Source organism: Anthonomus grandis, chromosome 11 (genome assembly GCF_022605725.1).
Source record: "Anthonomus grandis grandis chromosome 11, icAntGran1.3, whole genome shotgun sequence".
Taxonomy (NCBI): domain Eukaryota; kingdom Metazoa; phylum Arthropoda; class Insecta; order Coleoptera; family Curculionidae; genus Anthonomus; species Anthonomus grandis.
In genome coordinates, this window is record NC_065556.1 from 13,093,455 (window position 1) to 13,165,543 (window position 72,089).

Here is a 72,089-nt window from a genome sequence, read left to right on the forward strand (position 1 = left end):
ATAATGGTATGGTATATGCCAGATACGCTAGGCGCCAAGAACTCTGCAGAAACTGGAGCAATTGAGCAATTACTGGAAGATTGAAGTTGTTCAGACGTTGATAACGGTAATGAAGAAATTTTTTCAACAAGCACTGGCGCAGGTTTAAAATAATGACTAATTTTGGGGAGTTTCGAATTCTTCGCTTCTTGTTCTAGTCGCCGTTTGTGATACTCCCAGCCACTGGGCTTCTGTTTATTCATTATCAGTTTCTGAAAAAAGTATGTATTGGGTATGGTTTTTTTCATAGATATTAATATGGTAAAGTTATTAAATTATTTGTTTGTTGTTATATTCAAGAAATAGGACGCGGCTGGCGCCGTGTGCTTTCTGGCGCCGGGCAGCAGCTTCTGCCCTTACTGCCCCGGTAGCTACGCCACTGTTTTCTGCATGATTAACGCATAAAAATCCTAGTCTATTTGGTCACCGCCTGGGGGACGTATTAAAGTAGCTTTTCTATTTACGCTACCGGGTGTACAACTAAGAGAGGTCGCCGGCCATATCTGAGTAACTAGTCATCGCACAGCGTAGGGAAAAAATATTTCTCATAAAAAAGGCAAAGAGAAATTGTTGGAAATTATTTACAAGTTCGTACGATGACCGCTAGGGGGCGTAATACAATATTGAAATAGAAAAAATTGGTTTTATTGAAAATATTCAAAGTGAATCCTAAAAAAGGATGATGCCATTTTAAAGTATGATAAATTCTAAACATTTTTTATTTCAAACTTTTTTTTATAATCTTTCAAATAATAGAGGAGGGAGGGGTTGAATATTTATATCTAAAATTGTTGGTAACTTTTGATTGGCCTAACGAATTTTAACGAGCTTACTTTTGTTTTAAAGGGTAATTATTAGGCTTTTATGAGGTGTAATTACTTAGCTGACTTAGTAGTTTTATTGAGCGCTAGAGGGCGGTTTGTGTTATTTTGGACTTTTTCAGCGATTTTCTGGCAAATATTAAATACAACGATGTATTTTTTTTCATTTAGGCTAAAAGAGCATGAAAAAACATAAAAACTGGCGCAAACCGCAACTCGATATCTTATTTTATTCCGAAATTATAAATTAAAATATTTTTGAACAACGAAATCTTCGCCCCGCTGGCACTATTGCGTCACGGGTTAGTAGTAAGCTTTGGAAACAAATGAATTTGATAAATATTTTCGGGGCAATTATAAAACGTTTATGATCGATGTTAAATGTAACGTTAAAGACAGTTTTTGAAATCATTTAAGTTTTTAAAAATGCCAAACGTAATCCGTCAAAAATTCTTATTTCGGTAATAACTCGAAAAGTACAAAAGATAGCCGAGGTTTTTAAGTTTTCTCTAGTAATCAACTTTTTCTTTTAATGGAAGCTATATTGTCTTTATTTGCATAAAGTATCTATTTTTTTGTACTCACTAATAAATTATTGGTTTGCCTTTTCAATAATTATCACAATTAATTGTGGGTTATTTAAATTATAATTAGACACAAAAACTATGATTTTATTTCCTTTTTGGCTACTTAAGAAAAGTTAATGGTGGTTTCAAAAAACCGAAACATTCTAAATAAACATCACAGTTTGAGCACAAAGTTGTTTTAGTCATACACGTTGCTTTCAAAATTTTTATAAATGAAGAAACTAAAGCCTATAAAAAATATATGCTGATATATTCATTAGATTTCTACATATAATTTATGTCGTACTAATTTTTTTTCTTACTTTTTTATAAAAAAAAATGTATTTCGCTTGATACTTCTGTAATACTCCCACAGTGCTGCGAAATTAGCTACGTGTAAACTTCTAATTTGGAAATTTAATCGTTGTCTTAAAAGCTTCCCAAATATTAAAATTCTTTAAAGTTTATTATAATTTTTGAACACTTCTTAAAAGGGGATACCATAACTACCTAAACTACCACAGATTTGTAGTCAAATATTCACGAAATAAAAAACGTGTAAAAATTCACAAAAAATACCTATTAAAGAAATATTTTTTATATTAATTTGTAAATGCTATATTTTCACATTATTTTGTTAAATCCTAAAACAATTATTATAAAACAATAACAACATACAAAAATGTAAACAACATCAACCAAAATCCACCTACAACGATAAAAATAAAACGGAATGATTTTATGAATATGAATTATTTGGATTTGGCGAGTTCTTGTTGGCGCCTTTGGTTTGCCAAGTAAATAATCCAGAAGAAACCTATTAGGTTTACTACCAAAACCCGTAACTGGAAAAAAAATATAAGTTAAAATAATTTAAATTTACAAAATCAGAGTTGCTCTTACCATTGGTGGCACTATACTGACATTCAAAAGCTGTAGAACGGTCAGATATTTCCAACTAGTGGTGAGTACTGTCCAGTATAAACCTCTTAATTGCTCAACAGCAGTTTTATGGTCTTTACCTTCTAGTCTTGCAATCATATACAAGGCAAATGCCTACAAGAATGTTTATTTTAAGGCTAATTAATACATTAACAATTAATAACATTACTTGATACAGAGGTGAGTATACGAGTCTTTCCAAAATCAGTTTTCTAGCAACAGGAAATGAGGCTCCATCTGGTACTGCATATTCCAAAAATGAGTAAAAGAAGTGTGGGATGGTACCACCAAATAGAAGTCTAAAGTAAAATAAGTGTAGATCAATACAGAATCTCTAAAATGTAAAACTGTTTTTACCCATAAACTCCATAAGCAGCTAAACTATGAATGTCAATCAGCTTGACACCAGAAATCCTTTGGGAAGCATAGTTGCCTGCTAGGGCAACAACACAACTGAAATTTTGATATTGATAATTTTGGTACAAATTTCTAGGCACTTAATATACTACTTAATATTTAAAATGAATAAAATTAGCCATATATTAACATGCAATAAGGAATAATTTTAAATATACAGTAATCTGTTATGTACTATTAATCTGGTTTAAATTTTAAGTAAAAACCTGACCACCTTTAAAGGTGATAAGGTGATCATAACAGATGAATACTTTACAAATAAACTATCTTCATTTTTAGTTTATATAGAGAAAGGGATATTCCTTAATGTCTAACAAAATTTAATACTTTTTCCTAACACATTTAAACTGGTGGAAATATATTTATTAAATAAAGTAATTGATAGTGAAAACCACATCCATTATAGTTTGTTATTAATGAGAAATAGTAATTTCATATTTGAATCTTATACAATTAGAGTGTTTAGATAATATTAAATCCAGTATATTTCTTAGGTTTTGAAGATTATGTCTAAAATAAATTCTTTCAAATTTAATTCTGGAAAAAAATCTGTTTAGAATATAACATATTTTATGTAAAATCTTCAGATGCATGAACAAAGTTAAATATTATAAAAGATAATATCTTTTATCTGTATCGTGAGAGCGTATTAAATCGAGCTTTTAAAAATTAAGCTTTGAGGATCTCAGATGAGTCATTAATGTAAGGCCTATTAGTTAAATGTTTACGTATTTTAGTTAAACCTTGTATAACCCATCAGTGTGTTAATTAATAATAGGTTTTGGTACTTTTGAGAATATTTTGATCTTATTATTTTACCTATAAATTTATCAGAAAGTAAAAACTTTATCACCTTTAAAGGTCCACACTTTTATGTTACCTTTTTGACCCAAGCATAAAAAATAAACAATTTACAAAAAAAGTATGTAAATTTTTAGTTTATAAATAGAAAGAGATATTCCTCAATGTCCAATAAAATTTATTACTTTTTCCTAACCTGACATTTAAAATGGTGGAAATGTATTTATTAAAATGATTTTCGTAAAAAAATCAATTTAAGTATCGTGATTATAACCGTTATGTGCATAATATTATGACCTTGAAACTATTGAATTGGTATAGAAATTATACATAATCATAACCAGACAAAACTCCTCAGAGAGTCATGGTCTCACAATATATGATAATTATAGCTACACGTGTTTCGCTCTAGCTAGAACATCAGCATCAGTCTAAACAAAATTAAATTTAAATAAAAAACACTAAAAACCTTTAAAAGCCATTTCACAACATTCATAATACATAAATAAAAAAAAATCTAAGTTATAATTATAAAAATAAATAAATTAAAAAGTAGAACTCAACAACATAGACTCACCAAGAATCGAACCTGGTGTGGTACCAGATTAGAAGTATGAGTGTAAAGTCTATGGACTATGTAGAACTAATACTTAACTACGTAAATGTCATCATAATTATCAAACGTAAAGTAAAGATTTCTAGTTTGTACAGGGTGTTCGGCACATAAACCGACAAAATTTTTGGCATATTCTTGGGGTCATTTGAAAGCTTTTTACCCTAATACCTTGGGTCCTAAAAGTTACTGTTACGAAGATATGAATTTTTTAATGTTTTTTCTTAAATTACTTAAAATTTCGTCTTTAAAACCATATAACTTTTTTACTAGTGACAATAAAATTACGATTTTTGAAAAATAATATTTCCTAATCTATGGTATTTAAATAGTTATAACAGCTTTATAGGAGTTATAACAGCTTTTGTTTCGACTGATTTGTCCTAAAGGGACATACGAAGTTTTTTATTTAACAGTCAGTAATTGTTTGAAAAAAATCAACGTCAAAGTTACATTAAAAAAAAGTAGCAGGAATTAGGAGCTTCATTTCAGTTTAATAAATTCTCGCCAATTATTGACCTTTCTGACGGTGTGCTTATTATTAATTAAAAAAATGCATGGTTCAAAAAATACAGTATTCTGTAACAAGAGCGGAAATCGATCAGAATTTAAAAAAATCAACTATGGTTTTTGATTGTTTATTTGAAGAAAAGTTTAACTTAAAATTAACATTAATTACCTAAGTAACTATTTCCTTGTTATAAATTTTATTCGAATTGTTGTCCTCTATTCCTAATGCGCGTTCGACATCTCTTTCGTACTTGAATAGTTACGGTAGATAAGCGCTTTTTTTCTCGCATTGTTCCAAAAGCAGCGTTTATCCTTTCAATTAATACCTTTCTCGTACCTCCGGGCATAAACTAAACTAGGCACCTCCGTAGCATAAACTAAAGCTTTGGCCCGCCCCCAGACGTAAAAGTCTAAAGAAGTTAGGTCTGGAGATCGTGCCGGTCTTTAGGACCCAAGGTATTAGGGTAAAAAGCTTTTAAATGACTCCAAGAATATGCGAAAAAATGTTGTCGTTTTATGTGCCGAACACCCTGTATAATAGTAGGGACAATGATAAAAAATATTAAATTAAATTGTTAAAAATGAGATTTGGCTTGAAAGTAAAAACCTTATTTATACACACGCGAACGGGACTCTTTAGCATTCGCAATTTCCATTTTCTCCAGAAGGTGAAACGTTTTACCTTTAGGGCAGGTAAAAAGCTTCCTGAAGTACTTCAGCCCCCACCCCCGGAGAAAAATTATGAGTAGTGGTTAGTAAATGGTTAGCAAACGCTAATTTTGTATAACTGACCGGTACTAACGGTATTTTTATATTTTTTTAAAAAACGCTACATGGTCTTTAATGTGTGTAGAGATTTTTCTACCAGATTAGCCAATGTATACTGCGTTACAATCCCCACACTTTAGGAAGTAAACCCCTAAGTTAGAAAACATGCCTGCCTCCTGCCTTGTCCACAACACTGACCAACTGGCTGCTTAAATTAGAGTTACATAATCTAGCTAAATTTAAGGTGATTGAACCAAAAAAGGACAGGGATCTACAGGAACTTTTTGTGTTCTTATATTTATTTATTTAAAAATGTATAATATAATTTATTTATTAAGTGAAGGGAAAATTCGTTGCTAAAAGTAATATGCGTTATAATATTCCACTCATTTGCGAATGCTACTTAATACAAGGGGATATTAAACAGTCTATAAAAAGGGAATTGAAAGAGGTAAATTTGTAAGAATAGAGAGAATTGGATGAGTACTGAATGACATTATCGGAGGGCCTACGATATATTTCAAAATTAAGTTTGCTGTAGCATCTTTTAATTAGAAGATCTCGAAAAGGCAGAGTACCATCTTGTTCTTCTTCAATAGTGAAAGAAATATTTGGACGTAAGAAATTTACAAATCTAAGGAAAATTTTATAAGTCTTCCGTCCTGCCATTCCAGATTATAAAAATGTCATACACACACCTCTTATATACCGTGAAATAACCCTCAACCTAACTGTTTTTGAAGGTGCTAGACAATGGTACAGTGAAAACATCTTGTCGAACTTGCATTGTCTTATTTATTTAATTATTATATTATTATTTCTTATTTCGACACGAGGTAAGGATTGCTCTGGACTCACTTAAAAAACAGAAACCTTCGCAGAACATCAGCAAAGAAGAGGAAACAGCTCTCAGGAATCTCAAAAGTGAAAAGAACATCAAAATTCTTCCTGCAGATAAGGGCAATACAACTGTGGTTATGGACCTGGAAACCTACGAAAACAAGGTTGAGGAAGTTTTGAACAAAGGCGAATACAGGCTACTATCTATGGATCCGACGACAACCATAGAAGGTCAAATTTACAGAGCACTTAAGAAGTACTCCTCAACATTGTCGGATGCGGTACGCTCTAGGCTGACACCACATTATAGCAAACCTCCACACCTATACGGACTACCCAAGAGCTCTACAAATTCGCCGACATCAGAACTCTCGAAATTCCTCTTGGAGATCATTAGACCGATCCAGGGAAATGCAGCGTCTTTCGTGCGAAACTCGATCGAAGTCGAGACCAATGACAGATGGGTGAGTTTTGATGTCGAAAGTCTCTACACCAATGTACCCATAGGAGAGTCTCTTAACATCATCCGAGACAAACTAAGTAAGGATGCAGCTTTCTCAACTCGGACCACACTGCCTCTGGACGGGGTGATGGAACTTTTGGAGATCTGTCTTCGTAATTCTTACTTTCAGGTCAAGGATATTCTACGCCCAAGACGAAGGACTTCCAATGGGTTCATCTCTTTCCCCAGTAATAGCAAACATCTTCATGGAATGGTTCGAGGAACATGCAATAGATGCCTCCCATTGTAAACCCAAGCTCTGGCTTCGATATGTGGACGACACCTTCATCATCTGGGACAAAGAGGAAAAAGCACTTCAGGATTTTCTGCTTCACCTCAACAACTTCAGACCAACAATCAAGTTCACGATGGAGACAGAGAAGAACTCAGCTCTACCTTTCCTAGATGTCCTCGTTAAAAAAGTCGGTGGAAATCTACAAACTTCAGTTTATAGAAAACCAACACACACGGGCCAGTATCTTCACTATGAGTCCATCCACCAAAGTAGGCATCATAAGATCCCTCTACAATAGAGCTCGAACCATCTGTAGAGGCGACGAGGATCTCAAGACTGAAGTGGATACCATCTACAAAGACCTACAACAGAATGGATATCCAAAGAAGCTAATAAGTAGGACCATCCAAAGGACGCGTCCAAATCAAATCAGGGACGAGGCCACCACGACAACCAGACTTCTACCCATACCTTACATTAGGGGTACATCAGAACAAATCCGACGCATTGCCAGCAAGTACAATATTAGAACTGTCTTTAGATCTAGCACCACTATCAGAAGCGTGGTATCAAAGACCAAACCAGATGGCCTGTTGGATACCAAAAATTGCGTCTACCAGATCCCATGTGAGTGCGGTGACTCATACATAGGTGAAATGAAGCGCCCCCTAGAAGTCAGAGCGAAGGAACATCGCAGCTGGACCCAAAGAGGAGAGGTTTCCAAATCCGGAATAGCAGAGCACGCGTGGCATAATGGACACAATATCCATTGGTCAGAAGCCAAGATTCTGCATAAGGAACAGCACTTGCGGAAGAGGAAGTTCGTAAAGGCAGTTTTCATTTCACAAAATCAGGGGATCTTCAGCCAGCCAAGCGTCGATGTACCCAACATCTGGAAGCATCTACTCTCAGGACAGTGTAGGATCTAGAGAGAGGCGTGTCCTCCCCCCAACTCTTTTCACGGATGACTTTCCTTTCCACATCGCTGCACACATCTAGTATATAAGCCTATAGAATAGCAGTTTGCTGTCAGTTTACACTTGATAACGGTTGGAGATACTTACCAACCGAAACGTCGTGTTACATTAAATAAATAAGACAATGCAAGTTCGACAAGATGTTTTCCCTCAACCTAATCTCAACTATTTTTCTTTATAGGTGATTTATGAAAACTTTCGCCTAGGAGAGGAGAGAAACATGAACTCATAACCAAACTGGACTTTTGTTGTCAAGCTGGAAAAAAATCTGAAAAAGTCTAAAAGTTTTGACCATTCAACTGAGAGATGTTTTTAATAGAAGAGTTCTTACTAACTCTAAGCAGTTTGTCGAGGGATTCTGGGAAAAAATCTTTTTTACATCCAAAGAAATAAGTTTTGATCTTTGAGGAAAATTTTTTAGACTGTTGGTCAGATCCACAGAATTCTGAGTCGAATTAACACTTTTAAAGTTATAGTCACTTCTCTCAGAACGCTTTTTGACCAAGAAGAAAGATAGACTGGGGCATAAATAGTTAACAAAAGAAAAGAAAAAAACAACTGGTCTTATGGAAATATTGATCTTGTGGATTTTAGGAAGACCATACAGAATCGCGAGTTCTAGAATTCTGAAACAGTTTTTTTTTTTTAGTGTTAAAGAACTAAAGAATTATGTAGTGTAGTCCTATAATGGAACTCAACTTCTTCCTCTAACCAAATTGTTCTGGCGACGTCGACAGCAGTTTTTGATGATTTAGTTGTTGTTTTACACCTTATATTGGTGGATTTCGGGGTCAAACCGAAAGTTAAACAAATGTTGGGCAAGTGTAGCTTAACTCTTCAAAAAAAAAAAACACTAAAAAAGAAAAACTGTATCTGCTAATCCTATTTGGTCTTCCTAAAATCCACAAAACCAATATTCCCGTAAGACCAGTGGTTTGTTTTTTTTACTTCTCCAAGCTACAATCTCTCTTCTTGGCTAAATAGTGTTCTGAAAAAAGTTACAATCTTTAAAAGTGTTCATTCATTTAAGAATTCTATGGATTTGACCAACAGCCTAAAAAAATCATAATATCCCTCAAGACTCTAAACAACTTATTTCTTTGGATGTATTTCACAGCATCCCTCCTACAGAATGTGTAGAGTTAGTAAGAATTCTTCTATTAAAAACATCTCTTAATTGAATGATCATTGGTGATCTTTTAGACTTTCTCAAAATGGTAATCAACCAGAATTATTTCCAGTTTGACAACAAAATTTTAAAACTAATCTCTGGTTGGGCTATGGGTTTATTCTCTCCTGAGTGAGATTTGCATGAGTCGCCTAAAAAGAAAAATAGTTGAGGGTAGGTTTGGGGATTGTCTCATGTTATATCATGGCAAATATCCTATCACGTGGAAAACAGTATTAGTAAAGCCACTGCCCAAGACTACACATGTCGGTTAACTATATATGTCGGGCAATTACGACTAATTAGCCTCTTGACGATCCTTGTGAAAATGCTTGAAAGACTGGTTTCCGATATGATGAACGATTTTGTTCACTCTGAACACATACTGCCAAATGTTCAGTGTGGATTTAGAGCTTGTCATAGCACAGCACCAGCACTTAGCAGGGTTACTAGTTGCATTTTTTAAAACATAGATGAATCAAAGGTCTCCTGTCTGGTACTTTTAGATTATAGTAAGGCCTTATTAACATGATATGATGATATGCTGATTGCTAAGCTGCACTTTTTTGGATTTTCTCATCATATTGGATTATCTCATGCAAGCATAGAAGGCAAGTTGTAGACCTTGATAGGACTAGGTCTGACATTCAATATCTTCAACATGAAGTGCCTCAGGGGTCCATTCTTGACCCCTACTTTTTTACTGCTGACTTACCATCTCAGATTCATCAATGCTCATCACATCTATATGCTGATGACACTCAGCTTCTATGTTCATTTTATCCTGAAGATTCTTGCAGGGGACTTGCTGGTGTCAATGTTGATCTGGACAAGGTCTCAGACTGGTCTTCTGGGCATGGTTTGTTGCTTAATGCCAAAGAAAACTGTACACCTGATTATTGGATCCGAGGCCATCAGGGCTAAGTTCATTAGGTTCAATTTTACAACCATTCATATAAAAGGAATAATTATCCTGTCTTTGAATATGCTAGAAATCTGGGCCTTGTAATGGATGTTGCGATGAGTTTTCGGCAGCATGTTTTGAAGAAGCTGTGCTTGGTTTACTTAAAATTGAAGAGCCTTTATTCTTTTAAATATGTTCTTCCTGACCATATTAAATACCTCTTGGTGGAATACTTAATCCTGCCACAGCTAGACTACTGTAACGAGGTTTACTACAGCTACCTCACAGAAGAATATAAAACTAAAATACAATTAGTTCAAAATATGTGTATGCGTATATCAATAATAAACATTTAAAATACAATTTTCATGTTGACCTCCACTTTTCTATGTTTGTATATCGAATTGTAAAACACAACTCTCCATCTTATCTTACAGAATACTTTACTGCAAGGGGTGCTTTACATAATCTTGAGCTTAGAAATGTGGCTAATGTTGATATTCCCTTTCATCGCACAACAAAATTTGAAAACTGTTTTGCCTACCATGCGGTGGAATTTCTTAATTCAAATTATTTGCTGGTGGCTGGCTCTAGTCATTATTCTCTTAAAAATCAATACACCAAGTTTTTACAATAGATGATAACTTAATTTTTTTCCTCTTCTCAATACTCTACGTCTGGGTTGTGTTAGTAGGCTTAAGTTGTCTGTATATTTACTTTTATTTAACTGTTTGCTTCTTATTATTGTTTTTTTTAAGAGTACCGTAATTGTATATATAATGTATGGTGTTATGGAAGATCGTTTTACGCGAATAACACCTTTTGTGTATATATGCTATATTAATGCACAATAAACTTGATTTTGACTTTTGATATAAGATGTATGTGGGCGACATTTTTGGTCTGGAATGGCAGGGAGGTAGACTTACCAAATTTTCTTAGATTTGTGTAAATTGCTTACAGCTAAATATTTCTTTCACTATTGAAGAAGAACAAGTTGGTAGGTACTCTGCCTTTTCTAGACCTTTTAATTAAGAAATGCAACAGCAAACTTATTTTTAAAATATATTGAAAGCCCACCACTACCGATAATGTCATTCAGTACTCTTCCAATTCTCTCTATTCTTACACATTTGCCTCTTTCAATTCCTTTTTCTATAAACTGTTTAATATACCTCTGTCTAAGGATTTCTCCTTATTAAAATTAAAATTAAATATAAATTGAGCTAGAACCTAGTTCATAATAAAAACACAAAAAGTTCTGATCCCTGTCCTTTTCTTGTTCAATCTCCTTAAATTTAACTAAATTTGTTAACTCCTTAAATGTCAAAATTGCTTTTAAGAGAGTCAATAATTTAAAGAACCATGTGGTCAGTGTGGTAGACTAGGCAAGCATGTTTTCTAAATCAGGGGTTTACATTCATCAGTATACATTGGCCAATCTGGTAAAAAAATCTCTACTGTTTCCTGTTTCTGTTTTTTGAAAAATATAAAAATACTGAGATGAGTGATACAAAATCAGTGTTTCCTAACCATTTATTAATCATTAGATAATGTTGAAATCTTCAGCGTAATCTTATCAAATGTAATCTTCAGCTTACATTTAATAATCATGATGACATTTAAGTAAATTACTATTAGTTCTAGATAGTCTATAGGTTTTTACAATAATTCTTCTAATCTTGTGTTACCAGGTTTGATTCTCAGCGTTCTCTATATTGTTAAGTTCTACTTTTTTTTTTTATAATTATATATACCTAGAAATTTGTGTCTATTTACATACATAGTATAAATGTTGGGATATGGCTTTTAACGGTTTTTTATTTAAATTTAATTTTGTCTAGACTTATAATCTTCATTTTAGGCCTAATGATGCTCTAACTGAAACAAAACACAAGTAGCCATTTATCATAGGTTGTGAGACTGTGACTGTGTTTTATTTGTTTTCATCAATTTTGTTTATTGGTTTGTTTGGAAAGAATGGATGAGATTTTTGTATGTAATTTTATACTTGATTGTGAAAAGTGTTTAGCTAATCTTAAGTCCAGTATATTTCTTAGGTTTTAGTGATTCTGTATACTACATTCTTTCAAACTTATTTTGTAAAACATTCTAAAGATGTAAAAACAAAGTGAAATATTACAAAGAATAATATGTTTTATCCTTTGGGAGCTCATTCAATGTTTTTGAGAATAAAATTATGAGGATCTTGGATGTGTCATTTGTGTGTATTAGTTAAATGTTTAAATTTTTTAGTTAAACCTTGTATAACACATTAGTCTGTTAAATCATAGGTTTTGGTCCTTTTTAGAATATTGTGGTTATTATTTTAGTGTCTTATTATTTCACTTATAAATTTACCAGACCTTTTGTGATACTACTTTGAATCATCCCAATCGCTAATAAATTTCCTGAATTTTTTCTATCTCTCTTAAATATTAAAAATATGGGAAAAATGGATGACTACACAATAGTTTAAGAATCTACAACAAGAACCACTCTACTTGGTAGGTTAAAAGCAGCTTTTAGCACAATATCACCATAGTTATGACTCATTTAAACAATTTCTCATTGCAATCTATAGGCAATTGAGGAGGAATATAAATTGGACCACTGACCAGTTTTTACAATGACTACTAGCTAAAACAAATATTTGAATTGAATTCGGTGAATTAGATCTTGAATTAGTTGTAAACTGTTGATACAATACAATATTACAATATAATTAATATATTAAATACATTTGTGTTCACAAGTCAGTTAAAAAAACAATAATAAATATAGACCTATCTAAATTATACCCTTAATAGAAAGTGCATGAAAGCATTTTTTTCTTTTTATTCCTTTGAACAGTTAGGTTTGTTGTGGCTCCTTTGAGGAGTACTTTAGCTCTAATTTTGATTTAATGTAATAGATCTGTTTGCAGTGTAGAATTTAAAAAAAAAAGTATCTATTATTTAATCATCAATGTGACTAATTTGCTACTGAGAATTTTTATTATATCTGTACTGTTTTTTCTATTTTATAGTATTACACAATATTGTGTAATATTAATATATATATTTGTTGTATCAAATCAATCTATTTGCTTAAATAGATATAAGCAAATAGGACAGCATCATTTGCTGTAGAATCCCTGAGTAAAAGTGTTTTAAACTGAGACCGATTATATTCATTATTCAATAAATAATTGGCATTTAGAAAAAAACCACTGCTTTATATGGGAAACAGCCTGGTTATCTGCCTAATGTTAAGATTCTGAAGGGTACTTCTTGGTACCAGGCACTCTGTCAAATTGGGTGCAGAGCTATCATAAAAATGATTGTCCTACCTATACCAAGCACAGGCAAGAATTTGGCTAGTTGGATTTAATTTGGCTTTAATGGACTCAGATCCAATCATCAAGTGAACAAACAAATATAAGAACAAATAAAGGACTTAAAGCTAACTATGCACATACAAAAAAAGGACAGCACTCTCTGGTTTACTACAGTATAAAAATATTTCATTTTATACTAAATACTTAATTGAAAAGACAAATGAAAAGGTATGTATCATAACCTAGCGAGTTTTCTAGAAAAACCAGGACGGCTAAACAAAAAAAAATTAAATTTTGTTACAATAATTAAAATAAAAACTGCTATCTGTGTCGTATTTAAATAATCTGAGGCCTTGGTGCAAGATTTATTGTAATCTGATTTGATGTCCTAAATAAATAGTCATTTAAAAAAAATTAAATTAAATTGTTAATATGTATAAAGGGAAATTCCGAGCGGATGGCTGTGACAAGTTGGATATGTTTTAATAAAATAAGATCTATAAAGGGAAACCACTTTTCTTTGGATAACAAAGAGCAGTTTAAAACTCAAACAATGACAAATACACTGATTTTGCCAAAGCCTCTATGCAGTCCTCTTGGCCTCAAATTGTATCATAAAGTCCAATAATCAAATATATATACTAAGATACTCCCCTTATGGAAACGTTTAATAATAGATGAGTAGATCCAGTGAAGGATCAAAGCCTAGGTGCTAGTGACAGATCCCCTGTTGGAGGCCAAAGGCATGCAAGTAGCAATTTTCCATGAAAATACTCAATGTTGTAATACAAAAATAGGCAAAAAAGTATATGATTAAATACTGAATTTAATCATCAATATTAGAATAACTGTTAAAGATAAACAAATATTCAAGCTATTAAATTGTAAATCAAGTAAAAAAATATATAATTATAAAAAACTGCTATAGTTAATGACTACAAGAACTCACCATTTTATTATTGGTAAATCGTAAATAAAATCGTAATACATTTCACACACTACTTTTCTTGGCATAACATTACCAAATGTTTTTTATTAATACATGAATTTTATAAATATGTGATCTTGATATGAAAAATTGATAAAATAATAATCATTATCAGATGATGTGGACTTTGAACAAGAACTTTTATGAATGAATTCTATTTGCTAATCTAATTAACTAAGTCTTGTACTGCCATTTCTATAAATACAGAAATTTGCTTACCAGCTAACAGCTTTGGTTCTGATCGGGTGTTCGTATAATTGTCCAAAATAGAAGCTAAGTGCATGGATAATGGGTTTTGATAAGAGGGACATTTTCTTATTAAAATAACTACTGATTTACAAGGATATTTTGCCAGATATTTATGAAAATGTTTTTAAGGAATGAACCGGACTCAACACCTAAATTATTTCAAAAAACAATACGAAAATGAAGAGTAATATTATAATATGAAACTTAAGTATTTACTGCTGGGATCATCAAGCTCGACCTTTGGTTTTCTTGACTAGTGGCTTGTTTACTTTTCGTTTAATAAAATAACTACAGGTTGCCACATTGCTAATTCTTACAATAAGCAAAAAAAATTGAGCAATGTTCAGATGCGTTATAATCAATATTAGTTGGCTTTCCTTATTTTTTATCTTCAAAATACAGTTTTTTTATTTATTTATACTCATGCGTTAGTTTTTTTTATTGACAAATGGCAGTATTAAAAAATAATTTCAGGGACGGCAACGTCGCCAGATAACGTAATGAGGTTAGGAGCATTATGATCATTCTGCTCTTCTTTTAATTCGAGTTTTTACTATTTAAGCTTTCGTGCATAGAGAAATGAATATTACTTTTAATTACTCTATGGTATTTACTGGGTAGCCTGTTTATTTTATGTAGCCTAGCGTTATTTCATGCAATTAAAGAAATAAATAAAAACTTATCAACAAAATTACAAATGCTAGAAAGTTACTGTTTCTGTGTTTTCTAGAAATTCTCTAATGTAATAAATTAATGGTTTGGTTGCTACATTCTTACAGTAGGCCATTCTTTATTAAGGAGATGTCAACATGCTCGTGGCCATAACCTCACTTTCCGCACGTTTTGTTTTGAATATTATGGTTTTGTGATTTGATTTCCCAAACTTGTATTTTAGAAAAATCTATCGGAAAATAGTCAATTATGGGGAAAAAGTCGAAAATTGGAAAACAGAGAAAGGATAAGTTTTATCACTTAGCCAAGGAAACAGGTGAGATATCAATATAGTAACATTTATATTGTGAATAAATTATTAATTTTAATGATACCTTTGATTATTTAAATTGACCTCCAATAATTCTTAAATACAACAAAATAGGTAACTAAAATCATTGAACTTACATCTAAATTTCCTACCACAATAGTACATGTTTTCTATTATAATTCATTTACATGTTTTTGTTTTATCTTTTCTATAAATATGTAATTTCCAGGTTTTAGATCCCGTGCTGCCTTCAAATTAATTCAGCTAAACAGGAAGTTTGAGTTCTTACAAAAGTCAAGAGTATGTCTGGATCTGTGTGCAGCTCCTGGAGGATGGATGCAGGTGGCAAAGCAAAACATGCCTGTCTCCAGTATTATTATTGGTGTGGACTTATTTCCCATCAAACCCATTCCTGGTACTATTTCATTAACTGAGGATATTACTACTGACAAATGTAGGGTAAGTCAATATTTTAAGGTTCAAATCTAAGGTTTATTGATGTTTCATCTTTTGATTCTTATATATTTTTTTTTTTATTCATTAAACGGGAAACCCCAATTACAAAAAAAAATTAATTATAAAATACAGTTATGTCAATAATTAATAATCCTTACTTAAACTATTAAGAGTTAAGTACTTTACTAAAAAAAAAGACTCTAAAGTAAATAAACAAAAAAAAATATCTTTGTATTAACTAATAAATTAGGAACATAAATTCTCACTTGGTTTACCCATCAAACAACATATTAATTAAAAATATTAATTGAACAATACTAAGTATTCAAAATTTTCATTAAACTACCCTTAAAAGACCTATATGAATTGCTAAAAACATCTAGCCTCTCCTCCTGATCCAAAAAATCTAGAGATCTCTCCAAAAAAGAGTTTTTACCATAATTGGTTCTATGGAACCTAATATGAAATAAATTGTTTTGTCTAAGTGTTCTCTGAGGAATAGAAAATTTAACCTGGGAAAGTAAATCTGGACAGGATGTAATACCATTCAACAACTTATAGATAAAACAGATGTCAAACATTGTTCTTCTTTTATCCAAAGACAAACACTTAACATAATTCAATATTTGGGAATAATCATGATTAGCAATAAGATCTAAATTAAACATGTAGTTATAATATCTTAAAAATTTGTTTTGCACACTCTCCAGTAATGACTTATAGACATTATACTGGGGAGTCCAGATAATTGAGCCATACTCAAGCTGTGATCGTACCAATCCCACATATACAGATTTGACAGCCTGCAATGATAACCCCTCACAATTTCTAAGCGTAAAACCCAACATTCTATTAGCTTTTACTACTATTTGGTCTATATGATTGCAGAAGTTTAATTTCGTGTCAAACAGTATTCCTAAATCCTTAGCAACATCCTTCAATTGAAGTTTCTGGCCGTTAAGTGTGTAAAATGATGGTATCCTACTTTTTTTCCTATGAAATGAAATTTGGAAGCATTTATTAATATTCAAATCCAACAAATTATTTTGACACCACAGAGAAAGGCTATCAAGATCTTTCTGTAAGAGGCTGATATCAAGTTCATTCATAATAACCAAGAAAAGTTTGAGGACATCAGCAAACATTAAAAATTCACAATACTCCAAGACATCCCTAAGGTCATTAACAAACAAACTAAATAGTAAAGGTGAGCAGTGTCCACCTTGTGGCACTCCAGAACAAACTTCAATCACCTTAGATATAAAATTACCAAGTTTAATCACTTGCTTTCTATCACTAAGAAAGCTAAGCAACCATTTTAGCAATCTATCAGAAAAACCTATATTTCTCAATTTTTCAATCAATAACAAATGATTTACCTTGTCAAACGCCTTGGAGAAGTCTGTATATACAGCATCAATTTGATACCCCCTCTCCAAGGCATCTGACAACTTGTTGTGGTATATGAGTAAATTTGTAAGAGTGGACCGACCACCTCTAAAACCATGCTGTTCCTCAACAATAATTTCTCTACATTGCCAATCTAAATGGGCAAACATAAGGCTGTCAAAAATTTTTGGGGTTGGATGACACTATGGACACACAACGATAATTTCTGACATCATCCCTCGACCCTGATTTAAAAATAGGAGAAATATAACCTTCTTTCCATATGTCTGGAAATGTTCCAGAAATAAGAGATAAGTTAAAAAGTTTACATAGTGGCTGTGATAGTGCATATCGACAGTTTTTTAAAAGAATATTGGGGATTCCATCTGGACCAATCATTAACTTATTAGGCAAAGCCCCCAGCTTATCAAACACCTCCGCCAGACTTATGACAGGACAGTCAATATTAATTTGGCTAAAAGACTTTTCGGGTGGGGTTGTGTTTGCATTTGAATAGACTGCAGAAAAGTGAGTAGCGAATAAATCAACAATCTGCTGACCATCAGTTGCAACACTATTATCTAAAAACATTTCCCCTGGTACAATGTTAGATGCTCTTTTCTTATTAACGAACTTCCAAAAATTTTTTAGATTATTAGTCAAGTTCTCATTCAAAGTAGCAAGATAATTTCTGTAGCACTCTTGACTTAACCCTTTACACTGAGCTCTCAGAACAGTAAATTCACGATAATCTCTTTCATCATGGAATAGTTGGTATTTTTTATGCTTACTTTTTTTGAAAAAAATACCAATCTTCTTAATTCGGTAGAAAAATATGGAGGAAAGCTAAATGTCTTATATTTTTTTTGAGGCACAAAACATTGTATACCAAAATTTAAAATGTTATAGAACTCTGACACCATAATGTTAATATCGTCTACTTGGACCCCATTATGAGCATTTGACCAATGTACCCCTGGCAAATTGAAGTCACCCATCATGTAAAACTTAGTGCTAGGATACATAGAACAGATTTCTTCAATTGTGATGCAGTGATCACTATAGATATCATTAGAGGACCCTGGGGGAATATATACACCGCCAACTATAAAACTTGATCCTGAACATTTACATAACTAAAAACAGCTGTTCAAAGTGAGATTCTGTCTTTTTAATGATTGAAGCTTGTATGTGATTTTTTACCAGTATTAGCACTCCACCACCTCTACTCTTTGATGTAATCTGCACATTTCTATCAGCACAAAATATACTGTAATTACAGCAACTAAGTTCTTCCGAAAAAATGTCCTCATTCAACCAACTCTCCGTAATAACAATAATATCATAACTTGAACAATCCAACATTAACTTCAACTCAGCAATTTTGGTACGAAGCCCTCTGACATTCTGGTAATACATTTGTAATGGGGTATTGGCTAGTTTTTTCTCGTGTTACGTGTGTTATCTCTCAGGCTGTCTTTCCTTACAACCTTGGGACATCCATTGATGTACCTATCATTTTCTTCGGCATTCCTCTCTTGCAGCTCAGTTTTGACCTTCCTAAACTGGTCTCTTTGCATCATCGTCTGATCTAGATTAATGCTGTACTTAGTCCCCGACAATTTTTTCTTAACTTTTAACACCTCTTTAACAAAAGCCTGTTCAGTACAGACCACTTTTAATGGCCTGCATGAGCCTGTCCTTATAGTGCCAATTCTAAGAACTTTTTCAACTTTATCGAGTCCTCGATCTACCTTCATCAGCTTAAAGACATCTTGTAACACTTTCTTGTCATCTTCGATTCTATCCAGTATTACCTTTCTATAGCATCCTATATTACTTTTTATGTGTTTTTATTTACTACAAAGATCTTTATGCTTGAATGTAAAATACAGTTATGCTATGAATATGAGTATTACTATATATTCAGGAATGTTCTAAATACAAACATGTTGGTTTTTAGAAATGCCTTTGGGTGCTGCAAAGAAGAAAGTGAGTCACTCAAAAATGTTTTGTAAATACAGTGAAAGCTCTCCTTGTGGACAGTCTATAATCCCATAGAGGTCCTCCTATAGTATATCCTATCCTATAAGTGGACATCTCTTTTAACCAGACAAAGTTCCTGGAACCGAATTTCAGCATATCATTTTCAATGTTAAATGCATTCCAATAAGCGGACGCTCTTATAAACGGATGCAGACACTAGATTTTTCTGTATGTGATCAAAAAATCTCCCATAAGCGGACATGAAACTCTAATACCCGGACGATTTTTAGTTCTGCTTATTGCAATGCACATATATTATCTACATACATAAAATTCGGTAATTCCCCAATTTATATTAGGTGATTCCCCATTTACGCATTTCGTTGGCTAGCCAGTATGTAATCTTGTGGTTTATCTTCAGTTCAGGCAAATTCATAGTTGATTGAGATATTTTATTATTGTAAAATGGCACAAAAAAAAAAGGATGTTCTCGTTAAAGGAAAAGATGGAAGTTGTTAACATATTAGACAGAGAAAGTGTTTCAGTTCGTCATTTGGAAAAGAGGTTTAATATAGGGAAAACGCAAGCAGCTGAAATTGCCTAAAATAAGGAAGATATCAGGAGTAAATGGCAATCAGGAACTAATATAAATTAAAAAAAGGATTTTTTAAAAAAGGAAGGTTTTGCTATAGACAAAATATGTTTTGAGTGGTTTGTGAAAGCTAGAAGTCAGAACATTCCAATCTCAGGGCCGTTAGTGAAAATGAAAGTTAAAGAAATCGCCATTACTTTGGGCTATAATAATTTCAGTGCATCCGACGCTGACCGGTGGCTGCAAAAGTGGCGCAAGAGACATAGTGTGAGTTTCAAATGCATATCTGGCGAAGCTGCTGCAGTAAATCAAGTTGATGTGTCACAACTTTTGGAGAAACTTCCGTCCATGTTGCTTGGCCACAAACCAGAAGACGTGTACAACGCAGATGAAAGTGGACTTTTTTTTCGCGCATTGCCCGACAAAACTCTGTCCCTTAAAGGAGAAACATGTGTGGGTGGAAAGTTGTCTAAAGATAGACTAACCATTTTATTCTGTGCAAATATGGCAGGTGAAAAATGCGATTTGATTGTGATCGGGAAAGCAGCTCGTCCCCGTGTTTTAAAAAACGTTGCTATTAAGGATCTACCAGCGACTTCGAAATCCAACAAAAAGGCATGGATGACGCGAGAAATCATGTCTGAGTGGTTACTGGAATTCGACCGGAAAATGGGAATCCAAAAGAGGCAAGTTCTTTTATTTTTAAGAAGAAATCGACTAGTATGGATACTGTTTTAACTGAAGTCAACGATAGAGCACTGAGGGCTAACAATATTATAGTATACAATGCACCTGAATCCAATTGTAATAAAATTCAAGACAGAATCCAAGATGATCAGCAAAAGGTATCTGAACTTCTGTTATCTATAAACAAAGAATCGGCTGTAGACAAAATGGGCAAGGTTATTAGATTGGGAAAGCAAAGAGATAATTATGTTCGGCCACTTAAGGTAGTGTTTTCCGAGAGCAGGATAGTTAAGGATATACTGTCGGCTGGACGAAAGGTGCCTGGGAATCATACATATAAAATTAAAGGTGATTTAACCATGATGCAGAGAGAGTGCATCAAACGGGTGGTCACTGAACTCAATAGAAGGAAGAATGGTGGTGAAACAAATCTTTCAATTAAATATAAAAATGATGCACCATATATCGCTACGACTACTGATACTTATAAATCTGAGAATACAAGAAAAAACACTGTTTAGCCCCAATACAAGTATTTTGTTTTAATGTTGGTGGTTTGAGGACTAAAATTGAAGAACTCCGTAAACTAGTTTTATGTTCTCAATACAGTGTGTTGGTGTTTGTGGAGAGTTGGCTCTCTGATAGATTCTCTGATGCTGAGTTGGCTGTAAAATCATTTAACCTGTTCCGCTGTGATAGATCTCGTGTCACTAGCAGTAAGAACCGAGGTGGGGGAGTATTAATATATATAAGTGATAGAATTAGTTCTAAAAGGATAAAGTTGGCATATGATTCTGTGGAACAATTGTTTATATCATGTAAAGTGGGTAACAATAATCTTATTATTGGAGGGGTTTATATTCCCCCTAATTCTGAAATTAGTTTGTATGAAAGCCATTGCCACTTGATAGATATTCTCCAGCAGGAGTATTCTGATTACAAATTTTATGTCTTTGGTGATTTTAATGTACCAGATGCTTGCTGGGGGAGTGACAATCTTGGCGCTGTGGTTGAGTGCAGTGCTAACTCTCCAGGTTTAACTCTAGGTCAGTTTTATGCTTATTTGAATTTTTTTCAAAAAATAACAATACCTAATGATAGATTGGTTTATTTGGATCTGATCTTCACTTATAAAAGTAATCTTGTGGTAACAGAAGCAATCAACAACCTTTTTGATAAATCTCAAAACCACAAAGCGTACAACTTTCAATTAGATTTGTGTGGTGAATTCAAGCCAAATGTAGAGTATGTAGAATTTTATTATGATTTTAAGCTTGCAGATTATGATGGCATTAATAATTACTTGTCTGAAATTGACTGGACTACAATACTGAACACGACTGATATTAACATAGCTGTCTCTCAATTCTATCACATTTTAAATATGGCAATAGCCCTTTTTGTTCCTCTCAAAAGATATAAGATGTCTGATTTTCCCAAGTGGTTCTCAGGTGAACTTAAATATCTAGTAACACAGAAGAAGATTGCTCACAAGATTTACATCAGTACTCGTGATCAATCTGATTATGTCACTTTTTCTAATCTCAGGGCGAGGTGCAAAACTTTAACGAATATTTGCTACCGTGATTATATTTCAAATTTAGACCAATTACTGTGTACTGACCCTAAAAGGTTTTTGTATCACCTCAACAGTAGGAAGGCGGTAAATAAAATTCCAAATTCAATGTATTATGGTGATAATGAATTTTCTGGTTGCGAACAGATAGCGGAGGGTTTTGCCCAGATTTTTTCAACTGTCTACAATACTAATATAAATAAAAATAACAATTATTATATGGGTCAACAGGTGGGAGAAAATATGACAATTCCTAATCCCCAACTGTCTGTTGGTTTGATTTTTGATAAAATTTTAAAATTAAAGGCCAAAGTTAGTTCAGGTCCTGATGGGATACCAAACTATTTTTTACAAAAATGTGTCTGTACTGTTTCTTGCCCTCTATTCTTCCTTTTTCAGAAATCCCTTGGCTCAGCACTCTTTCCGTCATTATGGAAGCATAGTTTTGTGGTACCAATATTTAAATCAGATGATAATGACCAAATAGGCAACAATAGGGGCGTTTGCATCCAGTCGGCCATTCCAAAACTGTTGGACAGTCTTATCTAAGACCAAATTTATTTCTATTGCAAGGAGCTGTTGCTCAATTAGCAGCATGGGTTTAGTTCGGGCAGATCTACGATCACTAACTTGTTGATCTATCAGCAGGATCTGTTGGATGCCTTGGAGATGGATGTGATTTATACAGACTTCTCCAAGGCTTTTGATAGAGTCGATCACAGAATCTTGCAGGAGAAACTTAGAGTGTTTGGTTTCTCCAATCATATAGTTGCCTGGTTCACAAGCTTCTTGTCTGGCCGGTTACCAGGTTAAATTGGAGATCCAGCAATATCAATGTATGTTCTGGTGTACCTCAGGGTGGACACTGCTCACCATTGCTCTTTAACATTTTCATTAATGATATAGCTACATGTTTTGAAACTAGTGCCTTTTTATTGTTTGCAGATGACCTGAAATTTTATAGAGTAATCCAGACTCCCAAAGACCAAATTTTGTTACAGAATGACCTGAATAGGCTAAATGATTGGTGTGTCAACAATATCTTATTCTTAAACATAAAGAAATGTAATTATATTAGTTTTCACAAAAGAAGTAAAAAAGTTGTAACAACATACAATATAGAGGGAAGCCCTGTTCAGTATTCTGATACAATCAAGGATCTTGGCATTTATTTTGACGATCATTTAAATTTTAATATACACATAAATAATATAGTGGTTAGGTCCTCCAGTGTTCTGTCGAGAGCTATCAGTCGAGACCTGTAAGAGAGTGTACATGTCTTTGGTGGTTTCTTTATTGGAGTATGGCTCAATGATATGGTCCCCCTATTACATGAACAGCTGTCTGGCCCTTGAAAGGATTCAGAATAAGTTTTTGAGATTTTGTCTATTTAAATTAAATTTGGAAATACCGAACGATCATGTTTATGATGATGCACGGGAAGTGCTGGCTATGACAACATTGAGAGAAAGACGTATTCGTGGTGATTTAACCTTTGTATTTAAGCTTCTTAATGGTCTGATTGTGTGCCCCGACCTTCTCGGTAGAATTAGCTTCAATGTCCCCTCAAGACTCTTGAGACGAAACCGACTATTTGCTTTGCCTTTTCACAGTACCAACTATGCCACTCACTCCCCTATCGAAAGAACCTTAAATATTATCAACCATGAGTGTTTCGGGCCTGTTTATAATATATGTTTAATTACTTAAATCAAGCTTATTTCGATCTTAATTATATATCAAGTTATCAAGGCCAGACTGTAAAGAAATAGGGACGCTGCTTCAGTCACACTGAAATAAGTTGATCCTTCTGTTTTCGACGCACACCCTTAGTGATTATGTAATGAGCGAAATAAAATCGAAACGAAATAAGAAGAGACACAATTTGACGTAAAAGGAAAAAGAGTGACTCGACTTACCCTAGTAATAAATGAAGTAAAGGATGTTGATATAAGGAACACCCCAATCAGCTTTCATTAAATCGACGAAGACGTGATGCACTTCGGTATTATCTCGCATGAGATTTAGGTACCGATTCAATAATTGCCGTAGTACTACTACTTTCCGGTATCACACACCTGTTCCGTATTTTGGCGGATGACCTCGGTCAAATAGCTTACTCCTCTCGCCCCGAGGGGTCCATAAGGTAAAGTAGGATAAAAAAGCAAGGCTTTATGGAAGGAACATTGGAGGAAGAGAGTAAGGAAATGTAAGACAGGTCGAGTTTAAATATTAACAATTTACCAAGAAACGCGTGTGTTATACCGGGTGAACCTTTATATGCAAAATCAATGTAAATAAACCAAAATAAACAAAGTATTACCGAACTAATTATTAAATATCTTAAACTTTAAAGAAAACTTATGTTAACTAAAAATAAGTAAAATTAGCAAAAAGTAATAAAAGAAGAGAGAACGAAACAATGAGGATATTGAAGTTGTGGGCATTGGCTTGTCTGGTTTTAGGAATCAAATTAGAGAGATTGTGTAAACTCTTCTGTTGATTTTATGTTGGTTTGCCTGTAAAAACATATTTGTATTTTAGCTATTTTAAGTTATGGTTAGGTGTAACTATGGAACTTTGTAATATTTTTTTTTGTAATGGGGTTGATCCCGTCTATTAAATAAATAAATACATTTTTAGACAAAGCATGCTCTCATCCTCGTGATCTGAAAATGAAAAATGTGAAAATTATATTTTTACCGCCAAACACAACTTTAATTTGTCAGCCCTTGGATCAAGGTATTATACAGAACTTTTATTATCGGCATTTGATTTTAAAACATATTTTAACAAAACTTGACGGTGTCCAAAGCTTATCTGAGCTTACAAAGTCTATTAATGTGTTAGAAGCTTTGTATTTTATAAAAACAGCATGGGATAAAGTAAATTCCTCTACAATTAAGAACTGTTTTGGCAAAGCTGGATTCAGAAAAAGTGGATGTAGCTCAGAATTTGCTGAGCAAAATTATTGCGATGCTAAAGACGACCTGCCCTTAGCGACACTTGCTCAGTTACTGCCACATGCCGAACATTTAGGAGTAGCAGACCCCCAGAAATTAGATGATTTCCTGGCCTTAGACAATAACATAACAACAGAAGAAAATGCCATTGACAACTTTTCGAATTTGGATGTAGAAAGCCCAGGCCAACTTGAATATGGTAGTCCAAACGACTCAGAAGAAGAAATGGAACTGGTGGACTCACTAAGAGGTTCAAAAACTATAAATTCATATGGGGAAGCTCTAAATCATATTTCTATATTGAAAAAATTTGCTAAAGATGATTTCATTGCATTTCAACATTTAAAAAATTTAGAAAGTTGTTACGAAAATTGTCTCCTTCAGCACAAGATGGTGAAATTTCGTCAAACATTTAAAACTTTTTTCAAAAAGCTAAAGAATAATGTTATTTTTTTAAAAATTCTTGTACCATGTATTGAAGCATTTATGTTTTTGTATGCGTATACATACATATAGATATATAGAATAAATGCATACTTTAAAGATGTGGTGAGTTTCTGTTTCATTTTCCTCATGATTATGTATTACCTCATTTCCTCATGATTATATACCCCGTTATTTATACTCTATACTCACATACTCTCTTTTAAACGGACACCTCCCATAAGCGGACAAAAGTTACGGAACCGGGAGTGTCCTCTTTCACTGCTTTCACTGTATTTGAATTAATGCTTAAAAGTTTATATTTTTGCATCTGGAAGATTGCTCATCTGTCTGGTATGGAAAAACGATAACACAATTATTCACATGTGACTATTGCAGATTCTGAACGTAAATATATTTTATCATTTCTTGCCAAATATATTTTATAATTTTTTTACCCCAAACACATAAAATAATAATGACTAAAAAATTAAATTTTCCAAGCTTCTTAGATAGAGTTAGAATAAATAAAAACTATAAAACACAATTAACCATTGTAAATATTTAATTTTAGTATTTTTTAGCTCAAGCTCTAAATTTTATTGAAATATATGTAACCTTGCTATTTGATTTGTGACACTGACTGTGTCTTTATTAAAAAAATTTTGTACTCTTGAAAAGGAAGAATGAGGTATTCTTACTTGTTTAACATAATACTTGAAAGATCAATTTACCTTGCAATTTACCAATAGCAAAATATTCATATACACACAACAATATAATATTTTCATACTCTCAGGTAAACTGGAAACTAAAATAGATGGTAAAAAATAAAATGAATACAAATTGACAACAATCTAAAACTGCAGGAAATTAGCTTAAATTTCAATCAATGTCATAAAACTCTTCTATAAACTATAATAAACTGTAGCATATTATAAAAGGTAACTTATTAAATTCCCTTTTCATAATTTATTTTTCACCACTGAAATCTTACAAACTTAGTTAATAAAATTATCAAATTTGATTGAAATAATTAAATATTAATCTAAAAAAATTTAATGCTTATTTACATTTAGATTTTAAAACAAGTCATACTTTTTAATCCACAATCCACTTTGTGAGAGTCAGATTACATTGTGAGGTTCTTTTTAGTGAGGTTATATTAGATTTTTAAATAATTATTTAAACCGCCTTCTCACCCTTACCTACTTCATCAAAAAATTCGTTGTTACATAGATGTAAAAAAAAAGAAAACAGAAATAATAAAAGTATGTTGAAGTACATACTTTAGCATATGCAAAGCAAAAAAAAAATATAAGTATATAAAATAAAAAAGCATAACAACCTATATACTAAAGCAGACAATACCAGAAAGACCCTCCAAGACCTATCTAATTTATACATTAACCCAAAATTATCTGGGATTGGGATAATTATAAATAATTATGCCAAAAAATGAGCAGATTTAGTCCTCCATTGTGTACGGGGGCAGAAGGCTTTTTAACCATCTACCCCTTTATCTATTTTTTCTTTTTTTATTCTTCTTTTACTTTTTTAATTGTGTTGCTTGTGTTCTATATTCTATGTATGTAAGAATTGTTAAAATTTTTATATTTTTGTAAAAGATTATGTTGTCAACTATCTTTAAGGTTTTATATAATGCTTTGTTAACAACATACTATGTTATGTAACAATAAAGCTATGTTTGACTTTGACTTTGACTTAACATTTTCAAAATGTCAACAGTTTTGATAAATAAAACCTAACCATCTGGCAGAATCAGAAATTATTTTTGCTATATGCTGAAACTTAATTTGGCATTAGATTTCCCCAAAGGAATTCACAATCATCTTCAGTATCTATTTTTGTAAATAATTTGATAGCATCTATCATCTGCAATAACAGTAAACTCTGGCAATACATTAATTTGGCAAGATTCTTAATAAATAATAAAAATAGAAGTGCCCCCAATGTGGATCCTTTCAGAACTCCCAAGCACACTTCATATATATGAGACCTAAAGCCTTTATATTACAAAAACTGTTTTCGACCTCGTAAATAAGATTTTATTATAGGGACTACATCCTTAGACCAAAATATGTACGTTTATGAAGGAATACAAAGTGGTCACTTTGGTCAAAAGCTTAAAAAAGTAGAAATTAAGGTAAATTATATCAACTTAACCCCTATTATCTAAATGCTGACACAAATCATTTAGGCAAGCTAGCTTTACTGCACAGAAGGGATTTTTAACACATTAAAATTGATTGGGTGCTATGTCTAATTGGACATGGGAGTATATTCTATTAAAAAGAACTATTTTTAAAAGTTTAGCTCTATAATTTCGAATGTCATTCTTTGGTCCCTTATTAAATATTGGGGATATTCTTGTAGTCTTCCATCTATCGGGGAAGACTGTTGAAGATAAGGTAAGATTAAAAATATGTGCAACAGGCTTTGACAAAACGCGAATGTAATCTCTTACAACTAAACTTGGCACTTCGTCGTTACTGGAGATCAATTTATTTATTATTTTATTAGAGGCAATGACAATTTCCTCCTCCGAAAAATTACAAGAGCAATTTCGAGGGTTGTTAATAGTCTTCCTCGATTCAATACGTACAAAGTCAGAGGGATCCAATTCAACATATACTCTTTTAAAGAAAGTTCTAAAAGCATCAACAATTCGCTGTGGATCTTTTATTTTGTATGATCCTGAAGCAGCATTACTCCGGGAATATCAGAAATTCCTTTTTTATTTGTTATAAGTTCCAAAAATCAGAAAAGCTTACATTAATTCAATTTTCGGCTGTTTGAGAATATTCAAAAAAACACCCTAATTTCTTCTGAGCTATTTATAGTAATAAGTTCTATATTTTTTAAGTTTTTTCTGAATTAAGTTTTTTAATTTGATGTTTTTTTATGATATCGGAATTAAACCGGATTGACTTCTTTAAGGATTTTAAGAGAAACTGCTCTATGAAATATTTCATTAAGTGTACTATAAATGGTGTTAAGTGCGGTGCAAGATACATTAAGATGCAAGGAGGCAAACACCTCCTGCTAGTCAGCAGCTTCGGTTAGGCTATTTAACATTGGATAGTTTGCACATTCAAAATGAAAACAATTCTGTGCTAGTAAATTGGGACTGAAATTATTAGTCTGTGGTAGTTAATAATTTACTTCTATCATTATATAACAAAATATTGAATGACGAGTTCCTTTCGACTAGAAATCTATGTTTACTACCCGAACCGAATAACCTTTTAGTTGAACTGACCATTTGCGGCGCTACTTCCATGACGGATGATTCGACAATTTTTCATCGGACCTCAAATCATCTGTCAGATCTCTGGGTGCACTGTTCGAGTCATGGTGGTAATTTACTAATTGGTGTCGTCTACTTTCCACCTCAGTCTGGCTTTGATGCCTATAAGATCTTCTGTGCGACTGCCGAAAAAGTTCGGCGAAACAATCGAAATGCCAATATCGTAATATTTGGAGACTTAAATTTACCCAATATACCATGGGAAATTGACAATGAAGATATGGTTCCAAAGAACTTTAACTCTACAGAGGATGAGCTGCTCTTAAATACAACTTTATATTTGGAAATGATTCAGGTCAACTTTATCAAGAACCATATAGATAAACTTTTGGATATGATCTTTACAGACACGCCCCACAACATCAAGGTATCTCTTGTCGATCCAGCATTGTGTAGGCTTGATTGCTATCATTCAGCTTTGGAAATGCAGTTATCATGGGAAATATTCCCACATATAAAAATAGAGCTAAGACCAAAATCCATTTATTTGAGCGTGCAAATCATCAGGAAGTTACTCAATATTTTGCTTCAGTCAATTGGGATCAAGTGTTGATGAAATGGTGGATGAATTTTATAAGCATATAACATTTGTTGTTGATAAGTTTGTGCCCAGCAAGACTATTGAGCACGAAAAGTTTCCATTATGGTACAGTCAAGACCTGAAAAACAAAATTGCTTGTAAGAACAGGCTTCATAGAATATATAAAAGGTCAGGTCTACAAGGGGACTATAATAATTATTCTGCGGTTAGATTAGAGACAAAGTACCTCATGGATTTGTGTTACCTTCTCTTTGTCACTAATACAGAACAAATGATACCAGGTAATATGAAGTATTTTTGGTCCTATGTTAAGAATCTGCGTAAAGATAAAGGAATACCAAAATCTATGGAATACAAGGGGATGACTATGGAGACTCCCGAGGAAGTATCTGAGGCTTTTGCCGACCATTTTGAATCCTGCTATTCGGATTTTTCTAACAAATGCATTACATCTGTTCCAGAAAATCTGGTGTCTGTTCTTTCACATCATATTTTTACCAATGAAGAATTACTGGACAAACTTAACTCATTGCATGCCAATAAAGGATCAGGACCTGATGGAACCTCACCAGTGTTTATCAAAAACTGTTCATCTGTGTTGGTTGTGCCTCTTCAGTTAATTTTTCAGAGGTCATTTGATACATCTTCATTTCCCACGTATTGGAAGCTGTCAGTTCTATTCCCTATTTTTAAAAGTGGACGCAAAACTGAGATTGGAAATTATAGGGGTGTTTCCTTGCTTTCAGTTTTCTCCAAAATATTTGAATCAATTTTGGCTGATGGAATATTTAACACCTTTAAATCCTATATTTCTCCAAAACAACATGGCTTTTACAAAAGTAGATCAACGGCGACAAACCTAGCGGATTTTCAGGATTTTTTAAGTAAAAATATCGAAAAAGGCTATCAGATTGATGTTGTTTACACCAATTTACAAAAAGCATTCGACAGTGTATGCCATAGTCTGTTGATAAAGAAACTTGAAGCATTGGGAGTAATACATGGATCATATCTGAAGTGGATATATTCATATTTGAATAGTCGTACTCAACAAGTCAAGCTAAGGGGAGCAACTTCTAGGGAAATTCGAGTGACTTCTGGAGTGCCTCCGGGATCACATCTTGAGCCAATTGTGTTCCTTTTATATATAAATGAAGCTGTATCTGTTTTTAAACACTGTGAATGTCTTTTATATTCTGACGATCTAAAATTTTTTTGAACTATTGACTGTGATGAAGACTGTTCCTTAGTGCAACTAGATTTAAATAATTTTAATCAATGGTGTGTAGAAAAATTTTTGAACCTTAATGTTAAAAAATGTAAAGTTATGTCCTTTCACCAGAAAAAAGTTCCATATAGTTTTACATATACATTAGACGGATGTTTGCTGGAAAGTGTAGACACTTTTAATGATTTAGGTGTTATTTTTGACCATCAATTGACTTTTAATGCTCATGTTGATAACATCACGATGAAGGGTTTTAGAATGCTAGGTTTTATTAGGAGACATTGTGATTAAATCAGTGATATTAGAACCATAAAATGGTTATACAATAGTTTATTTCGTAGTGTTTTAGAATACAACTGTATTGTCTGGTCACCATTTTATAACATACATATTAATCGTATAGAAGGAGCTTAAAATAAGTTTTGCAAATTTTTACTTTATAAACATAGGTTCCCTTATGAAACTATGTTATAACATTAGATGTCAGCTAGTTAGGCTGCAAACTTTGGAAAAAAAGAAGAAATAATCCAAAATCTATTTTTTGTTTAAATTACTTAACGGTAAAATAGATAGTTCTTATTTTTTAAATAGGATATTTTTAAAAGTCCCAAATAGGGTTACACGTCAAAGGATCCTTTTCTATGAACGATCTCACCGTACCAATTATGGATTTAGGTTACAGAACCACTAATAAAATTGTATAATACGCACTATAGTTCGTATGATCTATTTACTTAGGAAAGTCTTGTAATAGTTTTAAAAATAAGATTATAAGAGGAACAGGGGGATAAGTTAGATAATATATGTAGCTACTTTATTTTCTTGTTTTTTTGTTTGATTTATAAGCTTATTGAATATTATTTGTGTTTTTTTTAACATTTAATTTTAATTTCATTAACAATTGCTGATCCCTAAATCCAGAAGTCTTTCATTGATATTATAAAAATCTGTAGTGTTGGGGTGGGAAATCAGGCGTAGCTGTCCAGATGGATTTAAGAGAGGTTTCCAGATTAGGGGTATTATTTTATTTTAGGAAAAATTTCCGTTCTTTTGTTGAATTTCGCTAGAGAAGGAATGTGATGGATGTTGCATATATCTCCACATAAATTAATATATAAATATATAAATACTGACTATCTGTACTAAAAAAATTAGTTTTATTAACACACCAATTTAAAAAAAAACAACTGATAAAAATAATTATTTTCTATTCTCTTATTTAGGTTGCGATAAGTAAGGAAATTAAAACTTGGAAAGTTGATGTGGTTCTTCACGATGGTGCCCCCAATGTTGGTAAAAACTGGCTGCATGATGCCTATTCCCAAGCATGTTTAACTCTTAGTTCCTTGAAACTAGCCACCCAATTTTTACGTAAAGGTGGTTGGTTTGTCACAAAAGTCTTCAGATCCAAAGACTACAATGCTTTAGTTTGGGTGCTAAAGCAGCTGTTCAAGAAAGTTCATGCTACCAAACCGCAGGCATCCAGAAATGAGTCGGCTGAAATCTTCGTCGTTTGTCAAAATTACATTTGCCCTGATAAAATTGATCCTAAATTCATGGATCCAAAATATGTCTTTGAAGAGCTGGAAATTGACCCAAAGAATAAACTGAACATATTCCATCCCGAAAAGAAGAAGAAGGAGAAGGCTGAGGGATATCCAGAAAACGACTACACTTTATTTCACACCCTCAAAGCTACAGACTTTATTAAGCATGAAAATGGCGTGGATATTTTGCAACACGCCTCAGAAATAGTCATTGACGATCCAGATATTTTAAAACATGAGAAAACTACCAAGGAAATACAAGAATGTTTTAAGGATATTAAAGTTTTGGGCAGGAAGGACCTCAGAAATATTATGAACTGGTGGAAGGTGCTCCATGAAGAATGGGAAAAAGAACATAAAACAGAAGGAGAAAAAGGAACTGAAGATGTAGAGGAAGATAAATCAGAAGCTAAAGGTGCACTAGGTTTTTTTTATAAATGTAGTTTTACCCTAATTAATTTTTAGAAAGTGATGAGGAAGATGACTTAAAAGGTGTTGATCAACAAATTATTGATTTGCAAGATGAAGAACAAAAAGACCTTAAGAGGAAGAAGAAAAAGGTGCAAAAGGAAAGAAGAAAGCTTAATGAGAAACTTAATTTAAAGATGGTTCTTAAAGGTATATAGAGACATAATATTTTAAAATGTTGTATCAAGTGATTTATTTTTAGGTGATGATGGTCCTAAAATGGAACAAGATGATATGTTTTCTTTGAAGCAAGTCAAAGATATTAATAAAATGAAAAAAGTGTTGGAACAAGCACCCGATATATTGGCAGACTCTGATGATGAATTAAGTATACCACAGCAGAAATATCTTCGGTAAAAAATATCTATGAATTTTTGTCAATTTAGTTATAATTTGATTATATTTTAGGTATGACAAAGATGAGCAACATTTGGACAGTTCAGGCTTATACTACAAAGACTCAGATTCTGAGCTAGAAATGCAATCTGATAGTGACCAAGATGACAATGTAAAAGAAACGCTTGGTATGTTTATAATTTAAAAGATTTTTTTTTTGCAATATTGTGTTTTCTAGGTTTTGATTCAGATGACTCAAATAAGGAATCCAGCAAGAAAAAAACAAAGAAGCAGACCAAAAAGTCCAAAAAAACCGAAGATAAAGAAGACAAAGAGCATCCTCTTATAACTGATCTAGATTATAGAGATAAGGAACAAAAAAAAGCCCACAAGGCAGAACTGTGGTTCCAGAGAGATATTTTTAAAAATTTGATTGACGAAAAAGATGAGGATGCCGACTTAGACAAAATGGTGGAGGAATATAAGAAAAAAGGGGCAAAAGTAATTGGCGAAGAAAGTGAAGAGATGTCACAAAAATCCAAATCCAGAAAGGCGGAGAAGTCCAAGCCAACTAAAAAAATTGAGACAGATAGTGACTATAGTTCAGAGGAGAATAGTGATTCCGATAGCGATAGTAGCGATTCGGATTACGACATGGAAAAAGCCATGCCAGTTCCTGTAAATAATGCCAAGAAGGATGGATTTGAGGTCGTCAAGAATGTGACAGGTATAAAGACTATTTTGCACTTTTTTATTATCACAATTATATACGAAATTATTTCACTAAATGTTGGATCTCTCTTTACCAATATTCCAACTGGTGTTGTCATAAATATTGTGCAAGAAAAATGGCAGTTATTCCAAAATATCATACCACTTTCAGTTTTTTTAGATCTAATAAATTTCGTTTTTAATAATAAGTATTTTCAATTTAATAATGATTTTTATAGTCAAACACAAAGTCATGGAATGGGTAATTGTTTATCTCCAATATGTGCAGACTTAACTATGCAAGGTTTACAAAAAAAAGCCATTAAAAAACTACTTTTTCAAATACCTTTTTATAAAATGGTATTTGAAAAAGTAGTTATTTCTATCCCTTTAAATCAATACCACACCATTTTAACGATATTTAATAATTATTACCCGAAATTACAATTCACTATTGAATGGGAAAAAAATAAAAAAATCTTTTCTGGCTATTGAAATTTATTTTTCTTTATTGAAGCCAACATTTTCAGAAAACTACATCAATTATTTTTCTGTCCATCCATTAAAGGATAAATTAAATATTAATAACTTATAAAGTAGGGCAATATCAAAATCACTAACGAAATATTACAATTCAAACATGGAATCTATTTAGAAAATGCTTATAGATAACAATTATCCATTGTCGTGAATTAGGAGAATTTTTAAAAAATAAATAATACCGTCCTACCATAACAAATAATTTCAAACGAAAACTTAAATTTAGATGAAAAAAAAATTACAGATTACCATATGTTTTTGGACTAACAGCAAAACTAAAAATGACTATTGATAAGTACAGAACCTTAGACAACAAGCAACTTACAATAACACAAAAATGTTGTAACACAATTAAAACAAATTACTTTTCAAAACTAAAAACAAAAACGGAAAATCTTCTAATGTCACGTCATTTATCGCATTCCATGTAACAATTGTTACAAATGTTATGTAGGACAGACATCGAGATATTTAAAAGACAGACTTAGGGAACATAAAAATAACCAAAAGCACTACCTACTCAAACAAAACCTGACCGCTTTAGTACTACACAAACAAGAGGCCACAACTTACACTTCGACAATATATCAATTTTAGATCAAAATACTAACTATAAGAAGATTACAATATCAGAAATGATACATATTAAAAAGAAATAATTCTGTCAACAAAAGAACTGATATAGAAAAACTAAGCTTACTACAACATCTTAGATAAAATAACATAACAACTGCTAAAACTACTTTCAAATTTGAGTCACCAAAGAAAAAAATCAAGATAAACAATTGATAACCATCGATAGTACCATATTTCATTATTGTACTTTTCCATTATACCAAAACATTTTAATTCGTACGTGTCTTGTCTTGTGTAATGAAATATCCATGTATTGTCCGTGATACCTAAATATTTTTTCTCTCTATGTTAATATTTATTTTTAAGACTAAGTTCAGGATTTTAAAATGTACTTAACGTCTATTTTGTTTAATTTATTTTATTTAAAAAAAAGAGGTTTAAGTAGAATAAGAAATAATTTCTCCCCTTTTTTTATATACAGTGCATCCCAAAAGTTATGTCTAAATTCATTTAAAATTCAGGGGTGTGTTCGAAAAAAAAACGTTGGAACACGTCGATTTTTATTTCAAGTTGCGCATTTTTGTACGTGAAGTTTGTATATACAGGGTTGCTCAAAAATAAATTACGACCATCAACTTCATTTTTTCTAAAGTCAACAGTTATCGAAAAAAAGACGATTCATGTAACAAATAAAAAAAGAACAAAAATTAAGTTAAATGTTCAAAATGGTTGCTATTCACGGCTTGACAATATCCAAGGCGATCAATAAAGTCTCGTCGCACATTTTCAATCTCTGCGAATTCTCTCTTTCAAATCGTCTAGATTATTTGGCCTATTAACAAATACCTTCGACTTGAGGTATCCCCACAAAAAAAAGTGCATTGGTGTTAGGTCAGGCGACCTAGCAGGCCATTCGATGGGTCCTCTTCTTCCTATCCACCGATTGGGAAAGGTTTCATCCAAAAATTTACGCACAGTGGCAGCATAGTGCGGAGGAGCGCCATCTTGCTGGAAAATTAGTTCTTCGTCAGGATAGTCTGGGTCTAATGGATTTGGAAATAAAGCTAGTAATGCTGGAACTAATTCAAATTGGAGAAAATCGAGATACACTTGTCCCGTTAAAGTCTGTTCACAGAAAAAGGGGTCTATTACTCTTCCGCGCACTATTCCTCACCACACATTTAGTTTTTGAGGTTACTGGGTGTTTACCTCCATCATCCAATGCGAATTTTCTGTTGCCCAATATCGACAATTTTGCCTGTTCACACTACCATTCAAATAGAACGTGGCCTTATCGGAAAAAATAATATTTGTTACTAAATTATTATTTAGATTGCACATGTTTTGTAAGCGTTAACAAAACTCATTTCGCCTATCGAAATCGTCATCAAATAACTCTTGCACAGGAATAACTTTGTAGGGGTGATATTTGTGCTTTTTAACTATTCGGTGAACTATAGATTTCGCCATGTGTAAATTTGCCCCATCTGCGACAGAGGAGTGCATGGATTTTCTTCCAAAGAAAGCAAAACGTCAAGTTGTTCATTTTCAACTCGTGCAGGACGACCAGCATTCGGCAGATGTCTAACATGACCGAATTCTCTAAATTTAGCCTCTATTCTACTCACCACCTTTTGACATATCGGAGGACGATCAGGATGGATTTCATTGAATAATTGAGCAGCTTCTCTTTGAGTACGTGTTCTATCACCAAACCCAACCATGCACAGAATTTCTATTTTTTCTCGTTCCGTTAAGTTTACCATTGTGAAAACCGCAACTTTGCTCGTACACTTCACACTTGACAATATCTGTTTGGCGTACAACTGTCATACAGTTTCTATGAAAATACACGGTCACCAGCCGACAATAAAAAATCACGAATTAATGGAATTTTGCTCTGTATAAAAATTCTCAGAGATAAGGTGACTCGTAAGGTGAACTTCAATAATAATGTTTGGTCGTCTTTTTTTCGATAACTGTTGACTTTAGGTATAGGACATGATGCATGAAACATGCGTAGAATTCCACGCGAAATTCAAAAATGAAATAAAAAAAAGGGTGCTTTCATTTGAAAAAATTAAGTTGATGGTCGTAATTTATTTTTGAGCAACCCTGTATATACAAACTTCACGTACAAAAATGCGCAACTTGAAATAAAAATCGACGTGTTCCAGCGTTTTTTTTTCGAACACACCCCTGAATTTTAAATGAATTTAGACATAGCTTTTGCGATGCGCTGTATGTACATATTGCTATTTTTTCAAAAGGTCAAAGTTATTAACTGGTGTTTTTCAATAAAAAAAATCAGTTGGCTTTGTCAACAAATCTTTTAACTCGCGAATAATTTTGTTTATTCCACGCTTATTATAGAATAAACTATTCTCATTCTCGAATTCTTCGAAACAAAATTGAATTGCTTCAAAGTTTTGGAATATTTATCAAACTATTAATTATAACCTTAAGAAACTAGAAGTTAACATTTTAAAAATTTACTATTCCGAAAAGGCGATAAGAATTGGGAAAATTTTAAAGTTAATAAAGTGATATTGTCTTAAATAGAAAACGAATTTTTATTAGTATTTTCAAAACCATCAATTCCGTCAATCAGTTCATCATTTTCTAAATTTGTCAAGTAAAAATTGCATTTTTAGGTGTAGGTGGTGCATCGAGGAAAGGAAAAAAACACAAACTAACCGAAGAAGAATTAGCTTTGGGCACTATGATGATAAATAGCAAAAAAGCAAAAAGGGATTTAATAGATGCTGCTTGGAATAGATACGCTTTTAATGATGATAACTTGCCTGATTGGTTTGTTCAGGACGAACAGAAGCATATGAAAAAAGAAGCGCCGGTACCTAAGGTAAAATACTTTTGTTTCGCAGGTTCTTCACTCAAAATCTCCAAAAAAGACTGACTTAAATTGGTTTTGAAAATATCATTTTATTATATGTAACCTCAATATTACTTTAATAACACAAATTTCCATTTACTTTGCACAATGCGTAAAGGCTGTAAAGATTAACCCTATTCAATAATAGTCATTCTCACACAGAAAGGTTCAACAGCGCTCTGCGACCAGCCATGAAGTTAACAACACAATAGAAGACTTTTTTGACGCAAACTTCACAATATTTACTTTTACTTTACTTTTCACCTGGCAGAGTTTTTATAATCATCCTACAATTATTTATTTATTTATTTATTGATATCACTCAACAGAGAAACTCCAATAATAGGGTGGAAAAGATATATATAAACATGAAATCATCTTATCAAAATAAAATTAATATTATAGATATAACAAATTATTAATAAATATATAAAAAATGAGAAAACGAGATTGTCTGAACTAAGCGAATTCTTTTAATTTCGGCTAGGCCATAGCTAAATATATCGCATTGATCCTGTATAGAGTTGTATGTATTGCAAGCTCTACGTATAGGCAAACATTTTGTAATGTTGGTTCTAGGCCTTGAAATGTAAAAAGTTTGAGGAATGCGAGCGGACGGCCGAGGAGTGTGTAAATTTAGAAGTTGCAAGATCTCTGGCGAGTCAATTAAACGAATCGAATTAATTAATTCATTTATATAAGAACTGTAGATCTGCCGAATTCTTTCTTTCCTGTAAGGATTTTACCTGAAATCTTTCAAGCAAACGATCATGCGAGAAGCCGTCTTTCGCATATTTTATTGAGGTCGCACTTACCTCTGAAAAATATTTAGAGTTGCTTCAAAATCAGATAGTACCTAGTTTCATTGCAATTTATTCAAATGGTGAAAACCCATTTATACCGGCAGATTCGATATGATTCCAACAGGATGGTGCCCCCCACATTATTGGCGAACAGTACGAGTTTAACTTACCAACATTTTCCCAAATAAATGGATTAGAAGGTGGGGGGTGTTATTGAATGGCCTGCAAGGTCGCCAGATTTAACCCTATTGGATTTTTGTCTATGGGGTTGTCTAAAATCTAAAGTTTATTTTGATAAACCTGAAAGTTTAGAAGAATTAAAAAATAGAATTAGAGCCGAAATACAACAAATCCGGCCTCAAACAATAAGTAAAGTATTACGAGAATTTAAACATCAACTTGGTTATTGTCAGGAAGTTAATGGTCAACAATTTGTTTTAATTTTTTTGTTTTGTTTTTTTTTATAAACTGTTCCAAAAATTCCTGGTTATTTATAGAAAATGTAATCGCAAATTTCTTAATAAATATTGAGGTTAGATATAGTAGGACATGGTATACAAAATACACTTTTAAACAGAATGAAAAAATAAAATAAAAAGTGGGTGTTTTTATTTAAAAAAATTAAGTTGATAGTCGTAGCTTATTTTTGGTCCACCCTTTATACATAAATTCGTCATCAAAAAAATCGCGACAAAAAATGAAAATTAACGTGTCCGAGCGTTTTTTTTTCGAACCCACCCCTGAATTTTAAATGAATTTGTTCCAACACAACTTGCGGGTCCTCACTGTATAAACCGGATCTCTTAAAATACCCTTAAGAAAAGCAGATTAGACATCTAATTGTGAACAACATAAATCATATTTAACAAATGAAGATAAAAATAATCTAATACTTGCCATCCTAGCCACGCTTAATAGAGATCGCATAGAACAGGTGAAAATACAACGTGGGGTCAGACGGATATGTCTTCTCGCTTTGATATTCAACTTATCCTGACAAATTTTCAATGAAGACTTTAACGGAATGGAAGAACGTATCTTTTTGAACAGTCAGACTGAATAATATTCGATACGCCGACGATACGATGGAGATGAGAGCAGATATCTTGGAAGCATAACAAGTTAATGGACCATACCACGCAGTACAGTCAATAATATGGTCTTAATATCAACGTAAAGAAAACGAAACAAATGATCAACAGCAAAAGAGATATAAATGGAGATCACCTAGATGTTGACGGAACTCGAATGGAAGGTATCCAACAATATTGCTATTTTGAAACCATCTTAAATAGACAATGACACTGTGCTAAATAGACAATGACACTGACAAGTGCACAAAAAATGAAATGTCCTATAGCAGAAGCAGGACGGTATTTCACAAAATGAGTGCTATCTTCAAAAGTCACAACATATCTCTTGAAACGAAAGTAAGGCACTTAAGATGTCTTTTCTGTTTTATTATATGTCTTAGAATCCTGAACACTCACAGAAGCCACCACTAAACATCTGGAAGCATTTAGGATGTGGCTGTTAGAAGTTCCAGTTTTCGGGATCGGGATCCCGTTTTGAAATCCCGGGATAAAAATCCAAATCCGGATCCCGGGACCGATCATTTTCAGTACATTTGTTCATTACGTATTACATATGTACCTAACAACCTAACTAAAAAGTCTAAAAACAAACTTGAGACAGAAACATCCCTCAAAAAAAAAAAAAACAAAATAACTTTGAAATTAAACAGTTAGTTTTGTTTATAAAAAATAAAATATGCTCTTAAAAACACTAAGCTATCTAAAGATAAATCACTTAAACGAGATCTAAGTTTAGTCGCAAATGTGACCGCCGAAGAAAAGGCTCTTTCAGCTTCGACACTTGTTGGCGGTACTGTCAGTAAATATTCATAACACTGTTGCAAATATAAACCTCTTAATCCTCCGTTCTCGTAAAGTGACATTTCCTTTTTAATTACGTTAATAGTGTTTAGGCGTACTTTGGAATTTTCCGGTCTTTGAAAATTAGATTTTGTAGTTACAGATACAGAACCTATTGCCTCTTGAAGTTTTTGTTTTAGGGTTAAAATCTCACTAGGTTTTTTTTCTTATTTTAGACAGAGACACGTCTTCTTCATCATCAGATTGTGAATCAGGAATCATATTTTTTTTAAATTCTCATTTATATGTTTGATAAATTGAGCTATTGTTTCAGAATTTGGATCTTCACATAAATGGCTTTCAAAATATGTGCTAGGATTCTGAAGATATGAGATGACGCCAGACATTGTAGTTCGTCGTTCACTTATGCGATGCTTAAGCGTTTCTTGAAATCCTCTGCTAAGTGAAGTCTTTAGTTTTTTAAGTGCATCAAACAAAAATTTAAAACTTACATCGGCCGTACATAGGTTAGCATCTTTTCTACAAATGGCTTCCACCGTTAATTTAACAAGCTCAAGACATTGTACTATATCTCTCAGTATTTGAAATTCTCTGTCGTTTATACTAATCGAGATGGCAAGATCAATGAAACTCTTTTGAACACAGTCTTTCAACAAAAGAAAACGTTCCAACATATCAACAAGGCTATTCCATCTTGTTTTACAGTCTTATATAAGGGAAAGTTCTTTTCCATGCTTTTCCTTCACATAAGTTTGTAAAATTGGATTTTTGGTAGGGGAACGGCGAAACATCTTAACTACTTTGCGGACTTTTTTGACAACAAAATAAATATCGTGCTTTGTGGTCATTTGAGGCTGCTTATTTGGTGGTAATTCATTCATAACTTCCATTCCGCCTTCTTCATTATCGCTGTTTTCATCATTTAACTGTCAGTATCGTTAGTTTTAAGTTCCTCCCCCTCAGTAAGTGATTCTTCATCTTGACTTTGTAACCCTTTTCCTATTTTACCAACGTATAATACATCCAATACGACTAAATGAATTCTATGTGCAAAACACAGCTGCTGGTAACATTTTATCAAACTTCCTAATTTTTTCATTACACTGGCCTCATCTGTTGTTACAGAGACAATGTCATTATCTAAGCTTAGACTAAATGTTTGTAACCGTTCGGTTAATAAGCTAACACATTTTTCTGCTGGCATGGAACCCAAAATTCTTATTAATCCGAGATTCCAGACTCTTCCATTCAAACTGTGAATGTTTACATTCATGTATCTCCTATTAGAGTTTGATGTCCACTCATCCAGAGTTAAACTGAAACAATTTCCTTGTTTTTTTATTTTTTCAAATTCTAGTATATAGCAGGTAAGAATTTTATTTTGGTACGCAAAAACCCTTTCAGGGAACCCCCTAGCCATTATTGCCTTTCTAAGATCAATCGATGTAGTAAAAATTCTAAATGGTAATCCATCAAGGGCAGTCATTCGGGCAAGTAAGGCATCTAGTGAATTTTCATTAGGGGAAGCAAAGTAATCTTATATTTTACGCTGCTTGATAGGCGGAGGTAATCCAAGGTATGCATTGGGTTCACCTTGATTAACTTTACTGTCAACATTTGTGTCGGTTGCAATTATTATTGAGGACGAGGCATCAGTTACCTTCTCTTGTTTTTTTGCATGTTTAGAATTAAAATGCACATCAAGACACTTTGTAGAACCCCCTTTGGTTGCTATTATGAAGCCATAGTTTTTACATTTTGCAGATTGTTTATCCACAGCCATTAAATTTATTATACTCTATTTCAGAAGTGTGTAGAGCAATAAAACCTCATTAGGTATGCAAAAGTGGTACCTGGTGATCCACCAATATTTTATGCCACTACCTTAGTTGGGTATTAGTTTCAATGTAAAATTCTTTCTTTTCGTTGATTGCAGGTAGTGCCACCCGGTTTTGGGTCAATTTATGAGTTTTGCCCATTGTTACCCACTGATAAACATTGAAAACGGTTCGCCAAAGGCGTGCAACTGGGACTTGTTTTTTACCTTATAATTAATGTTCTTAAATGCTATTTTATTTTAGAAAGTTACTTTTGTTTAAATGGAATAATATATTTTTTTCACAAATTTATTGAACATAATATGTAGAGTAAAACAGTTGAAAATGTCACTTTTGGATCTGGCACTTTTTGAACAGTGTATAACAATTTTCAATTATAATAGATTGTAGTCTTCTTCGTCATCTGACGAACTGTCATCACCTCTTGACATTATAATTAAAGGATCGACTGTCTGATCGATGAGGTTGTCAAGATCCCACATTTTGTCCTCTTGCTTAATTACATGCTGGACTGCTTTTCGCCAATTCTCTGGTGTCGCTTCCGTAATGACTTGATCAAACAGTAGCTTAACATCTTTCATTTTAAAAGTCGTGTTTTGTCTTGCTACAAATCCTTTTACCTGCGCCCATATCAGTTCTATAGGATGTAGTTCGCAATGATATGGCGGTAAGCGCAGTACAGTTATATTATATTTTTCGGCTATATCTTCCACGGCGTATTTCATGAAACGAGTTTTGTGTAAGTTTGCTATTGCCAGCAGTTCTTTTTTTATCAAATTTGCTTCAAACGCAATACCTTTTGCAGTCAGCCAATCGATAATTTCTTGCTTTCTCCAACTTGAAGTTGGCGTCTTCTCTATTCGCCGTGAATGATAGCTTGCGTTATCCATAACCACCACCGAATTAGCCGGAAGAAATTTTATCATTTCACCAAAATAGTCCTCGAAAACGTCTGAGTTCATGTCTTCATGGTAATCTCCTGTGCGAGTCGACTCAAAGGTTAGCAGACCTTCTTTTAAAAATCCCTCTTCGCTTCCAATATGTGTGATTATAAGTCTTTTTCCTTTTCCCGAAGGTACTTTAATACCCGTAGACAGGCCTTCTATGAAAGCTTGGCGAGCACTGGTTATATTTTTGTCTTGCCACATTTTTTGGACTATATAACCTTCGTTAATCCACGTCTCATCAAGATAAAAAACTTTCTTTTGCTCCCTGCGGTACTGCTTGATACTTCTCAAGTATTGTCGTCTCCAACAAATAATTTCGTCGCTCTCCAGTAAAAGTGCTTTGCGGTTATGCTTTTCCCAGGCAAAATCCATATTTTTTAAAGTTTTCCATAAAAGTCTTCTACTTATCAACGGAATACTGTCATCTCGGCCAAGCTCCATTAAAATTTTGTCTAGGGTGGGTATTTCCTTATTAAAATAAAAAGAGTGAACTTTTCTTCGAATTATACATTTAGCATTTTCATCAAGGACTTTTGTAGGTCGTCCTGGCTTTTGCTTGGGAGATTCCACTTGACCTGCTACTTTTCTTTCCCGCAACAATTTGAAAATGGTGGACTTTCCAATTCCACTCATTCGAGAACATTTTTCAACAATTTCTTGCACAGTAAAACTAGGGTAATCGTGTTTTATGCAATCATGTACATTTAAAATAATAACTTTTTCACTCAGCGATAGTGGAGAATTTTTAGTACATCTTTTCGTTGGACTGAATACCTCCATTTTTTAAATATTGGGATAATAATATTGTGATTACACTACAGCGTAGCAGTGACTACTAACGTTTAAAATATGATTAAAAAGTATTTATAGTCTGTATATATTACCTGACCCCATTTTTGCATGTTACAAAGCGTTAAAAGATAGGTACCTATACAAAAGGATTAAAAGTATTTATTTAGTATTTAATCTCTTTCAAAATAAAGGCATTTAATCCGTGAAAATTAAATTCATAAATATTATAAGTACCTGCGCCTATGAACTACCACGAAATGTAGCCAAACAGAACGGAATTCCCCAGTTTATTGCTCTATACACTTCTGAAATAGAGTATAATAATTATAGACCACATTGATGTGTCGTCATTTTTTTTAGGATGCACAATGAATGTAATTTGACGATCGGCCATTTTTGTAAGCCTATAAATAATAAAAACACAAAACATTATACACATAAATCGCTATAAATGTAAATATTTACCTGTTATTAAATCTTATTCGTTAGCTTAGCACCTTTGTAAACGTCCACAAAACGTATTTATCGTCTTAAATACAATAATTGAATGTGAGCGTTATATCTCCACACATAACCACACACTGTCCGACACACATTTAAGTATTAAATGAAACAAAAACGACAAAGTAAACAACGATTGGCGCTGACCGGCAAATAGGGGATTCCCCGTTCGGAGATAGGTTAATCCCCGTTTGTGCCATAAAAGAAACGTAATGAAATGAAATTAAATAAAATGTCGATGGAGGGAATAAAAAATAAATTTTTCAACAGTTTAAAATTTTATATGTTACAAAAAATCGGGATTTTCGGGACATACAGCAATCCCGGAATTTTCGGGATTAAAAATGTCCCGGGATTTCGGGACCCCGGTCTGTAAACCCTAGTGGCTGTATACGAGAATCCTCAGAATCCCATGGACAGCTCGCATTAAAATATAGACGTGCTAAGAAGAATGAAAAAAGATCTAGTTAAAAAAGAAAACTAGGATACCTGGGGTATGTTATGAGAAATAAAAATCGATACTCCCTACAGCAAACCATAATATATTGGGTAAAAGAGGACTCGGAAGAAGAACATCATTACGAAACCTACTGATTTGGTTTGGCAAAAGCTCGGTAGAACTCTTTCAAGCTGTTGAAAAAGAGTTATAATCGCCGATATGGTTACCAACATCCGAAACGGATAGGTACCTGAAGAAGAAGATGAAATGCAGTGTAGTTTCCTATACTTTAAAAAAGAACTGTATTTACTTATCAGTATAAAATTGAAGATGAAATCCTACCTAGATTAAATCCCTCTAAGGGTTTAGTGATTTAATCTTCTTGAGAGTTTCTCTGTTGAGTGACGTAAATGAATAATTCAGTATTTCAAAGCCGTGCAATTCATTACACATTTTAATAAATGAGCCACATCCAATTTAATTTTGGAAAACGACATGCTTATAACTGTTGAATTTTATTTATAGACCAAATTATTGATATATATTTTTTACAGGAATTAGTAGACGAATACAAGAAAAAACTTGAAGAAATCAACGTGAGACCAATCAAAAAGATCGTTGAAGCCAAAGCTAGGAAGAAGAGGAGGGCAATGAGAAAACTAGAAAAAGCAAAGAAGAAGGCAGAGGCCGTAATTGAAAATGCCGAAATGTCCGAGAGAGAAAAAGCTCAACAAATCAGAACGTAAGTTTTATACTATTATTATTTTATAAATCTAAATATAATGTTTCTCCCCATTAAGGTTGTACAAAAAAGCAACAAAAGAACCGAAAAAAGAAGTTACCTATGTGGTGGCAAAGAAACACTCCGCAGCTAAACGAATGAGGCGCCCTCCAGGGGTACAAGGTCGATACAAAGTTGTTGATCCAAGACTGAAGAAGGACATGAGGGCACAAAAGAGAAAGCTGAAAACAGTGGGTAGGGGTAAAAAGGGCGGCAAAGGCAAAAGTGGAGGTGGCAAGGGAAAAGCTAAGGCGAAGTAATTTGTTTTTTATAGTTTTAGGTGATATTTTTATGTAAAATATATTTAATAAAACTGATTTGTTTATTCTTATGTGTCTCTTCTAGGTCATTATAATGACACGTTCGTTTTTAACTATAATAAGAATTTAATTATTAAAAGTCGCTTTCATTCGGTAAGTACAAATACCTGATTTTATCAGACCGAAATACACGACGACTTTTAGATGACCTTTGTTTAAATCGACCTCGAATAGGAGTTTTTTAGTTTGACTAATTCGGTCTATTTTTAAATATTAGGTAAAATGATACACGAGCATGAGTTATTGTGGGTTTGAACTTAAATAATGTCAAAAGCTATATTGAAATAGCAACCGACCGATTTATGGATTTGTTGAAAAACGATGAAAAGATTTATTATTTGGAAATAGAATTGTATAAAATGAAAAATTTTATTGTGCCGGGTGAGTCAATGAATGTGCGGACTAATTTATTAATCTGAAGATAACCTTTGTCGATGATTTACTTCTGGACTATTGTCGTACAATTCGATCCTCTCCACGTTTTAACATAAAGAGTGACTTCAAAAAGATGTTGAGGAGTGCAGAAATTGAGGGTTTTCGTTCTCATTCTTACGATGTTTTGGATCCCGATGGTGTGGACATTAGTATTGATCATCGCTGCTGTGTTTTACGTATTATATCGATTTTAACATTATTCTCATATAATGGACATCGCAATGATGTTTTATTTTCTATCATCAATTTTGCATCAGCTTCATGAACTCTTTCGCATTTAAGATGGTAAAGGCCTCTACAGTCTCCACATACTAATTTTAAATTCGATTTAGCTATATCCTGATCGCATTTCTTACATACTTTAGTATTAACCATGATTAAAATTCTCTACTAAACGCCTATGCAAACTCTCTCGGTGTATAAACTCCTTTAACTGCGCTATCAATAAAAACCGTGTCGGAATATTGGCAATATACTATAGCACCGTTTTTTATGCAAAGTTAAGGCACTTGTGTTGTTATTGGTGTACAAAATCAAAATTATGACTTTATTACGGAGCAACGTAAATTGTATTGTGTATTACTTTAGGCCACCATACACCTATTACCGAAACAAAAATTAAATGAATGTTGTTGTTTATTATTAAATTAAGTTAAGGGTGGCTTCTGGCAAAATAGGGGTATCCGGGGTCTCCTCCAGCTAGCCCACGAGAGTGGTGTGGGTAAACCTTACTAAATATGTATTTATAAGCGCCACCTGATTTACTACCCTCGTGCAATAATACCCTTAAAATCTTGCCTTAATACGGCCCTGAATGTGGCCCCGAACCGAAAGCAGGAAATATCTCTAGATAATTTTAACCACACCTAATTTAGGTCCGCAAAAGGAAGTATTAAAAAGTAATCCGTAAATTCAGCTTTAGTATATTGACAAATAACTTAACCTCTAATTATCAAAGTTCCAAATGTGAATGGGTCAAATGCTAAATAAAGAAATGGGTATTATCATTAATAAAGAAAACAAAATTGTTTTCTTTATTCAAAGGTATTATCATATGAAATTTATAAGTTTTAAAGTTCACTAGAGTTTATAAAAGCAATTTATAAAAGTTAAATTAAATAATAACAACCGGCGGTTTATGGTTAAATAAATATGGTACAACTTATACTATACCTCGCATATACGTATACAGATCGTGTTATCGTGAGCTACGTATTACCCAAAATAATGGAACACCGCTTGGTTGCGGCTTGCAGGCGGCGAAATTTTTCGTTTTTATTTTTTGAACCGGGAGTCAGCGGACCTCAGGGTGACTGAGACCCAGAAGGGGTATAAACAGCCATAGTGGCCAGTTCTTTTCACTATGGCTGTTTATTCCCGTTCCGAAAGAGTTCAACTAATTAAATGGTTTTATGAAGGCAATTCGGCAATGAGAGATTTGTGTTCAGTGACATTTGAGAATAGACCGATTCCATTTACCATTTACAGCATGAATTTGGTAGGCCAACAAATTTAGAGGAGTTGCGAAATAAAATTGTCGAAGGTGCCAATTCCATTTTACCTGAAACTCTTTTGGAGGTGCGAAATAGCTTTTACGATAGGTTAAGTTTTTGTTTAGCGAAAGAAGGCGGTTTATTTGAGCCTTTTATTTAAAAAATGATATGTTGTTAAGTTTTTTTCTTAGAGTTTTATTTCTGATTTTTTATTATATTTTTATCAGAGTTGATATTTTATTTTTTATTAGAATACCGCTTTAATTTTCATTAGGCAAAACACAGCATATTAAACATTTTAAGATTACAATTCTATGCGGGTCTTACACATTGTCATGTGTGTAAAATCCACATTAGAATAAATATTTTATTTTGGGACATTTTGTCGCCAAACCTCGCAGCTCCCACGAAGTCAGATGTTTACTAATCCCTTCCTCGGGCCGGCCGGGTTGGTGCTCTGTCGCAGGCACTCGTACACGCGCGACGTTGTAAAATTTTGCCTCTATGCGGTTTCCTATAAGTAACGAACGAAAACACGATCTGTATACTCAGTTCCCAACAAAGATTATAGCAACAAGGTGCCTTAAAAATTAAAGTAAACTAGTAAATATATATGCGATAAATTATTTAATTAGTACTAACTATGGCGAAAATAATGTGTGTGCCTTTGTTTCACACTTCTAAATGGTTATATTATTCTGTGATACCTGTGGTCCTTGTTCTCGCCCTGGTTGATGACTAGACGGCCATGGGGCTGTGTCTTAGGAAGGACAGTGTCTTCTGTGGTACTTGGACAAAGTGATTCAGCCAGTACTACACTCTGTGATGGATTTCAGGATGTCCAGAAGAAGCTCAAGTGTGTTCGATGGGGCTCAGACCATCAAATTCCATCAAATCCTTCACAATATCAGTGATAAATTGAACAAATAGATGAGGAAGTCCAAGTAGTAGTTATAAGGGAACAAATAGGAAAAGAAGAAGAAAGAGAAAAAAAAGGCCTAGGTTGGAATGTGGCCTTTCTTTGGAATTTTTATGACAAAGTAACACAGGAAACCTTAAAAACTCTTTAGTCTGTTTCTTTAAAACTGCCCTCGGCAAAACTTTAATTTAACTCACAAAAGAAATCAGACCTAGATAAGGTATTTCCTTTGTAAAGCGAAACCAGCTGAAGTCAACTCTCAGCTGAAAAAAATGACCCATTAACCCAAATCTGTCGAAATGGATCCCCTCCAGATTTTACCATGTTTAAGACATCTGTCAACCTTGGAATCTTACTGAAAATATAGACAATTCCTGCATGAAATAAGTAGTACTGTATGTATGTAAAGTATGTCCCAGCCACAATAAAACTTAAAGAGGTCTTGAGAAGAAAATCAATATTTGGGTTTGACAGTTACTTTGTTTACTATTTTATTAAAATAAAGATTCACTACACTTTTCCTACAATAAAATTATGTGAAAAGAAAGAGCAGCAAATTCTGCTCAACTGACTTGCAGACATCACACATAATAAAGTCTGATTTTAATTTTCAGATCGACATTGGCCAAGGCAACGGAAAGAAATCAGACACCTGTACAAACTCACAATGCAAGATCAAGGTACCAACAATATCAACCTAGTCAAGATTATGCTTTAATATGAACTTGATTCCTAATAAGTAGTTACTGCTATAAAACAAAATATATATCTATCCATTAATGTCTATATTTTGTTCTGATATATTTATACATATATTTGCCATTTAAATACATTTGCAATAAATTGGTTATTTTCTAAACTGAACAAAATTTTATAATTATTGAAACCTATACAATTATGGTTGATTTTTCTATGGAGATTACCCTTTCTTATAAGCCCAAACCTTGTTTGGTTTTGACTTTTATAACCACTAATCTAAGACTTTGATAAATGAAAGAAGCTTTATTAAATTATATTAAAATATTTCAAATTTGAATACATTGAGTTAAAGTCTTATGCTTACAAAAAAAAACTGTAACACACCCACAAAAATATACAGGATGAACTTTAAATATTATTCCTTTCTCGGCCCGCTTCCTTATTTACTTTAAATCTACTTAGTACCTTCCGCCACCGCAGCTACCTTGACAATATTTTAGACAATTATGATATTAATAAACGGTCAAATTTTCATGATTTTACTTCAAATCCATCGTTTGCATAGAACAAGAATACATACACGTGCCAAATTCAATATGAAACTATGATATTCTATAATCCAGGAAAAAGTGTACCTACTAAAATCTATTACAAAATGCTGCTTATCCATTGTAGATCTATTCTATATATAAAATAAAAGAGTTGATAAAACAGCAAATGTAATAGTGTTCTTTAATAAGGAAGACTGTGTCTCTATAGGTAGGACATTTTGTAGTCTATATAACGTTGCAGATCTCTGTGTGTGCTCCCCTGAAACAGACATGAAATGTTTAAAAGATTATGCGTTTTATATTTGTGGTATCCTCTTTACAATATTTGGTCACCTGGATAGAGATTTTAACTTTTGCAATTTTGTATTTGCAGTTTGAAAAGTTCTCATTGTTCTCGATATCTTTCTTAACATATTGTGTAACTCACATTCCCACTACAAGTAGTAGGACACAATTTTAAACTAGTGAACTAGACTATTTTCCACAGCTGTGGATAATCAAAACAATTTTGTTCGATAATCCGTAAATGGCCTGGTTTTTTTCCAGAAACTAAAACGTTGCCCCACTTAACTTGGCCATCCCCTTTTCAATGACATTATAGGATATATAGCTTGATACACAGAGCGCGGGCTACGTGCCAACGAAAATAACTCCAAGGTCAAGTATGGCAAGGTCAGTGGTGACGGTCGCGTCCAAGCCGCTTCGGGGAGGCGCCTCAGGGTCACGGGGGAGCCCCCCGAGCTTATATTACACGGTCCCTCAACTATTCAACCTGTCGCTCGCCCGTTAGTTAAAAATAGAACAACGAGATAGTTAATTTAGGCAACGAGAATTACTGTTTTTTTTTCTGGATTTATAATGCATGAGTTTTTTCTCATGTCGTCCATTTTGAATCAAAAAATGAGTCATTGTACAGTAAATTAGTTATAAGAATTTTTAAATGCTATCCCAAAAGGGAAATGCTAAAAATTTCTTTTAACGTTTCAATTCAATTACTGACATTTTTTCGATGGCTCTGGCAAAGGATCACTGTTTTTTTCTTAATATTCAGCAGCAGTCATATATTAATTTTAAATTTTCAGATACTAAGTGAAAAATTCCAATGAATAAGGAAAACTGTCCAAATAATAAGTGACATTTTTGAAACAGTAATTGAAAATTTTTTAAATACACATACCGTGGTTAATTTTCCTTAAATAGGGCATCATAATGCAATCCATGATATTTTTAAAACAACGAAAGTGAGACGACGTAATCTTCTAATTCGATTATTTTTAATAATTTTTTTTATTTATTAATTATAATTATAATTTTTATTTATTAAACGACTTGAGAGCCAATTGACTGAGAAAAAGTAATTTGTAAAGTATTTTGATATTTCAATAACTATCTGAAAATTTCCACTTATCTGAAAATATACACTTACACTATCCGACAAAAGTAGAGAATTTCTTTTTTAATTCCTTACATTGTAAAAACGTTCAGTATTTAATTTGCTATTTCCTAAAAATATTGTTGCTCTTAACAACAAGTTATGATACGGAACCACGAGAATAGCTTTTTTAAAAATTGTATTCAAGAACGTTACAGACAAATCTAATGTTAACGTAACTATGGCTAAAATCTATCTATCTATGAAATGCTCGTCTTTAGGTAGTAGACTGGTTGGTTTAGAGTTAGGTCGAGCCTTTGATGTTGCATATCCAAGGCTTTCTGGATATGCTTAACTTCGTTTAGGTCTAGTGAGTTCAACTCCAGGTTGGCGGAGTGCATCGGGATTGCTGGTTGTGGAGTTTGCAGGAATGTTGTCTTTGTTGGGACTACAAATCTGAGTTGCTGCGAGGGGTTGAGGTATGACTTGCATCCATTTTTCCTGTTCCAGTTTTTATGGATTCGACTCGTATTTTGACCTGGTGGCATTGGGATACTGTTTCACTGAACTTTAACATGTGTACTTCGCAGGGCACATCTTTGTCTATTATCGTTGTACTAAGGTCCTGGCAGAGGTACTCATTGGTTACAATATTTTTACATGGGTGGTTGAATTTTGCATATTTGGTTTGAGGTAATATTATATTATGAAACTGTTGTGATGGGATGGGTAAAGGGTAAAGATGATACAGTAGATAACTATTTTGTTCTACGATAGGCATTTCGACAATAAAAATTAATTTATTTCCCTTTGCATAATAAATATGTTCTCGATATTTGGATCAAATGGTAGTTTGCCAATTTCCAAACTCGTAGAGATTTATTGAGTTTCATTAGAAAAGTCTTGTGGGCTTATTATAAATTAAAGGTTTGAAAAAGTCTAGGCTACTCGAAGCTCTTTTAAAACATAACGTAAATTTCTTGAAGAAATGTATTAGTGTGAGACACCAGTGTTTGTAAAAGTCAGGCAATGTTTATCTTCTAGAGTTATTTAGTCTATCTTTTCGACTTCTATTTCAATTTCTTTGATTTTCGATTGTAAGATATTTTGATTAGTACTAATATATTTTGAGAGTTTTTGATAAGATTTTTGAGTTTTCTATTGTTGTCATTTGTTGTTGCATTAGAGTTTTTGAATTATTTTCATTTTGTAAGACAGTGTAGCTTTATCGTATCATGGAGCATCCTCACTATCTAAGTTACCAGTTATAACTTTAAGTATACTTCCTAAGCCCTTAATTAACCCTTTTTTCGCGAGTCTTAAAAGAGAGTACTTGAAGTATTTGAAGTATTTAATTTTTTTTTCTACTTAAGGAAATATCTAAATTATACAATCACGTGTTTAAAGTTTTCTAGTTTTAGTGGTAAGAGTCCGGGATTTGTTGAGACGTCATGAAATGAAAAATGGTTTCTTGCGAACTTGAGGTGGAGGGACAGCAGAAATCCAGCGATGAATAATAGCTGCATCCTCTTATTGCCTAGGAGACCTTAAAAGTACGTTGCCTATAGGAACCGATGCTTGTTTTCCAAGCCTAGTCTAGGGTAATGGTCGAAGCCTAAACGTTCCTGGGTTTCCCAATAGATTTTGTCGACGTCTGATTTCCTCCTGGGTGCTGCGTCTCGTAGATTCGTATTCGAAAACTCGGTTCACTAGGGGACAAAGCCTTAAAACGGACCTCGATTTTTTATGGGATATTATTCAACTAATGTAATAGCTGGGTACTTAGGGCAAGTAAAACAAAGAAGATTCCCCATCTAAAACTGTTTATTGAATGAATTGAAAATATTTCCATACAAAAGCAATTGAACAGCGTCACAGTTATCTAATTAGACACGAGCCGCGATATAGCTTATTTTGCAAATAGCTGCTATACTAGGTCGACTAATTATTGCAACCAACTATTAATGTTTATAATAAATAAAATGTAACCTACTTTGGTTTTAAAGAATTTGCCTAATATTATAAATAATTCCTTTACATCATCCCCTTTTGGAGAAGGACCTTCACTATGGCCACTTGTGAAGGTCATTCTTTGGGAAAATATAAAACATTAAACATTTTTTAAATGTTTAATTACATTTATTACTTAACCTACCGATTCTTAAAGTTAAGCTTAACTTAATAAAAAAAGACTTGAAGAACCTATAAAAAACTTAATCCTAAACCTTAAAATACCTATAAGCGACTTTGCAAAGTCAGTATATATGATTAAATTTCTTACTTAAAAATACTCCCATAAGTACATAAACAATAAATTATAAGTACATGAATATAATGTAACTACAAAAACATCAAATTAATGTTATTTATAGAAAATATTTTCTCACGCGGTTTTTGTGTAAAGTAATTGATTTTCCTTTATCGTTCTTTATAGTGCAGTTTGGGCCTTCTGTGCCGATAACTGAAAAAGGACCATTGTACCACGAGTCAAATTTATGCCGACTTTCATTTGTAACCGTAACTAAATCACCTGGACTCAAATTGGATACTTTTGCGTTTATGTCAAGTTGGGCTTTTCTGTCCAACTTTGCTCGTTTAAGAAACTCCCCTGCCATTTTATGTGCCAATTGTAGCCTATAACGAAATTCTTGATCGTAAGCATTTATATTGTACAATGGATCAACTTGAGAGTTATTCAATGAATCTTGAAAATCAGCTTTTTTCCCAAATACCAGCTCGAACGGGGTAAAATCATGATAAGAACTTGGTGTCGTGTTGTAACAAAATGCGTAGTATTGAGTCCATGTAGACCAGTCTGTTTTTGAATCGTTAATGTACATCCTTAGATATTCATTTAAAACGCGATGATTTCGTTCACAGCCTCCAACTGTTTGGCTGTGATAAGCTGTTGAGATTTTATGATCTATTTTTAGGAATTTAGTTACATTTTCAGGTACCTGGTTTTTATATTCGGTTCCCATATCTGTCCTAATTTCTCGCATAGGACCATAAATAAGAATGAAATGTTTAACAATAGCTTTTGCAACAGTTCAAGCTTGTTTGTCTGATATTGGAATAATTACTACGTATTTTGTTAGTTCGCATTGTATGGTTACCGCATATTCGAAACCGTCGTCAGATTTGGGAAATCTGCCGATTGTATCTATACAGACAATATCAAAAGGCTTTTGGGGGGTTGGGGTAATTACTAGTGGTTCATCGAGTTTAATTTTAATTTTGTTTACTTGGCATTTATGACACTTTTTTATAAAATTGGCGACGTCGCGTGACATATTTTTCCAAGTAAAACTAGCCTTCAACTTTTTTAAAAGTCGTTTTTGGCCACAATGTCCGCCCAATATAGGGTTAGCATGGTAATCCTCAATTAATTTTATTTTTTCATTTTGATTTGTCACTAATTTCTTTACTTGCAAAAGAGCAATACTAGTATTTTTTAAAATTTTAAGGCCTATCTCTTTAAACTTATTAATTGCGCATAAATTAAAAATTGAATCTCCTAAGCTTAGTTTTATTTTGTTTATATTTAAATCTCCAGCTATATTATCCAACTGAGACAACATATACTCTAATGCAATGTTGCCATTTGAGATTTTAAAAGTTTTTTGTGCATATAACTTGTTTTTGTACCTAATAAGCATCCTAAGATGATTAGGTCTAACTTGAAAATGCAGTGAAGGTAATTTAATAATGTCAACATTACGCACTGCTTCGTACACAGATGGTTTTAATATTGGTTGTTGCAACACTGGTTTATTAATTGATTCGGTAGTTCTAGACATAGATCGAGTAATAGCCAATACCTGAGTAATGCCTCTATGAACGTCTTGAAGTTCATGAATACTAATTCTACTAAGAGCATCGGCGCAAACGTTTTGCATACCTTTTACGTATTCAATATCGAAATTATATTCTTCTAAGTCTAGTCTGATTCTCGTAAGCTTAGATGAAGGATCTTTCATGGAAAATAAATATACCAGCGGTCTATGATCTGTACGCACTAAAAATTTTGTACCGTAAATATAGCAATGAAAATGTTTAATTGCCCAATGAACTGCTGTTAATTCTTGTAAAATCGCTGGTTTATTGGATTCTCCCTTGGTAAATGACCGGGAGGCATACGCCACTGGCAAATCGTTGCCATTAAAATTTTGTGAAAGAACTGCAGCGCATGCAATTTTTGAGGCGTCTGTTGTTATTATAAATGGTTTCGTAAAGTCAGGGTATTGCAATATTTTAGGTGAAATTAAAGAATTTTTTAATTCATCAAAAGATTTTTGACAATCTGGCGTCCATGTAAAAGTAACATTTTTTCTAGTTAATTTATTAAGATGAGCTGATATTTCTGCAAACCTAGGTATAAATCGGCGATAGTAGTTTGTAAAGGCAATGAACCGCTTGACCTCGTCAGCAGTTTTGGGTACTGGATACCTATTTATGATGTCATATTTACTATCGTCGGGTAATATACCTTTGTTTGTTATTTTGTGACCTAGATATGTTACTTCATTTTTAAAGAATTTGCACTTTTCAGGATTTAATTTTAAGTTAAATTTTCTGCATGTTTCAAAAACTTTATACAGGTTTTCAAAATGATGATTTTCAGAACAACCGATCACGATAAGATCATCTATATACAAAAAAGCTCTTTCAGGGGTAATGCCAAAGAATGCCATTGACATCATCCGCTGAAAGCTGTTTGGGCTAACTGATAGTCCAAAAGGTAAACGTGTAAATCTGAAAGATCCCGCATCAACACTAAACTGAGTTACGTCTCGAGAGTTTTCACATAAGGGTACCTGGTGAAAACCACTAATAAGATCAATTACTGAAAACCACCGAGCTCTTCCTAGCTGATCTAATATATCATCGATACGAGGAAGTGGAAACTTGTCAGTAATGAGTTTTTTATTTATCTGGCGAAAATCAATGACTAACCTCCATGCTTTTTGACCGTTAGGAGATTTTTTGGGTACCAGCAAAACTGGGTTATTATAGTTGGAGATTGATGGCTCTATAATATTTTGTTCCAGTAATTTATTAACTTGTTTGTTTATTTCTTTTTTTTGAGTATGCGGAACTCTATAATTTTTAATATACACTGGTGACCTATCAGTTAGTCGGAGTTCTTGTTGATAAAAGTTGTTAACTGTTATTTTATCTGACTTAAGGGCAAAAATATCTGAAAATTCGTTGCATAACTTAATTAATTTTTCTTTGACAAACTCAGGTACATCTTTAACATTAAGCTGCGTCATGAGATTAGAATTTCTATCGTTATATTCTGTATCGATTTTATAGATATTAAATTCTGCTAGGCTTGTCGTTTTTAGCTGAATATTATTAAGAGTAACGTTTTCGCTTGTTGTATTAATAATCTTAACAATAGGGGAATTTTTTGAGACAATAGTTCTCGCAACAAAGATACCAGACCTTAGTTCCGCATTTTCTACTACTGAATCTTCTTTAACAAATTGTAGGCTTTTTATCTTTCGTAGTACCTCACACCTAGCTGGAATAACTATAGAGTCTTCAGAAATACTATTTCGAATCGGTATAATAATATTATTGTCATTCGGCCTAATAGTCATAGTCCAATCCGAATAGTTTAAATTACATTTGAATTTAGCGATAAAATCTCGACCCAATATTGCATCTGTCGGGATCGGAAATGAGGAATCTACTACGTGAAAAGAATGTTCGACTTCGTGTCCATTAACAGAAATGACCGTTCTTGCAATACCTAAAGTTGTGATAACTTCATCTGTTACTCCTTTAATTTGACTAGGGGTGTGTGAATTTATAATTTTGTTTGGACTAATTGTGTCATTTTTAAATATAGCAATATCTGCACCAGTATCGATTAAAAAAGTGTTTTCCTGACCAGTCATTTCTGTAAAAAATATAACAAAGTTGGAGAAGGAAAGGTTCATGTTAAACACATTATTTACGAGATATCCCCCAACCTCCCGGTTTGGGGGTCCATTTCGTTTCCCTGGTCAGGTATTGTGCTAACTGCCCTAACTGACCTGTGAAATGAGTTGTTCGCTCTATTGATATTAGTTTGTCTGTCATTATTATACCTGTTACTTGTATTATTATTAAAACCGCGATTATTTCTACCGCGTTCATTATTGTACCTATTGAAATTTTGGCTGCGTTGAGTGTTATTGTAATAATTATTATTATTATTGTTATTAGGTCGCCTACCTCTATTATTATAAAAAAATCTGTTATTATTTCTAAAATTATTTTGACCTGAATTAGCATAAAAAATGTTCGAAGTTGAAGCCTGTGCATTATTATTTATATTTATAAATTTATTGACAACCTCCTGCACTGTGGTAAATGTACCTGCCTCTATAGCTACCCTAGCCCTTTCGGAATTAGCATTTTGAGCTAAGGCTCTTACTGTTTGATCAGTAGAATACTTTGCTGCGACATCGGCGGGGACACCCTCGCTAATATATGCCGTTTTTAATTTTTCAGCTAGAGATTCAATATCCGAAGCATAACTTACGGTATCTCTAGCATGTTGCCTAAAATTTAATAGCTTTGTTGTTAACAGCTCTGAACTCTCTCCTTTAATTTTTAAACGCAAAGTGTTTATAATTTCTGTAAGGGATGCTTCGGTAGTTGTTAAACCTCGAGCCTTACTTGTAAGTCGTGTTTTAACGTAGGCTACTGCGTTTGCTCCATGATCGCCCGAATTTTCATTAAGTAATGTAAGAGCATCTAAAAATGATTGTAGCCTGTCATGTGAGCCATCAAACTCCCGAGGTACTATTTTCCCAGCTAAATTAAAAAACTCTAAATTTGACAAAGGCATATTTATTTCCTCCTCGTCGCTCAATGATATATAATACTCGTCCAAAATTAACGGATCAATTTTTTCTATACAACTTAATGGTACTTTATATGGAACTTTTAATATCTCAAATGCCCTAACTACTTTATCTCTAATAAAAAGGAATACGTCCTTAGTTTGATTCTTTTGCTGATTATCTAATTGCACCCAAATATTCTTAATAAAGGCTATCGTTTCATTGAATAACTCTACTAAATTGTCCGTAATATCGACTCTTGTTTCCGGATTTTTTGGTACGGCCCTTTTTATAGCCCTTTTGGACCTATTTATAGCCCCTTGTTTAAATTCCAGTAAAGTTTTATTAGTCCTTTCCCAGTTTAAAGACATAGAACCCAATATTATTAGAATAGTTTGCTTAGATGCATAATATTGTCAATTAAAAAATATATAAAATTCACACGCATAAAATAGCATTCCCTTTTTTACTTAAAAAAAAACAAACATAAAGCATCACTAGACACACCCGTCTAGAATTATAAAAACAGGAATAAAAAAAAATTGAAAATTAAGGCTTACTCAGTAGATTATCCTTGGTTGTCCGATAAAATTGCATTCGTATACCCGCACTACTATAGCTGCATTCGATTTACGCGCACTATTTTAGTCACTAAAAAAACTCGTGTCGTTTGTCGTTGGGCTGGTAGAAACAGGAAGCTCACGAGTTATTTGCTTCCTAATATGCTTCTTGTACATTTGAAAGGACTTTATGATCACCATCACAATAAGCAAAATAACTATTATGTACAAAACTGCTTTGACGTCCTTTGTAATGTTGTATTCTTGCTCCTGCACTACAAAGGTTGAATTGACTACTCCATTTTCTGTCAAATCTTGGTGAGTGGATTTGCTTTGCCCCATTTTGTTGATTTGCTTATCGCCAGTACACTGTAATATATTTGGAAAAATGAGTAAAAAAGAAACACTTTACTTTTAATCGAGCCCAGAATAATCTTTTTCCTCAACAAAACTTATTATTTCTCCATGATTCGACTGGCCAAGGGTCGCCATGTAATAGCTGGGTACTTAGGGCAAGTAAAACAAAGAAGATTCCCCATCTAAAACTGTTTATTGAATGAATTGAAAATATTTCCATACAAAAGCAATTGAACAGCGTCACAGTTACCTAATTAGACACGAGCCGCGATATAGCTTATTTTGCAAATAGCTGCTATACTAGGTCGACTAATTATTGCAACCAACTATTAATGTTTATAATAAATAAAATGTAACCTACTTTGCTTTTAAAGAATTTGCCTAATATTATAAATAATTCCTTTACACTAAACTCCTACTCACTGCGCCAGTTATGATACGGAACCACGAGAAAAGCTTTTTGAAAATTTTATTCAAGAAATTTACCTATCTCTCTATCATAGGGCTTTACTGTTATTTATAATCTATGAAACAGTAAGAGATTAATAAAATATACATAGTAAGCAAAAAGAATATATAGTCAGGCGTTATATGGTATATTAACGGCGTTTTTTTATCACATTCCACACTCCTCCCTCCTCAGTTGTTTATTTATAGTATAAATCAAAATATTTTTGGTTGGACATAAATAGAGAAACTCACATAAGAATTAACCAAATTTTGTATTTATTTCGCTTTACGTGAGATCTGTTAATAGTTTTTTAGTGAATATGCCTCGCGGAAGATATTTGTAGGAAGATCTTCGCCGAATAATAGTTGATACACACAAGAGTGGTGTTAGAGACACCGTAGATTTTATTAGTATTTTTAATTAAGGCATATTTTCTATATTTTGGGTCAAGAGTGAAAACTCAAAAATATTTATCTAATTACGAATATTTTGCCGCAAAATATAATAAATCCATTTAAGGCACCGGGAAAAAAGTTGTTTAGTCTGTATTTCACGGGTATACCGTCGAATCCGCTGCCTCATAAGCAGAATTTTATTTAATGTTTTAACGATAAGGAAACGAAATAAAGAACTGTTTTGTTCGGAAAAAGGCTTTGAGATTTTACATCGAATAGATTTTTTTAGTATTTTTGTAGTCGGTCAAGAGTACACATTAATTTTATAGAACACTTTTTATGTATCTTTTTTCGGTCCGGGTTTTTTTTTGTTTTTAATTTCGCTAGTTAACTTTTGTAATAATCCCTTGTTTAAATAAAGCATCTTAGTGACTGTTTTACTGTCACTGGTGTTTTATTTTTATCGAACCGTCGTAACCACCTAAAGCGGGTAGCTTTCCGTTGGCGAGACAAGTGGTGTTCGACAAGTGGACATAAGCAAAATGCTTAATTTGCATAAATCTGTTGTAAGCAAGACAATTTCTAATTTTAAAACACGAAAATCTTTAAAGAGCATTAAAACAAGTGACCGCCCGAGAAAAACAACTAAAAAAATTGAAGTGATCATAAAAAAATTTACTAGTATGACGTCCGCAAATCGGCAAATAAAATTTTAAGTAAATTGCCTGGTGTTAATGTTAGTACTAAGACCATAAAGATGTCTAAAAGAAGCAAGATTATTTAATAGAACAGTCGCTAAAATTAAAACCGCAAATCAGTAGGCAGAACCAGAAGGCTCGACTCAACTTTTAAAAAAATATTTGCATTGAACAATTGATTGGAAAAAAAGATATTTTTGAGACCTACGTCTAATGACCTTAGGAGACCAGTTATTGCTTTTAAGGTTGGATGCACTATCTTTTCAAGCAATCTGCTATTTGTGGGAGTTTGGAGCTTTTCTTCAGATCTTTTATCAGCTTTGCATTTTGCTGTTCCCCGCATCCATGCTGCACATAGTGTATTTTATCTCTTGATGACACTTCTTGGATCAATTTGGTTAAGAAAGAGGCCATATATCGAGCATTCAACTGGTTGAATGATGTTCAGTTACAGATTGATGTCTTTAATGTTGAAATGATCTTAGTTTAGCTTAGATTAGTTTATGGTAAGTTTTTGTTGAATTTCCTTTTTTCGGGTGAGACGAGCGAAACATGTAACCTTTGTCGTTTTATTAAATGTATTTGTGATGCTGTAGATTTTGTGTTTTTACCTTTTATAAAAGTGTATGACCAGCATCTTTGGGATAATGGATGAATTTTTCGAGAGTCATATATCAGCAGAGCAGATATGATGAACAAATATATTAACCGAAGAAAGAAAAAATGCCAAAATAGTTAGCAGAAATAATTGCTTAGAGAGCACCGTAAGGTATTCCTGGAAATTTGATTGGCCAAGCAATTAACGCCGATTCAGATAGAAGCAAATCTACAAATGGTATAAGGTTGCTAAACTTGAATGCAAATACGTTTCACCTTAGACCTAATACCTTCATGACGGCTGCTTACTTCTGTACATTTTGCAACCTCAAAGATAAATTAAATAGGATTTGCAGAGGTTTAGATAAACTGCATATACATCTTTTTAGAAAATATGTAGCACATGATAGAATATTATAAGGTCCATAACTCTATTTATCTTCTAGACTATTTATAGAATCAAAGTCAACACTGTTTTTTAAAAAAACAGTGTTGTTGTTAAACAACAAAACTTTTCCAAAACTGTTTAGAATTAGTTTTAGTCGCTTGATCCATGGAAAAAATATAAGATCTATAATATTGATTGGTTAATTAATACCTTGTATTGCATCCAATGGTTAGGAAACAGAGCATAATCAGCAGCTAAGCGATTATATTTGAATTTAGAATAAGAAGCTTTTTTTAACACAAGTTTTTTAAATTCTGGAGTGAACCAACGAGGAAATCTCGAGGGTTTATATGTTTTTTAGGTACTAAAAGGGATATAACTAACGATATTTAATTGTCTCAAATTTAAATAAGAAAAGGATTCACATAGTAACCTTACTGAATTTTTTTCCGGACAGTTTATCAAGATGCCCTCATTAGGTAAGTATCCCAAGTAGCCAATGGAAGATTGTAATCTCCAAATTATAGTACAGGTACCTCTGATTTCCACGGTTCTCCACAGTGAGCAAGGGAGATGTCCTCCGAAGAATTTGATGAGATGTGAGTACCACACAAAACACATGAACCAGTGCTATGGTCCATCTGGATGAAGAAATGTTCAACATTTAAGACTTCACATGTAATGTCTCACATCTAGAGACTTTTCAGTTAAAAACTAAATTTAAATGTTTCTTCAATATTTTTTAAAATTGTTTCACATGAACTCTCGTTATGTTACTGAACGTTAGCGCCTTCGAAGATATTTTAACTTGTATGGATTACAATGGCAGTGCTGGTACTGCAAATCTAAATACTTTAATACCATACCATTAATATTTTTTTGTGAACTCTATACTTAAACTAATTAAGAACTTTTTTATGAGCATTTATCGTTTTTCATAGCCTATTTGTTATCTCCTCTTATAAATACTTAATATTATTAAACTTTTTCAATAAAAAAAATTGTTGCTAATGGCACTTTTGATCTCTACTGTCAAAGTATAGTGATGATATTCTTCCTATTTTGACCTATCTAATTAATTTATCATTTAAAATTAAATATTTTCCAAATGAATTTAAGGCATCCATTGTCTTCTAAAACACATTGCATACTAGTGTCTAAATCATGCAAAGTGACAGTACATGTTGGTGATAAGAATATGTCGTCTGTTTAACCACTTTAAGGCAAAATTTTATGGCCTTTACAGATCCAGGCTATTAAGGATAGATCACAATTCTTGAGGGATGATTCCTACACCCTGACCTAGTGCCAAATTTTTGGGCATTATTATTTAAAGTCATTTGTTTTGGGATGAGGAGATAGACTTAGAGAGTGCAACAGGTTGTCTCGGAGCAATTTTGCAGCTGTTAAATTGTGTCACCCAATTGTTTTTTTGTGCGCTACAGCTCAACTTCCTTCATAAAGGCTAAAATAATAATTGTCTGTCCCCCTATGAAGTACGGATAAGTCAAAAACCCATCTTCTTCCTTAAGTTGTCATCTAGGGAGTCCTGCCGTGGATTCTTTAAAAAAATTAACTCAGCCGTAATTACCATCTGTATTTTGCATTGAACTTTTAAAAAATCGAACTACTCTGGAGCAATATGTTATGCTCACATGTTATGTTTCAAATGTGAAAGTCTTTTAGGATTATTCTTAGGATAGTAGGGTCTTAAAATGTTTATTATTTCGGAAGGCCATTTATTAGTTTTCACATAATTTTTTTAGTCCCACAACATTCGGAATTTTGGATTTCGAGACATGGCTTTGTTCTTTGTTAGAGACTCAGTTTTATGAACTGTATATCATATTGAAAAGTTTCTAAACTAATAGGTCACCCTTGCAGACGATTTGCTATAAATAAAAGAAAGGTTTTGTGTGGACGAAAAATCAAAATAAGTCATGAGAGTGAATTTGGGATGATGTAAATATTTCATCATGCAAATATTATAACCAGACCCTTTTTTCCACTTTCCACAAGTACAACGGATTCTTTAACGGATAACGCCTACGATGCAAAAGCAGTTGGTCTTTCAAGGAGAAATATACTAACAAGGTTTTGTTATATGAGATTAGAATTTATAATTATCATATTATATACTACCCTTGGGGCTTTTTGTAGTTTTTACTGTACTCTGTAATGATTTTGAACCATAAAAGACAAACTTGAACTAATTGGGGACATAGAATACAAGATGGTATAGTATTTTTTCATAAACTTTCCTGCGATTGACCTTCTCCTGACCCATACTTTATTAATTTAATCCAGTAACAATGTAAATGACGATGAGTTTGTTGCACCATCCATCTAAAAAAATTAAAAATAGCAATGTCCTTACTTGTTTTCCAGATAATGCCAACTAGGCAATTTAAAAACATATTCTCATGCAAATTTATGACACGGGTGGGTTGCCTTAATGAATTTATGTTCTTCTGGTATATATTTTACGATGTTTCCTAATTTAGTCTTAGTTCACTAAAACCATTTTCATTTCGCTGGAGCAATATAATTCCAGTGAAATAATTTTCTCAATTTGTCGGGAACTATTACGGTGATGAAAATTAAATGGCTTAAAAGTTTATTTAATTTTCAGTTCGCTGAATACTCAGAGTTATGATTTATATAGTAACAAGAAATTCGTTACAAAGAATCATACAGGACATTTCTGTTAATAAATCAGTTTACTGATCTTATTGAATCACGTTTGCTTTATAGCATTAGCTTTTATGCTTGCATATATTGGAAGTATCTAGATTGTTAAGAATTAAGATTAAAAAACCTACATAGATTATAGTTTTATTAAGTATTCCTACAAAAAAGGATCTCCTCCCGCAAGCCAACAAATTTATTTCTTTTCATACTTACTTCACTTCTTCAGATACAGGGTGGCCATTTGAAAACGAAACAGAGCCTATTTTGGGTCCCTCAGAACATTTGCGAAAAAATCCTCGGACCCGTCAATTTTTGATTCAAGGGGGAAACATTTTTTTGCTAGTGTCGCCCCCCTGAGGGCAAAGCCCTAGTGAGGGTGACAAGGGCCCCCAAAATTTTAAATGGAACGGGGGGTCGGGTGATACCTCATTTTGAAGGTATTTTTATGTGGATTATAACCCTAAAGTTTTAAATCGTTACTATTTGCCTAGTCGATACAGGGGCTAATAAAAGTTACAAAAACATGTCAACATTTTTTATGAAAAAAAAATGCTTGTAAATTTAGCAGTTAAATAAATAAAAAAAACAAATACAATTGCATTTTCCTGTAAAATCCTCATGCTAATGTAAAAAATTGGTTAAAACTTCACTTTCAGAACAGAGATCAACGTGAAGTTGGGTGTTTAAACCTGTATTTAAATCAGAAGTATTTCCAATCTATTGTAGCATATAATTTTTTATTCGATGCTGAGAATAGCAAAATAAAGACAGACCTACATAAAATAGAAAATTTGATTTAACTGAGAAACGAAATAAAATAAAAAGACTTGTACATACAAAAACCAGAAAGAGTTACTATTCAGAGGTCTGCAGAAGAGATTGAAAAAAATTCGAAGGAAAAAATAAAAGAACAAAGTTTACAGATATTAAAAGTAAGTCAACAATTAGCTTAAATGAAACAAGAAAACAAAATACTGGCCGATTAATGAAAGCTACAAAATTAAATCTTCCAATTTAAAAATTACCGAGGGCGAATAGAACTCTTAAAGAGATGGGTAACTAAAAGTATTTCGGTCAACGTCTACTAAATTTATTTAAAAACTATTAATCCGACATGATTCGGACATATAATTTAGTGGAGGATGATCGAAATACTTTTAGTTACCCATTGATCTATTAACTCTACTGCAAGAATGGACTACTTCTTTAATAAAGAGATGTTGGCCAGCATAAAATATCTGGTGACAGTGAATATCAAGGTAAATTATTATCAAAATCAAATCAATCAAAACTTTTATTATCCAAAAAAAATAGACACAAAGTGTATGGATTTCGTCAGTTTTACATGTTATAATCTTGGCCTAAAAAAAATATTACTAACTACCTAGACAACTAAAATTTAAAAATATACACCTATACTATATATTACAAAAAAAGTTAAAATAGTCAAAAATAAAGTGACATAACATCGTTAAAAAAGTTATAATACTCAACTGCCTAATCAGCTAGATAGCTATCTACATCATAAAAATATTTATTGACTAGGAATTCCTTTAACTTTCTTTTAAATCTCGAAACGGTTTTGCTAATCTTAATTATATTATTCGGTAATTTGTTGTATAGTTTTGGACCTATTCTTAATACAAATTTGTTAGAAATAAGTAGGCTGCTATAAGGCATGGACAAGTCATTTCTAAAACGAGTTGGGTAATTATGAAAACTACCATTAACAGTAAAAGAATTAAAATTCTTAAAAACATATAAGCAAACTTCAAATATATACACACACGGGACCGTCAAAATTCTATATTCTCTAAAAAGATGTCTAGAGGAAGTCATCGGTGATACTCCGGCAGTACACCTAAGAATCTGTTTTTGGTTAATAAACACTCGACGTGCATGCGACTTACAGCCCCAGAGCTGAATACCGTATAAAATTAGTTGATTAATTTCCATTACCACCCTAAGGTTCCTAATGGCATAACATAAGCTACCGAGCTTCATAGACAACTCAGCACAATGAGATTCCCAAGAAAGTGAATCATCCAATGTTAAGCCAAGAAATTTAACTGATTTTTGGTGTTTCAAACAATCGTTATCGTTGGTTACACATAAATTAATATCACTATTTTTTTGACTATGACATGCATGAAAAAACCATGTAATTATGTAGTCTTTTTATTGTTCAAGTAAAGTTGATTTAAAATAAACCAACTCCTAAGTTCCTCTAAGGCTTTTCCAGCAGATACATCAATTGTTTCCATGTTCTGTCTTCGGACCAGCGCAGATGCATCATCAGCATATATGGTGATGACACTATGTGTTATTGCCAGAGGAAAGGAATTAATAAATAAAAGAAACATATTGTGAGCGATCTGTCAAAAATGATGCAAACCAGCTAAACACTACTCTCCTTACACCATAGGATTCCATTCTATCCAAGAGTAAAGTGTAATCTACGCAGTGGAACGCATGGAATAATACATACGCATGGAACGCATGGAATAATGCTCATGCTTTGCCGTAAAATAACTGACCTATTTATATCTTTAGCCATATTTTTATTGGTTACACATAAATCTTTTATAAAAAAATCATTAAAGTAAGTAGCCACTTCTTTAGGATTATTAGTTAAAACTCCATTGTCATTAACTTAGTAACCCATGATTTTTTGTTACTACCGGAGCTCGATGGTTTAGTGGGAATGTTTACATTAAAATGCCAAACATATGATGAATAGAATATGTGAAACTGCAAATTAAAATTACTGTCTGTAGATCTCCTGCCAGCTATCATTCATAAGAGCATGCCTAAAATTGTCCACATTGTTCTGGGTAAAATTTCTGTTGAACATAGTAACCCGTTCAGTGTTGTTTTTAAATAGACCGGTATTAAAAAATATGGTTTCATGATCTGATGTTGTATTACTTTGAACAACAGCATCAGCACAGTCAGATAAATTTGTAAAAATGAAATCCAATACAGTAGCACTTTTAAGGCGAATACGAGTTGGCATATGAACCTGATATCTTAAATTAAAACTGGCTATTACATAAATAAATTGCTGGTTTTCTAGAGTGAGTTCATATTAATATCACCTAAAAATATAATCTCGCGATTAGGTTTAAAATACTATTCTATCATACAACACAAATTACGAATAAAAATATTAAAATCACCAGTTAAGATTGAAAAGGGAACCGAATTTGCAGAAGCTGTGCTCAGTGCGACATAAACTTCTTTTTAGAACACTTGTCGACGCATGTATGCTTAAATGTCATAAAAAGTCTGACCACGAATTCATCACGTTGCCCGTGAAATGCATAAGAGGATTCAAAATTGAATTCGAAAGGTATGTTTAAGCAATCTTTTAAGTAAAACGGCAAATACCAGCCTTTTGATCATTGGACGACCACTCTGGCATAATTGGTCTGTTCTCAACAAATTTATTGCCCTACAAAACCTTCAAGTTAATAGACTCGTCAAGAATTATAATGACGCAAATTTTGCCTCATTAATTAAAATTGTTCGGAGGGGTCTTATTGATTTAAAGTCAAGAACAGTTCTTCAGTCACCTTGTTTTAACCTTTATCGGGGGGAATTTTGAAGAAATCACTAGTTCCCACCAAGACATTAAAAGCATTATAAACGAAGTATACCAAGACGATAAGGCAAAAAATCCTCAATACCCATATCCAAATCAAATAATATAACTTTGTATGATGGACCATGCACACGCACAAAACCGATCAGTTATTTCAAGTTCCTGTAATTACAAAATTATAATTCTCATTGAATTAAAATTTTCGTTTTATTTCCATTTCCATTCCGTTTCATTTCCATGGTCTATCGCAGAGAAAAATTACTGCAAGCTAGAAACCCAATATGGAGGTGAAGTTCTTATTGCTATTCTTATCTCTTAAAACTTGTCAAATCACCATCCTTTTCTCACCAAATTTCAAGGTATTAAAGGAAACCGAATTTGCAGAAGCTGTGCTCAGTGTGACCTAAACCTCTTTTTAAAGCACTTGTCGACGCATGTATGCTTAAATGTCAAAAAAAAGTCTGATCACGATTTCTTCATCATGTCGCCTTTGAAATGTATAAAAGGATCCAAAATCGACAGGTATGTTTAAGTAATCTTTTAAATAAAACGGCGAATACCAGCCTTTTGATCATTGGATGACCACTTTGGCATAATTGGTCTGTTTTCAACAAATTTATTGCTCTACAAGACTTTCAAATTAATAAACTCGTCGAGAATTATAAAGACGCAAAATTTGCCTCATTAATTAACATTGTTCGTGGGGAATTTTGAAGAAACCACTAGTTCCCACCAAGAAATTAAAAGCATTATAAACGAAGTATACCAAGACGATAAGGCAAAAAATCCTCAATACCCATATCCAAATTAAATAATATAACTGTGTATTATGGACCACGCACAAAAAAGATCAGTTACTTCAAAGTTCCTGTAATTACAAAATTATAATTCTCACTGAATTAACATTTTCGTTTTATTTCCATTTCCATTTCGTTTCATTTCCATGGTCCATCGCAAAGACAAATGACTCTAAGCTAGAGACCCAATATGGAGGCGAAGTTCTTATTGCTATTCTTATCTCTTAAAACTTCTCAAATCACCATCCTTTTCTCACCAAATTTCACGTGCAAATATTTCTAGACTAAATTTAGTAATTGGATTTGTTTACTTCCTATCCAACAAGAAGCCGACAAATTCTAAATAGGAAGTCAATCTACAATTTTCTAATCTATGATTACTTTAACATTCTCTAAATTAAAGGCACTCATGAAGGTATTGTATAGCTAATATCACCATCGACTCAATGTGCTTCCTTGATTTTTAGCAGCATAATCACATTTGCAATGCCTTCGGTAAGACGCTCATAAGTTTACAGACATCAGCGTCTCCTGCAGTTTATCTCCGTTAGTACCATAGTACTAATCACCGAGTAGCGGAATCAATTCTTAATTAATAAAGCTAGGATAGATAGGTCAAGACGAAGCGCAAGGGGCTAATTAATTATCTCAAGAGTATTGCATAGAATTTTAAACTCGTTTTTTAGTTGTCGGATACCGACGCTACCCTAGATGTATTCTATACAACTCTTCGCAACGGAGTTACAGAATTCGTACCGAAAAAGGCAATAGTAGAGAATAAATTCAATATACAAAGTTTTTCTTTACAACGAATGAAATTCTAAGAAAACTTACAACGGTCGACGTTACTAAAGCCGATAGACTCGATGGCATCCCTCCTATAATACCCAAAAAGTGCGCAAAACTTCAAAAAAATATTTCCACGATCCTTGAGACTCTTTGACCTTTGCATATTTCAACTGGATAATCTTTAAAAGGTCTGACAGTTATGCTATTGAAAACTATCACGAAACATTTATACGATCAGTAGTTCTTAAAATATTGGAATCGATTTGACATCGACTTTACAAGATACATTATACTGCTTTAACATGGTTTCTTTTAAGCGCGATTAACATCTCCAAACCTCGCTAGCAACCTAAATTTTCTAGTGGAGTAAGGATTTGTTTAAAGAAAGTTGATTTGATATACACCGATTTTTCTAAAAGTTTCGATAGTGTTTTACGCTTTAATTAAGAAGCTATTCGACATGTACAAATGAAAATAAGTGATACCCAAGGATAATGAGAGCGGATGAATGTCTCTGTACGACTCATATACATAAGAGACCTAGAAGTGATTTTCCAGAGTGACATATACATCGCAAAAGGCCTGAGAATGCTGGGATGTATCAGAAGAAACACCAAACACATTCACGATATTCAAGCAAGTCTTCACAAAGAACTAGTGCGCCGCAGTGTATTGGAATCCTGCTTAGTCAACTGGGTCCTATACTGTCCATAGGGAAAGATTGGACGCAGTTTCGATATTGTTCAATACTGTCCAAAATCTACAGCAAAATTTGATTTCAACACGATAGACCCACTCAGTAACATGTCAATTAAAAACATTCCATATTTTTTCTTTTTCCTCTCTACTGTCCTAATAGAAATAAAATCATAAAGTGCCTAAAAAATTAAAAAAAAATATAGCAGATAAACTTTCCGCTAAAATTTTTTAAACGTATCTGAAAAAGATTTAAGATCACTTAATAAAGGTATTTCCATAGATTTACGGTATTTTCTTGAATTGTTTAACTATTTAAAGCCAAAATTATTTTAGTTGTGATATGATCAAAATGATCTTTCGAACTCCAAACCCATATTATCATTGAGAAGGTAGTCAAAGTTGGTGTCATATCTTTCCTGAGATCAAATAATCTTAGTAAAATTCAGCTTAGTTTTCAAGAAGGTAATGCTGAATATAATTTTCCTTGTCACGCCGACAACGTGGTATCAGACCTTAGGAGCCGTAGGAGACCGTAGGAGCCACAGAGCAATCTACAATTGAATTGGGGAGTGAATTGAGGTTTTGTTTTGAGCTCCATTATTTTTCTTTTGAATGTTATTGATGATTGATGCTATTTATTACCTATTGAACAAGGTTTAATATTACTACCTATACATTTCCATAGGCATAATCCGGTTCAATATTACTTTTCTAAAATCCTTTGAAATATTTAATTTTTTGTGATGTTTTAAAAGATGTTTGTGAAGTTTCAATTGCCTTTATGGTACGTTCATCAAATCAATGGGTAGCTAAAAAACCTATGGGCATTAGAAGTAGTCCTTTAGTTTGCAACAACGTTTTAGAAATTCCTATGCCGAGTGTCATGTAAGTGAACATCACTGTTGGATCTGTTCATATGTTCAGAGATATGTTCAGATTTCTGCAAAATCTCAAATATGCTCATGGCAGATTGGAATATGCAGTTTTAAGAGTATTCAAAGAGATTAAAAGGTACGATAGATAAATACTGGAAGTTGGATACTAAGTTACCTGATTTAATGGACATTATCAGTAATACAAATTTTCCACAATAAAAACAGCAACTTCTCTGTCTTCTATTAGTTAAAAAGTAGCAAGGAAATCAGACTTAAGCCCAAGCCTCAAGAATAGAAGCCCCACAGATATCAATATGTCATTGGCCAAGAGTATAAACTTAGCATTGAGGTACATTGATCATAGGTCAATTATGTAGCTTAAGAGAAGAATGGGCCCAAAGCGGAGCACCAACGCTAATATCACTCTCCGCCATATTCGCTCACTGAACTCTCACTGAGTTCTTTTGGATATGTATGATTCAACAAAGTTAATCTTCCCTGATCAAACTTATATGCTTGGAGTCTCCGAATGAGAGTGTTATAAAAGACGCAGTCGAATGTTCTATCACAATCCACCAATCCACTTTGCAAAGCTGTGTGCTTTCAATCTGTTCCTCCTGAAACAAATCTTAAATATTTATCATTTTCGAAAAAAAAAGATATTTGTTTAGCCTAAA

At 33.0% G+C, this 72,089-nt stretch overlaps 2 protein-coding genes across 3 annotated transcripts; one reads left to right on the top strand and one right to left on the bottom strand.

Moving 5' to 3' along the window:
• Positions 1-2,008: 2,008 nt before the first annotated feature.
• On the bottom strand, positions 2,009-15,035 carry LOC126741991 (peroxisomal membrane protein 2). Of its 2 annotated transcripts, none has more exons than XM_050448510.1 (5): positions 14,630-15,035; positions 2,726-2,821; positions 2,538-2,667; positions 2,330-2,482; positions 2,009-2,271 (listed from the first exon to the last, which is right to left on the bottom strand). In XM_050448510.1, the coding sequence occupies exons 1-5, from the start codon at positions 14,719-14,721 to the stop codon at positions 2,179-2,181; spliced, it is 564 nt and encodes a 187-aa protein (XP_050304467.1). In that variant the 5' UTR covers positions 14,722-15,035; the 3' UTR covers positions 2,009-2,178. The 2 variants fall into 2 exon arrangements, with proteins under 2 accessions (XP_050304467.1, XP_050304468.1); XM_050448511.1 differs by lacking the exon at positions 14,630-15,035 and adding an exon at positions 14,372-14,518.
• Positions 15,036-15,330: 295 nt separating this feature from the next.
• Positions 15,331-46,207, top strand: LOC126741990 (pre-rRNA 2'-O-ribose RNA methyltransferase FTSJ3). Its single transcript, XM_050448509.1, has 10 exons — positions 15,331-15,647; positions 15,871-16,100; positions 32,037-32,775; positions 32,826-32,978; positions 33,031-33,181; positions 33,237-33,352; positions 33,403-33,891; positions 37,646-37,854; positions 45,654-45,841; positions 45,900-46,207. Exons 1-10 carry the CDS (start codon positions 15,581-15,583, stop codon positions 46,138-46,140), a joined length of 2,583 nt encoding a protein of 860 aa, XP_050304466.1. The 5' UTR covers positions 15,331-15,580; the 3' UTR covers positions 46,141-46,207.
• The last annotated feature ends 25,882 nt before the right edge of the window (positions 46,208-72,089 follow it).

Excerpts from the sequence above, each read along its gene's own strand:
- LOC126741991 (XM_050448510.1), bottom strand. The coding sequence starts at position 14,721 with ATGTCCCTCTTATCAAAACCCATTATCCATGCACTTAGCTTCTATTTT. Across the intron at positions 2,822-14,629 it reads AGAACCAAAGCTGTTAGCTG|TTGTGTTGTTGCCCTAGCAG; the intron begins GTAAGCAAATTT and ends TCAAAATTTCAG. Across the intron at positions 2,668-2,725 it reads GCTGCTTATGGAGTTTATGG|ACTTCTATTTGGTGGTACCA; the intron begins GTAAAAACAGTT and ends ATTTTACTTTAG.
- LOC126741990 (XM_050448509.1), top strand. The coding sequence starts at position 15,581 with ATGGGGAAAAAGTCGAAAATTGGAAAACAGAGAAAGGATAAGTTTTAT. Across the intron at positions 32,776-32,825 it reads AGATAAATCAGAAGCTAAAG|AAAGTGATGAGGAAGATGAC; the intron begins GTGCACTAGGTT and ends ATTAATTTTTAG. Across the intron at positions 45,842-45,899 it reads AAAGCTCAACAAATCAGAAC|GTTGTACAAAAAAGCAACAA; the intron begins GTAAGTTTTATA and ends CTCCCCATTAAG.